Source organism: Lycorma delicatula, chromosome 1, assembly GCF_047948215.1.
Source record: "Lycorma delicatula isolate Av1 chromosome 1, ASM4794821v1, whole genome shotgun sequence".
Lineage (NCBI taxonomy): Eukaryota > Metazoa > Arthropoda > Insecta > Hemiptera > Fulgoridae > Lycorma > Lycorma delicatula.
In genome coordinates this window covers 287,470,017-287,530,964 of record NC_134455.1, presented here as the reverse complement: position 1 = coordinate 287,530,964, position 60,948 = coordinate 287,470,017, and the positions used below count along the sequence as shown (strand labels likewise).

The 60,948-nt window shown below is 32.1% G+C and overlaps 3 protein-coding genes across 3 annotated transcripts; 2 read left to right on the top strand and 1 right to left on the bottom strand.

Annotated features, from left to right (window-relative positions):
* The first annotated feature begins 333 nt into the window (after positions 1–333).
* Positions 334–9,635, top strand: LOC142332567 (uncharacterized). Its single transcript, XM_075379055.1, has 2 exons — positions 334–469; positions 8,033–9,635. The coding sequence occupies exon 2, from the start codon at positions 8,067–8,069 to the stop codon at positions 9,534–9,536; it is 1,470 nt and encodes a 489-aa protein (XP_075235170.1). The 5' UTR covers positions 334–469; positions 8,033–8,066; the 3' UTR covers positions 9,537–9,635.
* Positions 9,636–40,821: 31,186 nt separating this feature from the next.
* LOC142317845 (SCAN domain-containing protein 3-like) lies at positions 40,822–41,277 on the top strand. The gene has a single exon (XM_075354394.1). The coding sequence runs from the start codon at positions 40,822–40,824 to the stop codon at positions 41,275–41,277; it is 456 nt and encodes a 151-aa protein (XP_075210509.1).
* Positions 41,278–43,849: 2,572 nt separating this feature from the next.
* Inos (Inositol-3-phosphate synthase) lies at positions 43,850–59,300 on the bottom strand. The gene is made up of 8 exons (XM_075379043.1): positions 59,110–59,300; positions 56,169–56,341; positions 54,638–54,809; positions 52,762–52,860; positions 49,537–49,791; positions 48,808–49,050; positions 45,971–46,325; positions 43,850–45,110 (listed from the first exon to the last, which is right to left on the bottom strand). The coding sequence occupies exons 1-8, from the start codon at positions 59,221–59,223 to the stop codon at positions 44,887–44,889; spliced, it is 1,635 nt and encodes a 544-aa protein (XP_075235158.1). The 5' UTR covers positions 59,224–59,300; the 3' UTR covers positions 43,850–44,886.
* Positions 59,301–60,948: the final 1,648 nt, after the last annotated feature.

The window sequence follows — 60,948 nt, the reverse complement described above, 5'->3', positions numbered from 1 at the left end:
AATCTAAAATGCTTTAAACCGCCTAAAAACTTGGACTCATGACAGAATGTCATCTCCATACACCTTTTTCAATTTTGAAAACATTCAGTAGGATTCTCACCGAAACACAAAACTTGATTGCACAACGCTGCTCATAATTAGTATCACTCATTTTTGTAACACAACAAAAACTTGCTTCACAAAAAGTCTGTTTACGAATCACGTGGCAACAATAGAGGCATTAAAGTGGCATTATAAGTATAATACACAAAAAAGTAAAAATGAAAATATTACATTTTCAAAACGAATAACTACATTTACCAGCTAAGCGAGGTACTGAAGCTATCGCGTAAATCAATTCATCTCGATATACCTTTCTATCGATTGATACAACACATAGCTTTGGTTTATAATTTGTTCGATTCTTATTATTTATTCTACACAGTAATATCATACGCAATTCGATATTATTTGGCTATCTTACTGGCACGTGAGTTATGTTATTACATTTTTTAATTTAATTTTACTTTTCATTGTATTTTGACATCTAAAATTTTTTAAATGTATGATTTACATAAGTGATATATTTATTTTGTAGACTGCAGAATTAGGTTTCTTTGGGTCATTTGTTCTTATAATAGGTTAAGTTTAACTTCGGTGCTGTATGAGATATTTAAATATTGCTGTATTTTAAATATTTAAGTATTTTATGCGTTTTACTGTTACTTGTTTGAATTACTTTGTAAAATAATGTATTTTTTTATTATCACAAAATATTTGCCTTAAAGTAAGGTATTTAAAGAAAAATAATTTTGTTTAGATTAATTTGAATTGTCCAAAAACTTTTATTTTGCATTGTAGGATGTTTTTACTTCTCCCTACAAAAAATTTATATGATGAATATAGATGTGAATTAACAGATTTCTACCTAAATATCTGCTCAGGATTTTTATTAAGCTAAATCTAATGGGTACTATGCAAAACTAAATTGCACCTACCATAGGCAGCCTAGGAGTTGCCTGTGTGATGTAAAAACAGTTTAATATGACCCAGTGATTTAATAAAAAGATAAAAAATGCAAGCTAATTCTGGGCAGTTACTTGATCAAATTCACTTTTGTTAATACTTTAATATACTGTTGTAGAAGTGCTTAACATCAGGAAAACATAAGATCTAAATGTCAGAAAGCAGGTTTGGACAGCCGAGTCGCTCTGGAAGGTCAAATTGCACACTGCATTATGATTACTGTGATCAATTGGCTATCACTTTTGTGAATTATTGAGACCTGTTCACGTGATAATCTGTTCTGTGAAGAGAGGTTAGGGTTAAAGTTAAGGTTAGACTTTTGGGGAGAGAAGTTAAGGATAAATTACCAATGTTGGCAGTACTTAACACCATCTTTTAGGCCAGTTGGCCGAATTTATCTTTAAACAGAATTATAGTTGCTACTGAGATAGACTATACCACATATTCCACTCTATTAGTCGTATGTACAGAAGAGTACCTTATGCACTGGCAATCATCTTAAACACCTGGCTCCAAGTCAGACTCTGATGACTAATTTGGTTTATTCCTCTCTTCATAAAAATCTAACCCTAACTCGTAAAGTTGACATACCTCTTAAAGTGATTGCTAATTGACTAGAGTACCGATAACATAGTGCATACTTTGACCTTGCATGGGCAATTCCTTGTATGATTCCTATTCCTAAACATATCTACTGTGGTATATCAAGGTATGAAAAAGATTTAATGCAGTTTCAAAAAAATACAAGTGTTGTGTTTGTTTATTGTAGAGATGGGTTATAAAAAGATAACCAATCTTTTTGAAAGGTGGGTTATAAAATTTAATTATAAAAAGGAACAGCAATAAGTTGTTTCTCTTGTAATGAGGGTTAATTGAAAGAGAAAAGATAATTACTCAAGGAAAAAGAAAACAGTAAGGTTGAACTTGATAGTAAGATGGCAAAAAATGATTTAAAATAATAAAATTTAGAAACAATAAATCAAACCAACTTTTTTTCTTTGGCCATATTAAAACAACTTCACTTTGGCTTTGATTTAATGACAATATTTTTTTTTAAATGCACAATTTAAAATTCATTCTTTTTATAAACAAGTTTTATAAATAAAACATTTTTAATTAACTTATTTCAAAATGTTTTAAGTCACTCATGTGATCATCTTCAAGTGTTGCTGCTCTTATTGTGATATCAGCAGTTATTACTAGCAGTTTTTTTTTTGTAATTAAGTGGATGTATGTGTAGAATGTAGTCAGAATGTGTATTTGATTCGATTTGTTTCTGTTCATTTTTTATCATTGCTCTGTGTTGTTTCCAAATTCATAATGGTAGAGGGTGTAGACCCTTTTATTGTGCATGTTTAGAATATCAAAACATTGTCAGCAACCTTGATATGCTCTGCATACACAAAAAAAAAAACACATCTTAAGCCTCTTTAACATTATGAAATATATAAACATATAACAATGACATTAGATGAAGATGCAATTGAAATCCAAACATTGTTTTACCATATTCTAAATTTATATCGGCTTAATTAAAAATACTGCCAGCAAAAACAACTGTTGCCATAATTGGGGACAATAGCACCAGTCATTAAAGGTGGTCATGATGAAAAGATTAGAAATAATCTAATAAAAACATTTTATTTGTGAAATTGGTTTGGTTATTTTTAAAAGTTAATCATTTTAAATAATTTCCATAGCTGACCTTAGTAGATCAAAACATAGCAAATGGTTGAATACCTAATTACTTTTATCAGTACTATTGATGAAGTAACGTCATCATTGATGTGTAAAGATATATCAGACTATAAAAAAATGACATTAATAGAATTAGAAGTATGATTAACTTGCTTATAGAATTATTAAAATATTTTATATTTTGTTTATAGAAATTTTACAATGTTGAATTAAAAACTACAAATTGATGGAATTATTGCAAGCAAAAAAAAAAAAAAAAAAAAAAATATATATATATATATATAAAGTTGTAATGGTATAAATTGTAAATTAAATATTGAAAATATTGATGTATCTGATATTGTTGTATTGGATATTGTTAATAATAGTGCTAGAACTACAGTACACTGATGAACTAAAAGTATCTTGTATTATTCTAATCAGTGCCAAAAATGTATGTAGAGAATGCTTCACACCTAAAACCTGTTATTACTTTGCCTTTCATTGAGAAAATTATTAAATATGGATAATAATCACCTAAAGGATTTTGCTAAAAAAATGACTATTATATGGAAATTAATCAGGGTTTAAAAAGAGACAGTTATGAGATGGCTCTTCAGTATGTTCTTAACCTGTGAGGATTACTAATGGACAGTAACAATGATTTAGCTATGTGTATAGATTTAACAAGATTGTGTGAAATGCTAGAGATTTGTTTATTGCTTAAATTGTTTTAAGTTGGAATTAGAGACAGGAAGCATTAAACTGATTTTATAGATTTTTCAATAGCTGGAAATCTAAAATATATATAAAAATGAAAGTTTTGTTTGTCCCATATGGGTTCCTATACCATTCATCTGATTGCGATGAAATTTTTGTGAGTTGTGCGCACGCCTATGAAGGTTTCTGAATTAGTTTGGACCTGCTAGGTGGCACGGGGTCGAAATATTTAAAATAAATGTATTTATGGTCCGATTTGACTCATGTTCAGAATATATATTAGTTACATGAAAAGAAATATTTTTTGCAAAAAATGGACCTGCTAGGTGGTGCTGTGGTCGAGATATTTCAAAAAATTGTATTTATAGTCCGGTTTGGCTCATATTCAGAATATACTTGTATATTAGTTACATGATTGGAAATATTTTTGAAATTGATAGGTGACATTGGGATCGAGATACAGTATTTTGGAAAATTATATTTATGGTTTGATATGGCCCATATTCAGAATATGTATTAGTTAAATGAAAAGAAATATTTTTGCAAAATTGGACTCACTAGGTGGTGCTGTGGTCAAGATATTTTGAACAATTATATTTATAGTCCGATTTGGTTCATATTCAGAATATATATTATTTAAGTGAAAGGAAATATTTTTGTGAAAAGGGAAACATTTAAAGTGGGGAGGGGTAAAAATTGGAAGAGGCAAGAAGGAAAAAAGGAAAGGTTAAATTTTGTGATTTTCCATAATGTTCAGTTTTTTTATGTTTTATCAGACTTTCATTTGTTTTCATTTAATCTATATATATATATATATATATATATATGTACTCAAATCTAGCAATAGCGAAGCATTGCCAGGTCAGCTAGTAGTTCATAAAATTAGGTAATGCTCTGAAAAAAATATTAGTAAACGGTATGTCATTTTTCAGTGTATCTGTATGACTATTTCTATTTCACTGTTGGCATGATTACTGAAGTGTTTGTATTTGTGAGCAATTAAAATTGACTCTCTCTCTCTCTCACACTCACTCTCTCTCTCTCTCTCTCACTCTCTCTCTCACTCACTCACTCACTCTCACTCACCCATACCTCATCCACTCACTCACTCTCACTCACCCATACCTCATCCACTCACTCACTCTCACTCACCCATACCTCATCCACTCACACACTCACCCTCCCTAACTCCATCAAACTCTTCTCTGTGTGAAGTGTGTGTGTGTCACTGACCAAAATGTAAAACTCATGTTATCTGCTCTAAAAATGAAATTTGATTATAAAATTTTCCTTTCAACCATTGTGTGTGATACAGAAAATGAAACGTACATGTTGTCACAGTGTGAAAAATGTCCAGGCACTGATGAAGTGCTCAGATTACTGCAACAGAGCTGGGATGATTTTGATTCTGAAATTATCTTCATTTCTGTTGACCATTGTGAATTAACTACACAAATTCTTCCATTTCAAGAGTACTTACTGAAAATTTAAATAATCAAAAAATACATCATTTTGCTGCAAAGAAACAAGCTAATTTTCTCAACATTAAAAAGGAAAATTTGTTGAAGGGTGAATGTATTGAAATTGGAGACTTCTCTCAAAATTTTCATTTTGTGATACAAGATAAATTCCAGTCATATCACTGGTCAAAAACATTACACAGTAAATCCATTCCTCATATATTTAAAAGAAGAAGGAAAATTACAAAGTCAAAGCTACTGTGTGATTAGTGAGTGCTTGAAGCACAATACTACATCATTCTTCTGCTTCCAAAAGCAAGTTATAAATAAAGTAAAAACATTGTTACCACAAGTTAAAATTTTTTAAAATTTTTCTGATGCCTGCTCAGCCCAGTATAAAAACAAAAAAATGTCGTAAATTTGTGCTACCATCAAGAATATTTTGTAATTGCAGCTGAATGGCATTTTTTTTTGCTTCATACCATGGAAAAGAACCATGTGATAGTATTGGTGGAACTGTAAAAAGGACTGTGACTAAAGCAAGCCTTCAAAGGACAGTCGACAATCAAATAAAGATGTTCAAGAGACTGAAGAATTCCTCAGTTCTCATTATCAGGTAATCACAGCAGTCCCAGAAACAAGAACCTTTCACAGTTATGTGTCAACAAGTCAGAAATGTATGCTGAAAGTCCGGGCAATCTCTGAATTAGAAACATTTACATTAGTATATCGATACACAAAGGACATTAGTGTTTCTGATTGCTTTATAGGTATACCAAAGCCAAAATGTAAAAATTATGTCTGCTACATATACGATGACAAGTGGTGGTTAGGCAAAGTCATTGAAGTCAAAATACATGAAAACGAAGAGGTGTATCGAATACACTTTTTCCATCTGCAGGGTCTTGATACTTCTTTCAAGAAATCATTGAGGGATAATCAAACATGGCTTCAACTGGAAAATATTTTAAAGATTATCATGCGTTCAGAGCATTTTCTATCAACTACTGGAAAAGGACACAACATTACACCAAATATGAATGAGGAATTATCAGTTCTACTCAATTAAAAAATGGCAGGAGTACTAAGTTATGTTAATTAAGTTTGTTATAAAAAAGTGCAAGATTTTTTTCATAACTTCCATTAGCAGGAGTAAAATAAGGTAAAAGTGAATGGAACAACTTGTTAATGTAATTGAATTGTTCATCATTTTGTAATTATTATTTATCATTCTGCAATGGACCATTTATCATTTTTTAATTGACTATTTAATTTATTAATTATCAATTTATTCATTCTAATAAGTTTAGTTTTAATTTTTTTAATCTGAAAAAAATACATAACATCAGTATTTTTGGATACGTTGTTTACAATTAGAAGGAACAGTGTTTTTAGCGGTTTTGTTGACTTCATTACTTGTCAACCCCTTTGAGTAACAAATTAAATTTTATATGGTTTTAAAGTACATAAAAAGTACTGCTGTAAACATTTCAGATTTTTGCCACCTGTCTCACATGTGGTTTTTGGGCCCAAAAAACGAGACATTTTCAAAATCTTACAGTTTGGTGGCCATTTTTTTTTACTGAAGGATGCTTGGTAACAGTCCAATTTTTGTTATAAGTGCTACTAGTACGTAAGAGTTAAAGCCGTAAGCCCTTCATTTATTTTGGTCTCAAAATTTGAAAAAAACTTTTTCTAAACGTAACTTCAGTAAACATTACAAGATTTGGTTATGTAACAAAATGAATTTTGAGTGCACTAAGATGAAGTTCCATCTTTACTTTTTCCAAAAAGCAGTTTTTGACCCTCTGTATGATGTTAAATAAGAATGCTACAGCTAAAATAAAGGAAAAAGCTACAAAAATGGCTGTTTTTATCTATTGGCCTATTGAGTAATAGACCAAATAGTCTATTACTCAAGAAAACATTTTTTTAAAAATATAAAAAAATATTTTTTGGCACTACAGGGTTGGTAGTTATCATACACCAAATGTCATCAAAATCAAATATAGTGATGCACTGATCACATGTTGAATTAAAATTAAACTTAAATGTTTTTTTCTTTAATTTCTACTTGTTCTGAATTTCAAAATGGCTAAAACATCATTTATGTTACATAATTAAATTTTTACATGAAATACAGGAATTCAGGAATCACAATTGTATGGTTTGGTAATGAAGTGTAAAAATAAGTAAAGTAATGAAGTGTGTGTGTGTGTGTGTGTGTGTGTGTGTGTGTGTGTGTGTGTGTGTGTGTGTGGGGGGGGGTTGTATGCACAGAGAGAGAGAGAGAGAGAGAGAGAGAGAGAGAGAGAGAGAGAGAGAGAGAGAGAGAGAGAGAGAGAGAGAGTGAGAGAGAGAGAGTCAATTTTAATTGCTCACAAATACAAACACTTCAGTAATCATGCCAACAGTGAAATAGAAATAGTCATACAGATACACTGAAAAATAACATAACTAATGTTTAGAAAACACGTGACGTTAACAGTAGTGAATAATGAAGTATTCACTGTCAAGATTTTAACAACATATTGCTTGTTCCAAATGATAACTTGCTACTTGATTCTGAAATTCCCACATTCATTCAGATTTTATGCAGTATTTTTAATTGTAAAAATCATAACAAACAGTGATTTGAAAGTAGTATGTAATTTTATCCAGATATCCAGAATAACTGAGGGTGTTTCAATAACTTGTGTGAAGAATAGAGTGCTGGATGAGATCAGCTGGTTTAGAGTCATATAGTGGGTTCAAGTACAGTCCTGTAGCAAATGTTATAAAAATTTGAAGTCTGTGTGGTAAAAAATTTAGTTTGACATACTTGAAAGCAAATTCAGAAAGAGACAAGCAATGTGAAGTGTACTATTGGTAGAGAATTAAAAGTAATGAATTCTTTTTGAATTGAATGATCAATATTGTGAGTCAATGATAGTTGATGAGCAGTTTAATTATATTATTTATTTCTGTTATTGAAAATATTTTTGTCGATGTAGATTTAAGTAAAACTAGTAGATCATTAGATGAATTAAATACAGTCTGTTTAGATTGTCATTCTGCTCATGGTTTTGATCATTAGAACTTGTAAAATATGTCATTTGCCATTCTATATAAAGCTTCTTTGTCAATGTGTTAATTGTTGAAGTAATTTCCACTGGTTTACTTGTTTTTAGGGTTGTTGATATAAATGAAACGAAAAGATCAAAGATGACAAGATTTGCCAGAGCAAGAGGTTCTAAAGCTTCAAATGAGAGACTTCCAGAAGAAGCAACATCATGGTCAGTAATGAAACAGCAGCTGGAAGAAAGCAGATTGAAAAATTCAAAGGATGAGAATAATGGTAATGTCAGTTCTAATAATGAAGTGTTTGATAAATCTAAGGTCAGACCGAATAATAATAATGTGTGGGAAGTATTTGAAACTGTTACTAGTGATTCATCAGCTTCAAAAATAGAATGTATAACTGATAAAAACCAGAAGAAACTATCCTGTGAAATGAAAAAGAGTAAAAAGCTCAAAAATAAATTAACAGATAACCATAAATGTATCAGAGCTGTTATTAAAAATGACTCAACAAAAAAGTATGAATTAAAAGGCAATACATTTATTGTTTCTAAAACTGTAGAACATAAGGAAAGTGAAGGAAGTCCAAATTTACTGAACATTAAAAATAATATCAACATAAAGAAAACAATTGATGATAAAGTTAAAAATCATAGTGATTTTACTACAAAATACAAAAGTAATATTCCATTTCAAGATAGTAATGCTCATAAAGTAACAAGATCAAACTGTTTTAGTGAAAATGACATAGCTAATGTTAAAAATAATTTATCAGGCAGGAATAACTCTGCAGAAACAGTTAAACAGAAAAGAGTGAAGGTTGGAGTGTCCGGTTTGTATAATACTATGAATGCAAGAAATGAAGATATTACCTTGAATGTTGAAATGAAACATAGAAAAACAAGTTATATGCCTCAAAATGATAATAGTAACAGCTTACAATCTAATTACAGAAAGTTTCCTTTGCAGAAAAAAGAAATATTCCATAAACAGTCCCCTTACATAGCGACTGTTGGTAGTAAATTTATTGAGATTTCACATTTTCAAGGATTTGCTGTTAAAAAAGAAGATGCAGAAAGGTTGTGTAAGTTAAAGAAGGATTTACTTAATAAAGGTGTACCTAGAAAGGAAATAGAAACTGCTTTACAAGTGGAAAGAAGGAGAGCTGAAAAGGCATTAACAAGAGAAAAAAAAGTAGTATGTTTTAAGTGCAGAAAGTTTGGCCATAATATGGCTGAGTGCCCTGAATGTGAAGATCCAAATGGGATCTGTTTCAAATGTGGATCCACTGAACATTCTGTAAGGGAGTGCAGAGTTGTTCAGAATGACTCCTTCAAATTCGCTCATTGTTTCATATGTCAGGATCAAGGCCATATTGCTAGGCAGTGTCCTGATAATCCAAGAGGTCTTTATCCAAAAGGTGGGGCTTGTAAAATTTGTGGTGATGTTACACATTTAAAAAAGGATTGTATTAAACTGATCAATGAAAAAGAAAAAAATACTATAACTTTAGGGACAGTTCATAATAATTCTATTGAAGTTCTGGATGAAGATTTAAAAAAAGAAATGAATGTTAAAAAATCTTCAAAAAATAGAAATTTTGTCAAGTTTTAGAAAAAAATTATATATATATTTTTTTGTAACATGTTTACTTTTCTGAATCTGTTTGTTAAAACTTATGTACTAATAAATTAATAAATAGAATTAAAAGTGGTATGTAAATTGTTATTTATTCGTATTGTTAAGGAATTATAATTCTGATGTGTACTAATTGTATTTTCTTGATTTTTCAGTAGCTGTAAGACTATTTCTGCTGTATTAGTGCAAGTGTGGATTACTGCTAACTAGTTACTTTCACAGCCATGAAAATGATTGCTGAAGTCATTACAGTTAATATTTTATTTAAGTGCTTATATTTACATCATTGTGGAGCTAATGCTTTTTTTCTGCATCTTCTTCTTTAACCCTGTTTTGTCTGTTCAGTACAGTGACAAACAGATTTTATATTTTCATAATATGTTTTTCATTCATGATTATAATTTTTGTATTTGATGTGGATTTTTTTTTGTTCCATAAATGTAATCCCAATATTTGTTTAATTTTGTAATATTTTTTGAGTTTTGCATTAATGTAGTAATATTTCTGTCATTGAGGTGTTTATCATTATCCTAATATGTGCTTTTATTTTCATATGTCAAAATACGTCAAAATGGACATATATATTCCTGTAGGAAATATAACCTGCTTTTTGGGTGACTGTTTAGTTTTTGGGGGAAATAAATTTTTATTGCAGGTTCAATGGACTTGTTATCTGGTGAGAGATAATTGTCTACAAACCTGGCTGAGGAGTAATTTTCTATACATTAGTTGCTCGATAAGTAATGCATCTGAAGTACCATCAAATTATTGATGTGGTTCAACTTGTTAATGGTTTATTTTGATGTGGTATTATTTATGTGGTTTATTTTAATGGTATTGATGTGATTTATTTTTAATTGGATACTGATTACCAGAATATGTGCCAGTCTCAGTAACTTAACACAGTAACAATAACTTAAATGTCATATTTCAGGCAATTATTCATATTAGGTTTTGAGCATGTGTATAGGAAGTTTACTGGAAGTTAAAGTTTCAATCTAAAACTTTCTTAAACCTTGTACATATTGGGAACTAATTATTACAAATAATTTTTTTAAATAAGAATAATTTAAAATAACAGAAACTGGTAGTTAAAATGCTGCAGCTAAAATCAATTGTATATTGTAAAATAATTATTGTGTGATATATTTCACGCACACACACGCGTGCGCATATGCACAACTGCACAGAGTGTTACTCAAAAACTTCTGACATTTGAAAGTGGTTCATGAACTGGTTTTATTACAGCTGTGTGGTGTTAGGTAGTGCAAGCTACAGTTGTCATTAATCAACTGACTGGCAATATGTTATGTAGGTCTGTAATTTTGTTTTATGTGAGTTTGTAATAATGTGTTTGTCATTTTGTGATTTTATGATACATTGAAAATGAATAACGCTAAAGAACAATGAATTTGGATCAAATTTTGCTTCAAACTTTGCAAAATGATTGTTGAAACTTATCCAATCCTTAAGCAAGAATTTAATGGGATCAGCTTTTTGACTAAAAAGAAAGTAGCAGTTGTTAAGCATTTAAACACAAACAACAATGCTTGGTGAAGACAACCATTCTAATTGTCCATTGACTAAAAATATCTCAAAATGTAACAAAGTGGTTGAAGCCATCCTTGAAGACCAAAGGAGAAGATTCCATGACATTTATGAAATTATTGGCCTGTTTGTTTCCCAATGAATTCTGTTGTGAGAGCAAAACAAGCGATGCATTGTTGTTAAATGTGTGCCAAGGTTCCTCAGCACTTAACAGAAACAGCATGTTCAAGTTTGCGCAAAGTTGAAAGAACTTTATAAATATTCCAAATTTCAACTCCAGCATCATCACTGGTAATGAATCATGGTTTATGGCATTGATGTTGAAATGAAACGCCAGCATTGTACAGAAAGAATCCTATACCAATATGACCAAAGAAGTCAGGGTAGGTTCTAAGCAATGAGTTGTATTAATTTATGTTTTTAATACTAATGGTATCGTGCACAAAGATTACCAAAAGGTCAAGCTGTGAATGAACAGTTCACCGTAACTTTCTAAGAAAGACTCAGAAGTTATCCAATGCAAACGGTCCAGCAAGTCATGGTTCCTGCAATATGATTGTGCACCTACTCACATACTTTGTGTGTAATTTTTTTGTCTCTATTAATATGACTGGTCATACCACACCTTCCCTCCTCACCAGATCTTGTGTCATGTTACTTCTTTCTGTTTTCAAAGATGAAATTGAAGTTAAAGGGTTTATATTTCTAGATCATTTAATAGATCCAGGCTGAGTCGCAGGAAGTAACAAACACCCTGAAGAGAGATGACTTGCAGAAGTATTCAAATTATGAAAAAATAGGGGATTACATTATCCACGCAGAAGAAGACTTCTTTAAAGGGGAATGAGGCCAATCATTTTTAATGTAATTTATTTCTTCTTTATAGGGAATTTTTGAGTAGCATTGTCTATATTATTATTATGCTTTTACGGCCAACATGGGACCACTTAAGTCAATTTTAGTTAGATCTTTTCTGAGAAAAGCGTGTTATTTTACTCTTCCGAGCTGCCCAGTATTTCTTCATCCGTTCAGATCTTGCTTTCTTTTCTTCATCTGTAAACACCCTCTTCGTTGTGTTTTGTCGTTTGTCTGTCTTTTGTTTAAATCTAAATGTTTTCATCTTTTAGCTTTGTAATTTTTCCAGTTTTATTCTGTAGGTCAGTCAGGGAAATTCCCAATTCTTTCATATCTTCTCTAATTTCTTTGATCCATCCTACTTCTAGTTTTTGGAACCAGAGCTTTTCAATGATATTTCTTGACAGTCTTGTTTCCAGTGTCCTTATGAGATGACCAAAGAAAGAGATTCTTTTTTTCTGCATAGTATCAGTAACAGGCTCTATTTCTCGATACACCATCAAATAAGGTGGTGTATCGAGAAATAGATAATAACTTAAGTTATTATTTCCCCTAGATATTTAAATTGTTTTACTATTTTTTAATTTATATTTTCTAAGTGTTCCTTATATACATATTATACATATACTTATATATATATTAAGTTCCTATATATATATATATATATATATATATATATATATATATATATATATATATATAGGTTCTTCATAAAAGAATGGTGGGGTTTTTGTAATTCAGATCAAAGCAGTAGAACCTACTGGGTACTGGGTCGGTCTAGTGGTGAACTCATCATCGCAAGTCAGCTGATTTCAAAGTCGAGAGATTGAGGTTCACATCCTAGTAAAGGGAGTTACTTTTATAAAGATTTGAATACTAGATTGTGGATACTGGTGTTCTTTGGTGGTTGTGTTTCAATTAACCACACATTCAATTAACACACATCAGGAATGGTTGACCTGAGACTGTACAAGACACTTCATTTACATTCATACATATCATCGTAATTCATCCCCTTACCTTAGGTGGTTCCGGAGGCTAAACAGAAAAAAAGAAAGATAAAAGCAGTAGGGAAATTTTGAAAAGATATGTTGTGTTGGTAGCTCTGATAGCCTCCAATCCAAAAGTTTGTGTAACAGCAGTTCAAACCACCTCACCAGTTTTTGTATTGTTGCTGAGGTGTGTTAGTTCATTATCATGTTCACTGTTCAAGAAATATCAAAGTGTGTTTGGTGTCAGGCTGAATTAAAGTCTGTAATTTTAGTTCAATGTGCATTTCAATGTGAATATGGAAAAGAGCCACCTCATAAAAATAACATGCAATGTTGGTTCAAACAGTTCGAAGAAACTGGATTTGTTCTCAAGGAAAAATGAACTGGCAGACCACGAGTATCAGATGAAACTGTTGAATGAATTAGACAGTCTGTTATCAGAAGTCCAAATCAATCTCTCGTTGAAGCCTCAAGTTACATATTACGAAAACAACAATTCACAAAGTTTTACACAAAAGATTCAAATTTCACACATAAAATCCAGCTACTGCAGAAATTGAAACCTGATAACAGAGAAAAATTTTAATTTCACTGTTTGAGATAACAAATTTGATAAATAAACATCAACTGTAAGTATTTTGTTTATTTAATCCATGTTCAAAACCCCACCATTTTTTTATGAAGACCTTGTGTATTTATACTTATATATATTAGCAAAAACAATTCTTTTGTTATTGTATTTGTCCATATTCTTCTCTATAATAATATCTCAAAGACAAAAGTATAAAAACCATTTACCACTAAGAGTACATAATTCGATAATGCTTATTATTTTTTTCTAATAGCGCTTTCGAGGCTTTCCCTCATCATCAGTTAACTTTTTCTTCCAACTCGCACATTAAATTTGTTCCGTTCCACTTGTGCCGTTGGGTACTGCTACTTAGTGGGGGGGGCTACAGGCCCCACAGCAAGCTTGGTCAGGCAATCTGATCACGCCACCTCCTACGTCACTACGTCATAATGCCGCAGGGAGTGGTCATTATGAGGTAGCGACCTTCTACTATTCTATGTTAGAATCCTGTGCATGGCGGTCACATTTTTCATTTCGTCCAAATGGACAATCAGTGTTACTCATAGTTACTAGTATTCGGCGCTCGAATCTGATCCAAGGCGTCACGTCATACTCTTAGTATGGAAATGTTTTATTTCATTTTATATTTTTTATTTTCATATGTCAAGTTATATGTAGTTAAGTGAAGTTATACAAAACAATAATTCATTAAACCATTATTCAACAAGCTACAAGGCGTTGTCTTCATTCTTTACCTATGAATGTACAGTCTAGCCTTGCTCTAAAATCTACCACATGTTTCATGATCTTCTGGGTCGGATAGTCAAGTCGACGGATCTACCAATGTTTCATGGTCATCACAGGCCAGATTGAGGGACAGCATCGTCAAGTCACTGTATTAACGACATGGACTTAGCCACTCTACAGCATTCATCCCTGGGTTTCGATAAGGTCAAACCAAGTCAACAACACTGTATTTATAATTTATTTGTTAAAAAGTGTTTCATAAATTAAGGGTGTATGTTAAAAGTGCAATTAAAAAATTAACATTAGTAAAACATTCAAGTTCGTGATTATTTCAATAGTTAAATATTTCAATGTTTTATAATACAGTTAAAATTGTATATAAAGTTAGGTAGGTATAAGGAACCAACCCTCGATTCCAGTTTGGACAAATTTTTCCTTTGTCTCGCTGTACAAAACACTCGTGCCCATATCTCAGGCAATCTTTCCATTGTTCTCTGACCTGTACACAGCAGTTAGCAATATCGTATCATATTTATTACCAAGCCAATTCATTCAACTTTATGCATAAGCTATACTTTAACAATATTATTGTATATGACATTTATCTTTTAACGTTATTTTATTATAACTTTGTTTCATTCAAATTTAATATTATCTTGTCTATGATTCCAATAAAAATGGAATTCAAGGATTTAATTAAAAGAAAACGAGGCATTATGAAGAATAGTATAGCCAATTTAAAAACATTCATTGAAACTTTGATCTTAATTCAGGCGATTATGATCTATTTACCATTAAGTTTGATAAATTGTTAGAATACGAAAAACTATTTTTCGATGTTCAATCTGAAATCGAATTTCACCAAGATACAACAGATAAAGACCTACAGGATAGGCACACATATGATAGTATTTATGACAAACTTAAATTAAAACGTAAAAAATTAGAAAATCGTTACAAAATGTCAGAGGTAACTGATGCAACTAAAGTGATTAACAAACATAATCCAATTTCCTTAAAACCTATACAAATTGAGCCCTTTCATGGTGATGTGAAGGCTTGTCATAAATTCTCTGATTTTTTAATAGTTTAGTTCATAACCGAGAAGAATTTTCTAATGTTGAAAAATTTTATTACCTTGCAAATTTCTTAAGAGGAATGCTCTTGACGTAATAAAAATTTTATCTTTAACGTCTGAAAATTATCAAACTGCAATAGAACCACTTAAAGCTTGTTATGATAACAAAAGGCTAATAGCAGCTAAACATGCTTTAGAAATTATTAATTTAAAACCATTAAAAAAGGAAAATTTTGAAATTTATCTAAATTCATTGACCAAGTTAATTCAAATATTAATGCATTGAAGAATCTAAATATTGACTATTTAGAATTTATTATAATAGAGTTAATTACTCAAAACTTAAATTTAAATACTTTAAGAGACTGGGAAAAAACATTGGAAAATAATGAATTTCCAAAGTTATGTATTTTGAATAACCAAACCTGTTCTCATGCCGATCACAGGTATTATTAGCAATGTTGTTACCAAATCTAAGCTAAGTATTGATTTAAATATTAATTCTAGATATGAAGATTTTAACTTGAAATGTAATCCATTACAGATTTGTTACCTAATCATTTTGTAAATGTAACTGACTGGGAAATTCCTTCTTACCTTTTTCTAGCCGATCCTCATTTTAATATTCCTGGGCAAATCAACATTCTCCTACGAGCTCAATATTATATTTCTCTACTTAAGCCTGTTCAATTAACTCATAATTCCAATCATACCATACTTCAAGAAACTCGTCTTGGTTTCATAGTTTCTGGTCAAACCTCTACTAAACCTAATAAGTGGAAAAACAATTCAAATTTAATATTACTTTTTGTCAGCAATGAACAGCTTTCCTCTCAATTAGAATCATTTTGGAGATCCGAAGAGATAGAAGATCGTTTACCAACTAAGGAGAAATCTTTCTGCGAAAAACATTTAGTTGAAAATACCTTTCGTGATGACAAAGGCAGATTTGTTGTATCTCTTCCTCGTAAGGAAAATTGTACTTTAGGAGATTCGTTTGCAAATGCCAAACATTGTTTCAATTTATTACAGCGTAGATTTAAGAAAAATCATAAACTCGAGGAAGACTACTTCCATTTCATGAAAGAATATCAAGAATTAGATCACATGCAACTTGTAGATTGATCTCAGTGTAAGGCTCCATCTGAAACCTTTTATTTACCCCACCAGACAGTATTTCATGAATCTTCCACTTCTACCAAAACAAGAGTAGTAGTATTTGATGTAAGTGCGAAAACTTCAAATGGTCAATCACTCAATTCAGTTCTTGCTATAGGTCCAGTAGTACAACAAGATTTATTTTCAGTTATAATTTGTTTTAGAACTCACAACTACGTGCTATCAGGAGACATTATTAAAATGTACAGACAAATTTGCATTAATCCTCAAGATTTTTCATTTCAAAGAATTCTCTGGTATGATGATACCAACTCATCAATCATTCCATAAAACTTACAGACAGTTAGTTACTTGTGGCTTAGCACCTTCAAGTTTTCTAGCCACAAGATGTTTGATTGAGATTTCCAATCAAAATGAAGCCTCTTTTGCTCAAGCTTGTGAAGTAATTAAGCAAGATTTTTATGTCAATGATTTGCTCACTGGTTGTGACAACATTGATCAGTTGAAAAAATTATACAATGATGTTTTGTTATTGTTTAGCAAATATGGACTTTCACTACCTAAATGCCATTTCAACATTCCAGATATGTTTGACAATTCTGATTCTTTATCAAATTAGATAAGGATGAAACTATCAAGACATTTGGATTATTTTGGAATCCTCAAGGCGATAATTTCATTTATCAATTCAAACCTAAAGATAATAATACTTCTTACAGCAAGCGTTCCGTTTTGTCAATCATTTCTTCATTGCTCGATCCTTTAGGATTACTTGCTCCTATAATCGTAACGTTTAAGGTGCTCAAGAGTTGTGCACCAGCCTTCACTGGGATGAAGTTCTTCCTGTTCCGTTAGAAGAAAAATGGAATTTTCTGTACTCTCAACTCAAATCTTCAAGTAATTTTAAGATTCCTAGATTAGATAAAATTAGTTTTTGTAAGAGTTATCAATTACATGGTTTTTGTGATGCAAGTAGTAGCGCATATGGTGCATGTCTTTTCATTGGATCTGTTGATAGCAATGAACACGTTGAAACTCACTTATTATGTTCAAAATCTAGAGTTGCTCCAGTCAAGCAATCTCTATTCCTAGGTTAGAGTTGAATGTGGCTCTTCTATTATCTCATTTACTCAATAAGGTTAAGTATATTTTAGGTATAAGATTTGATTCAGTCCATGTTTGATTGGATTCTAAAGTAGTACTTTACTGGTTGTCATCGCTTCGTAATCAATGGAAGGTATTTGTCGCAAATAGACTTTGCTAAATTCAAGAGCTAACCAAGAAATGCGTATGGAAGCACATTCCTTCAAGGGATTACCCCGCAGACATCCTGTCACATGGTTACATGCCTGATGCATTAACCTCATCACAACTGTGATTGAATGGTCCATCATTTGTGAAACAAGATGAGGACGCCTGGCCATCCAATCAATCTGTTATTTCTATGATCCCGCCAGATTCGCTTAAGGAAAAAAAGTCCAGCAAAACTAATGTGTTTTCAGTTACTCTTCAAGCTACAGAAGCTGTAGAACTTTCAAAACCATTTTCTACGTTCACACGAACACTAAACATATTTTCATATTGTCAGATCTTTCTCTGGAAGAAATCAATTCCACGTTGGAAATACATATCTGTCATGGTGGGCGGCATACATCTGATCTAGCTTCACTTACTCCTGGACATTTTTTAACCTTTGCTCCATTAACTTCCCTATCTGATCCTGATTTCTCAGGCATTAATGTAATTATTTTATGTAATACTCTTTGTTTGTATATTAAGTTTCATTTCATGTAATGTATTGTGAAATTATAACTAAGGTAATTATAATTGGTGGGCGGTGTGTTCCACATTCTACTTGTGCCGTTGGGTGCTGCTACTTAGCGGGGGCTAGAGGCCCCACGACAAGCTTGGACAGGCGATCTGATCACTCCACCTCCTACGTCATAATGCCACAGGCAGTGGTCATTATGAGGTAACAACCTTCTATTATTCTATGTTAGAATTCTGCGCAAGGCAGTCACATTTTTCATTTTGTCTGGATGAACAATCAGTGTTACTCATAGTTTAGAATTTGGCACTCCAATCTGATCGAAGGCAGTCACGTCATACTCTTAATCTGGATGGACTCCATTCTTTGTTCAGATGAACGTTAGCTTTAGGGTTTTATTTAATTTTTTATTTTTATATGTCAAGTTATACTTAGTTACGGCAAGTTATACAAGACAATGATACATTAAACCATTATTCAACAAGCTACAAGGCATTGTAGCTCGCTCTAAAATCTGCCACACGTTTCTTGTTTTTTGCCGCTAAATCCTACATTAGGCAGCTGTGTGTTTTCTTCCATGTCGAGCCGTCCAATTTAATTATAAGCTTCTCAACATTGTTTTACATCAGCACTTAACAGTACATTATATGCAAATATTTATAAGCTGAATGTTGTTCGCTGCTCTATTAAATTAAAATTGGCCAATATTAGGGTTGAATATGGTGAATATACTATTGCGTTATTACATGGTACTGTGCATGTACCTAATAACATATAAGTTTTTTTTAACATTTTTTTCATGACACACTATTACTTTCTGTTCTATACTAATCTTTTAATTCTAACAGACTTGTCATCCTGTGTTTGATTATATGTGTACATTTATTGTTCTTTAATTTTTTTTGCCCTTCATTAACTATAGTTTTTTATCTTCTGCTGCACTTTCTTATATTACTTTTGATAGGAATTTAAGGACTTTTGATCATCCTGGTCGCCTCACCACCTCCTCCCTTCCTAGTCCTGATGGGCTTTACCAGAGGTCATATTTTAGACCTTCTAAAATTGATAATGTAGTCAGTTTTGCCTCTGTCAACATGCCACCTATGCAAATGTCTTGGCAGACATTTCCATTAGTGTATTTACTCAACCTACTTTCACCTTTGTATGACCTAAAACCACCTACAATAACCTACTACCTTCAACTATCAAATTAACCGATTTGTGGAAGCATTATCCCAACACCTTTTTCTAATGCCGAAGGTTTCACAAAAAACTCTTCTTGTATCTAACTAGTTAGACTATGCAGTCAGATCATTACTTGATTGAGTCTTTTAAAAACCAAAAATACTATCCTCATACCAACAAAAACTAGTGTTGATTGTAACAATGACAATTTTGCCCTGCAATTCGATTTATTTAAGTCCTCTTGATTTACTTAAAAATCAGGAAAGAGATTCACAAACTTAATAAGCCTCTAATGAAAACATTTTCTATCTCTCTCCACTTTTGTCCACTTTCACACAGCAAGGTCAATGCCAATTTTAATTTTGTTTCCACAGGAGCAAGGTCAATGTCTACACCCTCCCACGCCTTGTGACTGATGAACTGACCATGGAAAGCAATAATAAAATTTGTGAAAATTGCTGCATTACAATTACAGAACTCTTGCTTCATTTCTCCCAAATTTCATGAAGTTTACTGCATCAAATTGGTTCGGGAAAGCTTGGTTATCACAAGTTTTGTGCAAGAGGGTGCCAAAAATCTAAGGCCACAGATTTCTACAGTGAAGAAATTGAAAAGCTTGTGCATTGTTATGATGTACCTCAATTTAAATGGTGACTATGTAGAAAAATAGTTAAGATTTGCCCCTTTTAAATGTGTATAATACAATTTTTTTTTTATTTGATTAGTTTTTTATTTCAAAATATAAGTTACTTTCTGGACAGCCTTCATATTACACGGTACTGCTACTTGATGTTCCACAAAGGCAGCACAAGACAGTGTTATACAGCTTATTGCAGGATAAGAACAAATAAATTTTTTCACTTTAATATAACCAAATTAGCCAAGTAAACCTTCAAAATTAAAAAAAAGATCACAACTAAATTGACCAAAACCATGTGCATTCAGCCTATACATGTTAACTTAGAGCTTTTCACACTTTTTGTTTCACTTTATTACATACTGTCAGCTGACAGTGTTAATGATAGTTGATGGTCATATTCTGTAACACCATAATGTAAAAAATATGTAGAACACATTAATTGCCATGTTCCCTTATTTGAGGATAGTATACTATAAAGGATGGCACAGAAAAACGGGAAATTTTGAATTTGATGTTGGCAGCCCTAAGTGGTAGAAAGATGTTAAACTGTAAAGCAGTAATGCACATTAGTTTGATGGAGCAGTGGAATTGTGTAGAGTGTGGTTGGTCGTAAGGGTGTTTTACCAACATGGTGACAATGTGACAGCTGCACAGAGTATTTTAGCAACACTATGAGATCCCACCCCATGGTCAAGTGCCTTCTTCACATACAATCAAAACTTGGGTTCGTAACTTTGAGGAGAGTGGTTTGGCTTTGGAAAAACCTAGTGGGTGTGTATTGTCTGTACGTAGCCAGAAAACATTGATGCTATGAAAGCTGTAGTGGTAAGGAGTTCTCATTGTTCAGTATGGAAAATTCCTCGTCATTAGAGCTCGGACATCGGAGAATGCAAAAAATACTCCTTAACCTGAAATTTCATCCTTACAAAATTCAAATTGTCCAAGAACTGAAACTTAATCATTGTATATTGTGAACCATAAATGAAAACCAAATAAAGGAAACTTGATAAAAAAATAAAATAAAATAAAAAAAACATTCTGCAGTTTTGTGAAAACTGTTGTTTAAAATAAATGAGAATGCTGCTTGACAATCTTTGATTGTCAAATTTAGCCCATTTTCAACGTGAATAAGCAGAACTTCTGTTATTGGGCACAAACTTTATCAGTGTCCATTACAGTGCTAAACTTACTGTATGGTGTACAGTTTCATGTGTTGGGGTGATAGGCCCCACTTCTTTGTAGAAGAAGTGGGCTCTGCTGTCACTCTGATGTCTTAATGTTATGTCAACAAGCTAGAGTCATTTTTTGCTTCTAGGCTCCATTCTCTTGCAAATCTTGACCTTCAGAAAACTTGGTTTCAACAGAACGGAGCCACCAAACACACTGCTCGACAGTCTATGGCAGCAGCGAGATGTTTGTTTGGGAATCACATAAATGACTGTTAACATCATTTGGCCGCCCCAGTCTCCAGATCTTTTAATCTGTGATTTCTTTTTATGGGGATATCTGAAGAGTGTTGTGCACCAGTTTAAACCAAGAAATCTTGCCCAGCTCAAAACAGATTAAAGAGGAAATCGCCAACATCCCGGAGAACACATTACATAACGCTGTGCAAAATTTTCAGAATCAACTTAACTGAATATGTGCACAAAAATGAAAGTAATTTTTAAAAAGTAATGTATTTGAAATTTCTACTGTTGTAGAACATATTTTCAACATGAAATAAAGGTTAGTAACTTTACTTCATTTTTTCTAATTATTTAAAATTTTCCCGTTTCTCTGCACCATTCTGTGTAAAATTCAAAACAAAATAAGAAATGCCACCTAATGACAAGACATGTAAGTTATGATATACATCAATCAATATTCATATAAAGTAGTCACATTTTCAAAAAAGAAAACCTTTTTTTACTTTCAAATCCACAAACAAAATACATATATAACATTATACAATAAATACTAAAACACAGTTATTCATGTATTCAGTAACTAGAGTTTGCAAATTTAACTGGCTGTGACTGCAAAATATTGCGTTGGGCAATCTAGAAGCATATTCATCCAATGATACAGAAAACCTATTGAAGTAATAATACACAAATAACATTATCAACTATTACAATCAGCAAATTGAATTTAAACTTCTCACAAATATTATTCTCAACAGCAAAATATTATAAATAGCATTTGCTTACTAAGTCTTCCAGAAAATCTTGTAAATCATAAATATTGTAATCAAGATGTTATCCCCAATATTGAATGTTTTGGTTGATTTGAGTTAAATTATTTGCTATAACTAGAATTAAAATATATTTTAGACTGTGTGGTTTGAGCTACACAAGGACATTATAAGTTAGTTCAGGAGCATACTATTAACTTTGTAGCAGCTGTTCATCATGTCAGTTGGATTGTCCTTGGAGGTTACTTTTAGACTTGAAGTAGTCCAATAACATACTCGTATATTAACATGACAAAAATATCAGTGTATACAATATTTATTTTCAGACATCTATATGAGAATAAATAAAATAAGATTTATAGAAGTTGCCTTTCTCAACCCTATCTGTCCACAATTTCTCAGAAATTAAATAAAATAATGTTACTTCATTCCTGTCCCTTAGTATGTACACATGTAAGTCACTGCTTGATGTAAAACAAAGGTTTTTTTAAGAACACAAAATAAGTCTTGTAATCATAACTCTTGTACAAAGGTGGATTATAGAAGAATTTATTAAATAATGCTTATAAAAAGCAAATTGATGAGGGAAACAATTATTTTTAAGACTTATAAAAAAGAGGTTTGCAATTCAACTTCCATGGTTTTTTTATGTACACAGAGTATGTCCAAATGTCCAATCTTTACCTTTACTAATTCCAATGATTTTTTTTTTTATTTAACTTGAATTATCTTATTAGGAGAATTATGGTTTTGTGTAAGAACAGTTAAACATAAGTGGAAGATTTTTTGTTACAAAAAATTGTTTACATTTCTAATAAGATATTTCGTTTTTGTCATAATCATCATCAGTTAGTAAGTACTATACACATACACCACACCAAGAACACTACACAATTTACAACATATACCCTTAAAATTTTACACCACTTCTTCTTACATATCAACACTTTGTGATGTTGCATCACCTTACGAACTGCAACTGTAACCCAAGATGGGAACTATCATGTCAGTGGGTAAATTGCCTTACGTAGAGATTCTCGAACGATGTCCTGTGAGCTAACCCAGTTGTATTTAGCTCAAGCTCCAGTGCTCTGCTGGAATGGTTCGTTATGCCAGTACTCGTGAGACCAAAATTACAAGCCTACAAGAAACTCCCATGATGGTTGGTGGTCCATCTGAATAAACCACCAAAACCAATCTTGTGAAAAAGCCTCCATTGGCTTTGTCTGACGAGGATATCAGTACTGGAGAAAATAAAGCGAATTGTGAAACAATCCATCCCCAGGTTAAAAACATTAGATTTGTTGTTATGCAAAATATTCAGGAAGTTTGGCTCCCTTCACAAGTTCTCGCTCTTCCTGATCAACAAGATAATAACGGGATCATGTGGCACACCGAAGAACATAAAAAATTAAGAGATGGATTGATATTGATTGAAACTCATTATGATGAACAGAGTACATATTACTAATATGGGCGGTATAAACCTATGTAGGATGTGCCACAAGACTAAATACCAGCCGGGCAGTAATTTTTTGCAGAGACGTTATGGAGCTGGACGAAACTGAAATAGCTGATGAGCTTCGAACCCAAGAAGTTGTGGTTGTGAAACGAAAGAGCCAACACCCTCTCTTATATTAACATTTAATCTCCCGGTGCCACCAGAGAAGATTAAAGTGGGTTACTTGTCGGTTCGGGTACGACCATTCATACCCAACCCGCGTCGATGTTTCAAATGCTAGGGATATGGTCACAGTACAAAATTTTACTCGAAAACAGAAATCTGTGCTCGATGTGCAAATGAGGGCCAGAATGACAGTAACTGCCAGAAAGATGAAAAATATGTGAACTGCAGTGGTTCACAAACAGCCCGCCTCCGAGATTGCCCAACTTTTAAAGAAGAAAAGGCGATTTCCTCAGAAGCTCGGCTGTATATTTTCCGGCTGCACGCAGAGAATACAGAAAAACAATTAACTCACGAAACCTGGTAAAACCAGATGTATCTTTTGCCACTGCTACATCAAAACAAGCTCCCACAAATTTAGGTAATCAGCAATGCGGATCCTGCAATGAGCTAAAACAACTTTTTCAGATGTTATCTGATCAAGTCGCTTCACTTGCAACTACTATTTCAGAGCTGACAAAACTGAACAAAAAGTCGTTATTTGCAGTTAGTGAATCCAATCGTGGGATCCATCTAAAATTTCCTGTTCCCAAAGTTTTACCCGTGCGGTCAGGAATAATCACAGCTGGCGGTAAGCCATCTACTAAGCTCGCTGTTAAGAGAGCCCCCACAACCACTCCCTCTGAGAAGTCATCTACGACTTCGCATTCTTCAAAATCTCCTCCTTCATCACCCCGTATACTGGAGGATATGGTTAAGGAACCGGTACAACTGATTTTTATATATCTTCCTGAGATTTTGTATCTATAACTACATTTTATTACGAACATTATTCAGTGGAGCGTTAGAGGTTTTCAGTCCCGCATTGAGGATATTAGAATATTGCGCGCGCATATGAACCACTAATCATGTGCTTCCAAGAAACGCATCTTCTACAAGGCGCAATAACACTCGGATGTTATTCCTGTGAGAGATACGACTGTCTAATAGGCAGTAGAGAGTGGTGGAGTTGCTATTTTCATGCGGAATGAGGTATCGGCTACAGGAATACCACTAGCTACCCTTATTCCTGCTGTCGCTGTGAAGTTCTCTATCCCCTTCAAATTACCAATGTGCAGTTTGTATCTCTCACCGAATTTTGCGTTCAATGCTCTAGAGATGTCAAATCTTGTTACACAAATCCCATTGTCGTCGTTAGTAGTAGGAGGCTTCAATGCCCATCATATTTCCTGTGGCTCATCTTTCTGCTTCTCTCGAAGAAATATGATAAACAGAATGAGACAATACTTGGACCTTTGTCTATTGAATGATGGGTCACACACAGTCATGTCCTTATCATCTGGTACATTGTCCAACATCGACCTCTCCGTTTGCTCGCCTAGTTTACCCTCATCTTAATTGGTCTGTTTGTAACGACTTTCACGGCAGTGATCACAGGCCAATTATTACTGCTTTTGATGTCGACTGCGAGATGAGAAAAATGCCACGAAGATGGATTGCTGAAAAGGCGGATTGGAACAGTTACCATAAAGCCTTTCCATCACATTAAGACGGTGGCGCGGGCGTCCTTGATTAACTTTCCTTTTTTACGTCCATGATAGTTGAGAATGCTGTTAGATATATCCCACAAACATCGGGAAACATCCTTCCGTTCCTTGGTGGATGATTATCGAAACGCTTTTAGCAAATGGCAAGCCCTGCGTAAATTTAACCGCAGGCCTGCAGATGAACATCTAAATTTGTACCGTAAGGCTAGAACGGTATGTCATCGGGTATTCTTAGACGCTAGGAGGAAGTCATGGAGGAAATACGTAGAACCGTCTCACGCACTACTCCCAAGTCTATGTGGAAAAAGATCCGTGCAGTTTGTGGGTCACCAAAACAATCTATTCTCGGGCTTATTCATGAAGGAGAATTCCTTTCATCTTCTGCAGTGGCAACTTCCTTAGCGAATCCTTTCCGCTCGGTGTCTCTCACTTCATATAGTAACGAATTTCAGAATTACAAAATACAGGTAGAAGTATTATCGTTGAACGTTGGTGATTCGGTTGGTGAATTAAATGCTCCATTCGTATTCAACGAGTTGTCACACACATTTAAAAACTCACGTGACACGTCTCCTGGACCTAACAACATTCGCCTCTGTATGCTGTCACACCTTACTCATTCGGCGTTACAACACCTATTGAACGTTTATAATAATTTATTCTCTGTACAAGTCTTCCCACCCGTCTGGTAAGAAGCCGTTTTCGTACCAGTACTTAAACGTGGTAACAACAAAGCAAGCTCCTCAAGCTACCGCCCTATCTCCTTGACAAGCGTCTTAAGCAAAGTATTGGAGAGGATGGTGAACTTACAGACTTACGTGGTACTTGGAGAGACATGGCCTTTTATCTCCAGAACAGTGTGGTTTTTGAAAAGGACGAAACTCCATTTACCATTAAGTGTCATTGTTTACAGCTATTCAGAATTCCTACTACGCCAGCTTGTCGCTTTTTTCTTTGATATCAGAAAGGCGTTCGACACGGGCTGGCGACGTGGTATTCTAAACACCCTCAAAGAATGAGGAGCCAAGAGCAATATGCTTGGTTTTATTAGGAGTTTCTTGAATGGCCGAACTTTCCGTGTTCGTGTTGGAGATTCTCTCTCGGATATCGTCAATTTGAAGAATGGAGTACCTCGAGGAAATGTATTAAGTGCCACCTTATTTTCTATAGCCATCAACAGTATTACTAAATGTGTGCAGACGCCTGTTTCGTGTTCTGTATTTGTTGATGATTTTGCTATATATGTTGCATCCCTTTCGATAGCCATAGCGGAGAGACTACTACAGAACACTATTTCGCTTGAAGCTTGGTCCAAGGTTACCGGCTTTACATTTTCACCTGAGAAAACAAATGTGTAGTCTTTTCTCGCTTGCGGGACCCCCTTTATTCCGCAAGTCTTTCTCGGTGGGCAGCTAATTGCTATTTCTCCTGATGTCAGATTTTTAGGTTTATTGTTTGATAACCGCCTTACATGGGTCAAACACATCAAAGAATTAAAAATGAGATGTTACAAACTTTTAGATATGCTGCGAGTCCTTTGCAACACCAGTTGGGGGAGCCGATCGGTCATGTATGATACGTTTTTATTATTCTTTAGTTCGTTCCCGTTTAGGTGAAGCTTTTGTCGCTTACTCTTCAGCGCGTCATACCATGCTTAAAATGCTGTACATCATGATTTTTTATTTCTGCTTGCCACAGGTGCATTTAGACCAAGCCCTGTCGCAAGCTTGTTTGTTAACTGCGGTTAGTCATCACTTTGGGATAGACCGGGACTAGCTTTTAGCATCTTATTTTGCCTGTCTCAAAGGACAACCAAATCACCCGGCTTTTGACTCAGTACTTGGGAATCCTAATTTACGAAGGTATGAGGACCATCCACGTTGTACTGTACCTGTAGGTGTTCGTACCCGACGTCTACTGCCCCTTATAAATGTTGACACACCTATTTTTCCAACGTATCCGTAATCATATCCTCCATTAGGAAGAAACCTTAAACATTTTATGTTGACCTTAGGATATACAATAAAGAATCAACACCACCTACTGTCTTCCAGAAAATGTTTCACTATATTCTGTCCCAGATAAACCCAGACGCAGTAGTTAGTACACACTAATGAATCGAAACAGAACGATACCGTCGGTTGCGCATTTGTTGTCAATGATAGAATTTATATGTTTGGTCTACCTGTTATTACGAGTGTGTTTATTGCTGAACTATATGCTATAAATAAGGCTGTGAATATCATAAACACTAAGCACTGAAATATACTTATTTGTAGCGACTCGTGTACTGCACTCCAAGCTTTAGCAGAATTTTACTCTAGTCATCCTCTGGTCACTGAAATCTATAACGCAGTCGATGAGTTGAACCATCGCAACACACAAGTGAGTTTCTGTTGGATTCCTAGCCACTTTGGAATTCCAGGTAATGAACCTGCAGATTCCGCTGCTGAAGACGCATGTAATCAACCTCCTTTCACCACTTGTGTTGCTGCTTCTGACTTTTTTAATTGTACAAAACAGTCTTTTCAAGCAAAGTGGCAGGTGAATGGAGGGCTACCGTTCATAGTAAACTCCGGCACATTAAAGATTCTGTGTTGCCATGGGACTTCTCATGCAGAAAAACTCGTTGTGAGGAATTGGTCCACTGTCGATTGCGGTTAGGACATACCAAAGTCACACACGAGTACCTCATGTCAGCAGGACACGCACCACATTGCGTACGATGCAACTGCCGCTTGACTGTGCGCCACATACTTGTGGATTTTAGATGCTATGCGGCGTTGCGTCGTAAATTTAAATTGCCCAGAAATATCCGTCAAATCTTGGGCAACAATAATGTCCTGATGTTTCTATCTTTGCGTCGTGTTGGTCATATATCTAGAATTTGATATTGTTGCCTATAGTTTTTTGTATTTGAAAAATTTGTGTTGCGTCAGTTTTTGCTTTAATTTTTATATTTACGCTTATTTTAATTCTATGTTTACGGCTATGGTATTAATTTTAAATGTATATTTATAAAAGTTTTACCTATTGTATTAGTTGTAAGTCATTTTGTTTAATTTTTTATTGTTTTTAGTTAGTTATTTTGCTTTTTATGAAATCTATTTATTACGGGCGATGATAAAGCGAAAGCGTTTTTCGCCCTCCATAAAAAAAAAATCAGTACTGGACAGCTTGATGTTATGCAGCCTGATATTCTGGGAATTTTCCTGTAAAATGCATAATTTTTTCAGGAAAACTAATTGTAAAATTCTATTTAAAAAAATAATACACATTCCTAAAAGCCTAGTTCACACTGGGTAACAGTCTGCATTTTTTCATTGCTTATCTTAATTTTAAAAAGACAAATATTTTATTTTGTTTTTCTAACAAAAATATATTTTTATATGGGCAGAGTTTTTTTGCAGGCCTGACCTTATTTTAATTAAAAAGCTAAGTAAATATGAAATAGAAAAATGTAACTTATAAAACTGCTCTTAGAAGTAAAAAATAATTACGTTTCTTTGTATTTAAACTTTTTAAATTTGACACCAAATGGTGGGTTAGTAAGTCATTAACAGAAATAATATGAATAAATGAAATAAACTAACAAATAGGGTTATGCTTTGATTACAAATGAAGGCTTAAAAAGTACTTGACAGGCACAAGCATCACTGTAGAGAAAACTATTGCATTGATCAAAAATAAAACTCTGCAGTTAGCCATCAACATGTTAGTGTGTATGTAATTTTCATGTACACAGTCCTTAAATCATGTGTCATATGTCATGTGATTGTAAGTATATTATACAGGTGTTCAAAAAGTGACGCAATCTTATGGGAAAATGAATAAGTTACAATGGTTGTTGAAAGTGGCCTCCATTATGCGATTCACATGATTGAATGCAATAGTGCATGCTCTTAAACACACATAACATTTGTTAAGGAATTGCAGCAACACATCGTTCAGTTCTGTGTATTCATACATCCATCAAGGTTGAACCATGCCTCATCAGACCAAAACCAGTCATTGAGTTCTTTCCCCATCTAGCATTACAAATGACATGAACAACTAACAGGAAGCTACACGTTTTCCAGTGTCTGCAGATAACGACTCGTGAACAACACAAATTCTGTACAGATGCATCTTTAAGCACTTGCGTGATGCCATGTGAACACTACCAGTGGAGAGAACCAGACTAGCTAAATAGGCATTGCACAGACTTCTTGGCACTAACAGAATATGCAGCTTGCATGTCAATCAAATTTTCTGGTGTTAGCACTTTTGGTTGACCATTTTTAGCTGCATCTGCCACATTCCATGTCTCTTGGAACCTGTACAGCTGCTTGATTTAGGACTTTTTTGATGCATTCACACCATACTTTTCTGTAAAGGCATTCTTAGTTTAGACATAACTGCCACATCTAATGTATTGGGAGACAATGAATATTCTCTGCTGCATTGCATAACCCAAATTTTTTCTCAATTAAACCTGCAATAAAAGATGGAAACATTCTTCCATAGTGTTGCATCACTTTTTGAAAACTTGTATGTAGGTATAATTCCTGTATCGTAAGCTGAGTGTTGATGTTAAACTATATATATTTTAGTTCCTATATATAGACAACATTGGTCAGTGTAATGTGTAGATATAATAGCCACAACAAGAAACAGAAAAATCTATGTAAAGTAATACTCAAAAACAAGCCATTTTATCTGGTGAATAGTAGTCTGTATATATAAATAGTTTGTTTACTTTGGGATTCAGCTACATTAAATAAAATATACATAATAATTATTGTTACATTGAACGAATATGTCATTGTGTGAATATGCATACATAATACAAAAATAATGTAAGTAAAAGTAAAAATTTCTGGTTCATGATGATGATCTTGTATGTACTTACAAGTATTTTGAACAAATAATAGGTGGTGTCCAATTTGGGTAAATACAAAATTTTTATGAAGTATTTCTTATTGCTTTTGGTGAGTTTTGGATCAATGAATTATATTAATTTATAGATGTCTCACAAAATGATTTAATTAATAGTCTAAAATTAAATTAAAATATCTCTGTTTGAAAAACAAAAATTAAGTAACCGATGCATTTTAAAAATAATACTAATTAAAAAACTCCAATTTTCTGTATCTTTGTTTAATATGTATTTATTATTTATTCAACTCTGTAATTTGTTAACATCTTAGTAATTGTTATTTTGTTTTGCATTGATGATGTTTGTTTGTATTTCCATGATTAATGATATGAATAAATTTAATGATGTGATCAATATTTGTATGCATTGTTTACTGTTATCACTAATATTGTTATTTTAATAATTAATTTTGTATTTTTTGATGCAATTTAGAAGTTTTCCCTATTATTTTTCTTGAACCTTTTTTGCAGATTCCAGAGCAATTGAAATTTTCACAATATTTTATATTTTCGCTAGGAATTATCATCATTGATTTTATTTTATGCCCTTCCTAGCATTGTCATTCTAACAATTTCAGTTATACTAGGAAGAGCTGAAACTAACCCTCAAATCAATCCAAAGCAGTTTATTTTGCTATTATGAAGTAGTATCCATTAATGTCATGGCCCTATTTAATGATTGAGAACTTATCCAAATAAAAGTTTTACTTTTTACTTTTATGAAAATTGATTGATAGTGTTTAAAAACAAGATACTCTATAAAATATGGTTAAAGAAGGTGAGGTGTTGAGAATAAGAGAGGACAGGAAATTAAAAGAAAGGCATTAAGACAAGTATATTGCTGAAATTAAAAGTAGTTATCTTCTGTCAGCCTGTTGGCTGGCGACACCATGAGAAGAGATAATAAAATTCCTTAATTTAGAGGGGAGAAATATAGGAGAGACCAGACTGCTTGACAGACAAAGATTAAGTACAGGATATTGCATTTTGTTGTTACGGTAATAAATATTTTTCTATTGTTGGTAAAGCAGTCATTGTTCTAGTGGTGGAAATAGATAGGTGGCGATTAAAGTTGTTTCAGTGGTTATCATTAGATTACTGTTAATTTTATGCATGCTTATATTAAACAGTAATTATTTATCTTATTAAATCAACTTAACTTTTATTATTATTAAATAAGCCTACTGACAAATGCTTGATATAAATTGACTTGATAAAGGAACCATTTTCTGCGGATTCCTTTACCAGAAGAAATGTGAACGCACTGTGACAACTACTCTGGTAGAATAATTTATTTACTTTTTTTATTATGAATATATTATTTTTTGTAAAATAAATAAATAAATAATTTATATTTATATTTATTTAATAGAATAAATTATTTTCTGTAATTTTTTTTGTTGTAAAAATGAAAACCACTGTATAATTTTATTTATAAGTATGACAGATACAAGTATCATGCAATGTACTAATATCTGATTACATGACTAATTATCATAAGACTCGGAACAGGATATAGCAGAAACAATTAAACGATTTAAAACTTGAAAATGAACACTTTAATTGCAATTGAATACTAACTAAGGGCACCATTGTAAATAACAAGGGCAAGCATTTAGTTTTTAACTCGCGTTTCGAAGATAATATGCAAGTGATCACCATTAACGGTAAGGCACGTCATTCACGAATTTGCGCCATCATGTTGGAATCCCACCAGGCGCCTGTCAAAACGACGCCGATGAATTTCGTTAAGGAGAAACGTTCATAACAGCTTTACATATCAATCTCATCAGGTCGTAACAGGCTGACCATTTAGCGTTCTCCAAAAAAAAAACCGGCCCAATTACCTAAAATGTACTAACACCACACTACACTGTAACTTTTTCACTGTGCAGTATATTTTTATGCAACATGCATGGGTTCTGCTTGTTTAACGTATCCGTTTAGATGAAAATGTGTTTCATTAGACATTAACAGGTGATATAGCAATTACAGCGTTAATTCGATTATTTGCAGAAATTACCTGCAAAAGTCACTCCGATGATTATCGGAGCGACGATTAGCGGTGTTTTCGTATAATCTAATTAACAAACGCGTGTTAACTTCGTTTGAATGAGTAATTTGTTGTTGCATTACTTGTTGAAGTGTGTCTTAGTTAACCTTTAATTAATCTTTCACCAGATTGACAACATGATTTATGTCTCACATGTTTCAGAGTATGCTGTTTGTTGATGTTTATGTATGGTGTATTGCTTAATTATAATCCGTTTAACCTAGATAAAAATTAAGTACATTTACACGCGCAAGTGATGCGTGATAATGAAATACAACTCCACTTGCATTTTATACGAATGTAACATTAAATCCTCATGTAAGATGCGTTCTACGGTTTAAGTGTAAGGAAGCTGATTGGCGACGAACGGAACGTTAAGGACTACGCTGAAACGTTTCTGCCACTCTATACTTTCCGGGGTTCGCACAATTGGAGTACAAGGCGATCTGGCGGCTTCTTGTTGACAATGGTGCATTAGACCTGATTGTTTGACCCAATTCAATATTGTTTGGCGTGCGGGAACCTTTTGTCTAATTGTTTCTACTAGGCTCTATATTAGAATTATAAGTTTTAGGCGTTTGATGTGTTAAAAATCAGCTCTAAATAGAATGTAATATTTTCATTTTTCAAGGGCAAAAGATTGCATGCTGTATGTTTGTTAAGTGTTTATATAAAAATGTCTGGAAAACAATATTGTTTAATGTTACATAACGTTGCTGTTTTCGTATAATCTAATTCATAAACGGGTGTTATCTTTGAATGAGTAATTTGTTATTGCATGTGTTGAAGTGTTTGTATCTTAAGACAACTTCAAATTAATCTTTCATAAGATTGACAACGTGATTTACTTACTAGTCTCACATGTTACAGAGTATGCTGTTTGTTGATGTTTATGTATCGTGTATTGCTTAATTATAATCCGTTTAACTTAGATAAAAATTAAGTACATGTATGAAAATAAGCTCTTCTTCATAATTCTCTTTGCAAAACTCTGTCATTGGTCTCTACCTTTTTTTATTGTTCTGTGTTTTAGTATATGCATCAAATATGCATATACTAAGCTGAAAGCAACATATGTTGCTGGTTAGGAAATACAAAATAAAGAGGAATGGAAAGGATTAAATAATTTTTCTTTGAAGTATAAAGTTACATTTTGTGGTATGTAAAGAAAATTTGAGTATATGTTTTCAAACATTCTATGATACTCCTACATTTATCTTAAATTAGCTTCACAAATTAAAAAAAAAAAAAATAGTATTTTTTCTATCAATAAAGAAAGTTTTTACCTACTCGTTTGTTACTTTTTACCTCTGTATGTGTGCATATCGATGCATACTGATCTTTTGGCATAGGTATAGTTCTTTCACCATAAAAGTCCTGACCCTTGAAATGGAAACTGGGAGCCCAAACAGCGTTATACTTTTATTATTTTCTACCAGAATAATGTAGGAACAAAAATTAATGTATTATTTAACATAAAATATTTATATATTTAACTCGGACATTAATTTGCTTTAAATTTTGCAAAAAGTGTGAATTGTCTAAATAAGTGTGATTAAGTCTAAATTTAAATGCATACTCTTAGTTGTCTAGTTTAAATGTAATATACATTTTTTTAACTTGTTTACCAGTACATTTTATTTACTGCTTCCTAAAAACTCCTTCATAGAATTTGAGTTTAAAAAATAATTCACTGTGCATGATAAACAGTTATAAGAATAAACAGTTGTAATTGCTACCATCCCGCTTATTTACTTTTGAAGTGTACAGTTTTTTCTATTAAAGTGTTATGTGTTTAATAAAGACTTATTGTAATGAATCTCAATGCTGTTATTTTCTTAAGATAATAGCATATATTATTGTATATATATAATGTGGTTTATACCATATTAATTTTACTCTACTGTAAGTTAACTGTCACGTAGGTCTTGTTTTCAAAACTGATGCGGCCACAACTTCCGTTATTTTTATTTCTTCAAACTGATTTATTTTAATTGTTTTTGTTCGGTATAATTAAAATTAACGGTTGGTTATTTTTTATTATTATTAAAATTACTTTTATTATAATACATTTACAATATTAGATCATTTACTGTTTCTTGCCGATTGTTTTGGATTCAAATATGTAATAAACGTAACGTCTCCAAGAAGATTATAAATTTTCTTATTTTAGAATACTGAAATATTAGGTGAAAATATTTTTACTTTTATGTTTCAGTAAACATTTTAATACTTCTATAATGTCTAAGATAGGCGGACGCAGGCAGTTTTCGTAGTTAGGCTAGGAAAACGTTTACACTTATTTTCTAGAAAAAAATATTATCTTTGTAACGTAAAGTATTAGAAACATTTCAAAAAGCAACAAAATGGGTAAACTAGATAATTCAACGAATTTTTAAAAAAGACAATTTCTGTTCTTTTTCCAAAAAAATTATGTGTAAATTTGAATCGCCCAGTACCTAATGCAATCTAAAACGCTCAATATAGATGCTTTGAGCAGACGTGTAATAAACAATCTCTACTTAACTGATAAAATAGTTTCGAGAATTAAAAGAACTGAGCAAAAAGCTTAAGAAAGTGGAATAAATTTTAATGGAAGTAAAACATCACTCAGGAAAATCAAGTGTAATTTAGGTTTCAGATAAATTAAATAAAAAAAGATAAACACACAAAGATAATTAAAATGTTACTATAATTAAGTTGCAATCCACGATATATTATTCAAGTCTGTATAAAAGCTTTCACTAGGATTTGAACCAAAAAACAAAAGCGTCAGTAGCATCGCGTTGCTGACGCTTTCTATAAAAAATCCGGTCATAAATAGTATAAAGAACAGCATGCTATTAACGGCGCTAATTGCATGCTGTCTTCCACGTCGTATTCCTTGCCTGTCCATTGCCTGTCGTATTCCAATGCCTGTCGTATTCCTTGTGTTTACATTATTGATTTTGTGGCTTGAAATACAACAAAAGCGAAGGCGTTGTTTTAGTCCCAGATTCAAAGAATGTGGTTTCACCTTCCAGATTAACCTACTGGTAATCGCCTCCAGATTATGACTGTTGATAAACAATGTTTCTTATCTGGAATTATGGATCTTAAGTAAGCGTTTCATACATGGCGTGGACAGATTATTTAATATTTTAAAGGAAATAGTTTCAAGATGTATATTAGGTAATTCGTTTGCTTGGCATTTCTCCCGCCACCACCCCATTGGGTCGCGCTAAAGCATAAGACCGAATGTCTGTGCCACAAACGGCTACTGAGCCACGAAACAGTTTAGCGACCAGTTTAGCTACCAGTTTAACGACCAGTGTCCTAACTAGCTCCTAGAGCTAACCTAAAAATGTAAGCGGAAGAAGCGTGGTACCATACACCACTCGTTGCATGTCCCATCGCCCACTTGTCATATATCTAAAATGGGTAGGCGCACTCCATCAACTACTAAAACATATATGACTATCAATAATTAATTTATCTCGTCAAAGACAGCAATTCCCTGCCACGCCTAGGCCGCTGAATGCCCGCAAGTACCTGTCCACCATTAAAGCGCTAGGAACCTTATTCTGGCTGGTAGCCAGCCATATCTCTCGGTGAGCTACCTACAGCAGCGCGGTAGGAGTCTTTTCCCTTAGGTAAATTACTGATGTCGGTTTAATAAAGCAACCGCATCAAGGAACTTCCACACGGTCCGACAATGCGGCTTTCACCACATTGACTTGCCGCTTGTGAGTGGCCAATTTTCACCTTGACCTCTAAGTTCCAGGGTGGCCTGAGTTCTGGCCCCTCCCAAGAGCTGGGCAGTCGAACATCATGAGTTCGTTCGACTTGACCTCCCCGCAGACGCATAGCTCATCAGCTGCCAGGTGGAACCAAAACAAATATTGGTTTAAATTTACATGGTTGGAGAGCACTCGGACTCTTGTTGCCCTGAAAAACGAAGGAGGGGCATACTAAACCCCAGATATTGTATTAATCTATATAAGGACCTTCCCTTAGTCGTGGTGTGCCATTTTTGCTGCCATGCTTCCATCGCGAGGCTGTAAAGCCTCCTCCGCAGGCGGGAGATGGGCAACTGTTCGAAATTTAGAGCCGGTGCACTGAGGTCACCGTTCCGCTCCGGTACAGACCCAGCTCGAAACCGCATTCCAAATACCTCAGCCTCCCTGCAATTTCCACATGGCCGCCCACACTTTCACCACCGAATCGACTGGGAGAGCCTTTCCCAATACAGTGGTAGCCTCGTAGAAGGTTGTTTTAAAAACACCAGTGCATACAATTAAGGGTCTGCGCTGGGCACTCCTTAAATTTTGAATAAGTGCTCGATTTCTTTCCAACCTATGCGTCGAAACGGACGCCGCGTAAGAGGTCATACTTTCGAAGACACCTCGGTACACCATGACGGTCCGACAAATGACGGCGCGACAGTCCGTAATCCTTCCGAGCAATCCTCCTAAGCTTGTGCATAACAGAGACGGCGTCCGAGCTACTTGCCTAATGTGGTTGCTAAACAGCAACTTCTCATCAAACAAAACACCTAGGTACTTACTTATGATCTCGAACTCATCTGATTGCATAGCCTTTATACTTAATACAGGGGTTACGACTGTATGATAATTTGTCTGCACCCTTGAGAAGCATAAACTTCGTCTTGGGGACAGAAATCCTTAAATTTTGAATGTCCATCCAGCCCTCTGCAGTTAACAAAGCTGCCTGCGCTCGATCTTCTAGCTGCGGTCGTGAATTACCACGAAATAACAGGAGACAGTCATCGACGAAAGCCTGGGTCGTGACTCCTTCCGGGAATGTCAGTCCCAAAAATCCGTCGAATACCAGGTTCCACAGCAAGGGACCGAGAACGAAGCCCTGCGGGCTTCCCCTGGTGACGGATGTTTCCACAACTAATTGTGGATCCTTAAAGAGCGCCGTGCGATTCGAGAAGTAGTCACGTACTACGGCCTGCAGGGCTACGGGAACATTGCGGCGTTCCAACTCATAGAGAACAGAACTCCAACACAAGGAAGGAAATGCTACCTTTATGTCAATAAAAATTGCCAAAACATATTTACAGTCGGCGCCTTCCACCTCGGCAAGAACATTTAATATGCAATCCTCGGTGCTAACCCCTTTCATGAAGCCATACTGGCCTCGATTTAGAAATGAGTTCATATCGATGCTTTTTCAGAGCCATTCCACAACCAGCCTTTCAAGTAACTTGCCGAATACCGGCAAGAGGCTGATGGGCCGATAACTGCCGACCTAACTCGGATCCTTCCTGATTTTAAGAGCACCCTCACCAAAGCCACCTTCTAACAAGTTGGAAAGCAATCCCAGTTTAGGCACCCCGAGAACAGTCTGACAAGCGGCTCTCTTATGATAGGCAGCAGATGATAGAAAATATCCGGGTCAAGTTGGTCAATTCCCGGTGCCTTTCTCACTATCATTCGAGAAACCACTCGGTATATCTACGGGTTCCACAGCCCGTACGCCAGGGAATGGTGTCTCACCTGCCCTAACGCCGACTTCTGCTTCATCCTCCGGAGCATCTGGAAACAGAGTATCCAGGAACGCCGCCTGGTAAGTCGCCACAGATTTTAAAGTGTGGTCACGACCACCAAACCCGCATCGAACACTGGACAGCACGTACAATGGCTTTGGCCGGTAACATGACTTCGCGAGCTGCCAGGGATTGCGATCCGTCATGGCCAAGCCCCCGAACCAGGCCTCGTAGGGACCACCTTGACGGTGGCTCGCTTAATTTTGATAGCCGGCGCCTGGACTGGCAGCGGGGGACTAACCCGCTTAGACCCCGGCGTGGTTATTACCGCAGCGAAGAGGACAGTTTTTTTTACCTTCTCCTCCCCTCGCTTTAGAGAAGTGTGGATCTCGCCAAGGATCCTCCCCGTTTCTGGTTTGAAGTCCTTAACTACTTCCAACACCTGATCCACCTTGCCCGACAGTTGAGAAACGACTGAATCAAGGGCTCGGTATGCCCCCTGGAGGTTTTCGTTTCTTAACACCAGTTCAGCAACCATCAAGGAACATTCAGAACGGTACGAGTAGATCAGCTGTCTAAACTCGACCGAAATCCTTGACTCCTTTTCTGAGGATATTTTGGCTCATGCGCGGACCGCATACCCTCGATCCGCCCTATCCCTTCGGATCCCGAGCTAGAGCCCTTCAAGTGAGGCTTCGCCCCGAGTCCTCCAGGACAGAGCCGACCACCGCACCGCTGTACTCCCCCATCCTCGACTTCGCAAGGAGCTGCCTCTCAGTCTTCGCTCGCCCTCCACTACCTTGCTCTCCCTGCACGGTTCCAACCGAAGTCTTTCCCGCACAGCTCGACGAAGAGGTTTTGGCCGGGTTTTTCGTGCAATCCGTCGATGCACAAAAGGGTAGGGCCTCCCCTCTCATGGAGACCTCCGTGACCTCCTTAACAAAGGACCGTGGCCTCGGCGGAGACCTGCCTAATGACCCTCTCGGCAGGAAGGGGTCACTGATAACCAAGTCCTTGGCTAAACCAACCAAGTCCTCGAGGCAATCTCCCTGAGATTGCTCCATCGCAGCTTATTAAAACAATACAACAACTGCACTGCCAGGAACTACAGCTGCAGTTTGAATGAAACCTAAGCGTACTACAAGACAGGTGAGCGTTCGGCTTAGTTATTCCGAGCAAGGCCACCTGTTCTCATGGAACACATCGCTCAAAAAAGTCAAAGCTTAAAAGTTACTAATACAGACTACCGGCGAGGTCGGAGCGAAATCGCTTCCCGAACCTGCCAAAGGATCAGAAAAATTTACTGGCCTCACGTGTGTTGTGGCCTCACACGACACATGTAGTGTTGTGATGTAGTGTTACAGTGTCACATGACACAATCTGTTATCTTTAGCAAACTGCTAAAGATGACAGATTGTGTTCACTTTCTGAAAGTAATGGCTTACTCATAAAAGAAGCTCAAGCGTAAGAAAGTGCACATCAAAACTTCAAGAGAACCAGGTTACTGCTTATTATGATGAGTCCACTCTGTGATGAAAAAAAATTCAGGATCTGCTACAGAGGTATCATTGTGCGAAGCAGAAAGATAGAGAAAGGGTTTAAAATAAAGCCTGCAAAATTATTACAATGTGTAAAATTCACAAAGGAAGCTATAGAGTACATTCAAATAAAATTCAGGACAAAATTATTATTGTTGCCAAAGAACTTAGTCAAGAATTTTGAAAGCATTTCCAGTTTGTATAACAACCGATAGGTAGTAGACATAGATTTAATTACATTAATTATCACTGCACTGCAGATACAGTAGTTGTTACTTATGTTACAGAGGAAAAGATTTTAGGGTATACCAAGAGATTAAGAGTGCAATCTTAGTATGGTAGTGATGGCATTCTGATTTTCATCATTAAAGATATTGCAGAGCTGATCTTATCAGTTTTAATATAGATCTTTAATGATATTCTTGTTTCTGGTAAATTTCCTGATTGTTGGACAAAAGAAAGAATTACACCTACTCCCAAGAAAGGTAATGTCTATATAATGTGTAATTATAGACCTATCTGTTTTAAATGTAGTTGCAATGGTTTTTGAAAGAGTTACTCACAGCCACCTCTATGTTTCACTGAGTAAATATATTGATCAATGACAGCATGGTTTTGTGGCCAATGTAATAATAATAAAATAATCTGTTAAATAAAAATAAATTTAAAAAACTGGGTGTGTACTTATGTATACGTGTTAGAAGTTATATTTATTTTTGAAAAACTAGTGCATTTTGTGATTGTAATTGGAAACAACAAATTATAAGATCTGAAATGACACAACGTATTTGAATAAATTCATTCTGTATACTCAGTAGTTGATATAGAATTTTTAAATATTTGAGGTTAATAATGCTATTATTGTTTTCAGATAACCCATGATTCATGTAAAGAAAATAAACAAGACAATATTTGACTGATTATCTGTTGTGTGGTTTTATTGAATCACCAGAGAATGATAAGCATGAAGCCAAGTAAGCTTTGTAAACATTTGGAGACGAGGCACAGTAAATATAAAAGTTAATAATTTTGAAAACTAGAAGACAATTTTCAAGGAAGTAACAAATTGGATTAGATTTTTAGTAAACAAGCAAGCAATAAAAATAGTGGTGTATTAGCATCATATGAAATCAGTAAAATAATAGCAAAATTTGGAAAACCACTTAACATTGGTGAAACTGTCGTCTTGCCTTCGATATCAGTTGTAATTTCAACAATATTAAACAAAAATACATATGAAATCACCGATAACTTTTGAGCAGTATGAAATATCTAGATGCATTGATTAAATGTCTGAAGATGCAGAAAATCAACTTACTGCCCAATTACGAATGAAACAGTTTGCAATGCTTCTCAATGAATCAACTTTGATGGACAATGAAGCACTTTTATTGGCATAAGTATGATATATGGATGATAATCAACTCGAAGAGAAAATGATTTTTTTAAGATTCCTCATAACAGATACCAAAAGGGAAACAACATTTAAGAAATTGTCTTATTTTAGAGAAAAAAATATTCCATTTGAAAATTTAATGGATTATGCTACTGATGGTGTTCTTTCCATGGAAGATAGTTACAGAGGGTTTATCACTCATTTAAAAAATGCATTGCTAAAAGTATTTTGTATACATTGTGTGATTAACCACCAATATATGGTGTTTAAGAGATTGAGTGGACATCTTCATGAAGTCTTAACTGTTGTAATAAAAGATGTCAACCTCATTAAGGCTAATGTTCTTCAACATCATCTCTTTCACAAATTTTGTGATAAAAATGAAGAAGGATTTGACCATCTTGTACTGCATGCAGAAGTACAGCGGTTATCTAAAGGCAATTGTCCTCATTGTTTTTTCATCCTTTAGAACAGTATTGTATCATTTCTAAAAAAAGGAGGTTGGTAAACAGTTGATTGCCATGAAAATAGACATATTTTACCTCTCAGATTTATTTCAAAAACTGAACTCTCTTAATAATCTGCAGCAAGGATATGATTGTGATTTAAGATCTAGCAAAGAAACCATTAATGCATTCTTATGAAAACTCAAATTGTTCAGTCTTAATATCTCATGCCATGCATTTGACCAATTTCCAGACTTTTCTTCGGATAGCAGAATCTAAAAGATGATGATTGTGTTGTATATGTTGATTATTTAAAAAAGTTATAAAGACATGCAAGTTTGGTTCAAGGACCTACTAGAACTGAACATCCTAGATTGGGTGCCTATTCCATTTGAGGTTAATGTTGCTGATTGTGAAATTGATTTACCTGAGGAACTTGTTGAACTGCGGTCTAATGAGACAGTTCAAAAAACAAAGGATGATGTATGTAAGAATAGTGACATTGCATGTAAGTATCCACTTTCATGCCAGAAAGCTAAAAATGTATGTCATTTTTCCTCATCATCTTATCTTGTGGAATCTGGCTTTAATTCTGTGACACAGCTGTTAACAAAAAATTATTGACTTGATAGTAAAGAGAGGTGATCTTCATCTCTCACAAAATTGGAGCCACATTTAAAAATACTAATATCAAAACATCAGCCAAAAGGATCTCATTAGTAGAGCCTATTTAATGGCATCCTGTTTTATAGCTTTAGGAATAAATTTATATGTTGTTTGAAATAGTATTTACATTTTTTTCCTAATTTTGTGATTACAAGTAAAAATATGTCCAGTTTAATCAATTCAGATTTTCAAAATTTGTAATTTACATTTTTTATATTGTATTGGAATTGTTTAATTATTGTTAGCTTTTACTAACTTAAAAATAAATATTTCATTTAGGAATATTACATGTGTGTATATGGGGATCCACATATGCAAAGCTAGGACTCAGGGGGTTCACAAGCAAAAAAATGGTGGAAACCCTTGTTCTTATGCTGAAACGGATCCGTTTATATTTGTCTGGAAGGATTTTTTAAGTAAAAAGTCTGGTGAAATCTCTAGCAGATATGTCGCAATATCTTATATTCCATAGGAGTCAGTATTGGGTCCACTTTTATTTATTATTTTTATGTGACATCAGACATGTATAAAAACAAAGTTCATAAAATTCAATTACAGTGTCAAACTCTATGGAAGTGAGAACTTGTGTGGTAATTTCTTTGGTTCTTAGACAGGATATAAATAAAATTTATAAATGGTTACTTGACAATACACTGCCTCTGAATCTTGATAGAATAGCTATGGTGAACTGTACTAGAAAGACACTCTTAGTAAAATACTAAAATACCATTGTAAAATAGCTAGCCAAAATATACATTGTATTGAAACAATCTGTGACTTATGTGTTATCTTTGACAAAGTTTTTGTTTGTGCAACACGTAGACAGAAACCTAAATTGTGAAGGAATCTTGAGCTGCTTTTGGAGAACTGTTTTCTGTGCTATTATTCCAATCATGATTAATAATTTTAAGAATACAAAAATTAATGCTTTGTGAACTGAAGAGGTAGCATGTCAAGTACAAAATAGTACCATGTCAAGTAATCACATTTCTATAGATTAAAAGAGATTTATTTGTAAGATAATATATGTAACGTAATATATGTAGATTATTCCCTTGACTTTAATTAAAACAATGTTATGTGAAAAAATAACAATGAAGAATAAAATAAACAAATAATATATACCTTAATGTCTTTTTGAAATCAGTGCAAGATTAACAAAACAGGAACTGAGCCTGTAAAAACATATATATAAATGCACTTATTAAATAATTCTGCATCAAGTTCAAACTCTTGCCAGTGCATGAGCTTAAAGCTTTGATTCTAGCTTGGTTTAAATAAAATTATAACTAATATTAAATATATATACAATTATGTGTACAGAAGGAGTTACATTAATTACTTATTATAACAAATATTGTTACAAATAAATGCTTATTTATAATTGTTTTTTTTAAGTAAATGTCTAAAACATTTTTCTTTTTATGATAATAATTATATGTAAATCCAAACTTTGTTTCTTGCATTTTAGTTCTACCTTCTATTAATTCTATTACAAATGTACTTTATGTCTTAGTTAGTCTTTTTTTAATTTTTTTTATTTCCTAATTTTTAGTTTTTATGGTTCTGTAGCTCACTAAGAAAAAAACAATAATGTGTCTTATGGGATTAATCATTTTTACACCTACAAGTGTATGTCAACTGTCATGTTAGACAAGATCTCAAGTTTTGTTTAATAATATTATACACTGTGATGTGAACAATTCCCAAAAGTCAACACAAATCAAAAACAACATAGTACATAATTATAATTAGTATTAACATACTAGGTCTTGTTTGGTGTTGGTATAGCATTGCTGATGGATGTTATGTGTTAAAATTGGATGTGTATTATTCAGTATCACCATACTGAATCATACTTGTTAATGTTTGCCTGGAAATTGTCATTAGACAACTGGTGGGAAAGTGAAATAAGATACTGACAAAAAATTAAAATTAAAATGTATTCTCTTTATTTAATACAATTTCAATGATATATAAGTATAAAAGTTCTGAAAACATATGTCTTAAAATGTAGATCTATTTTCTATGCTAAAGATTTATACTTCTATGTGATAAATTTATTTATTCAGAATGTATCCTAATACAAATTCGGTTTATAATACTGGTTTAATAGTACCGGTAAAATATAATAAATAAAATAATTATTTTAAAATTTAACTACAAATTTAATATATTTAAAAAATTTTGATTTTTTTTTAAAGAAATAATATATCATCATAATTATGCGTTAAATAGTAGCATAATGTAAAGTATTTTCCTTAAAAATAAATGAAATTCTATTAAATCATTAAAATAATTCCCTAAATCACATCATATCACACTAATCATAACTATTGTCCAATAAGAAAAAAAAAATTGTATCAAAATTTTTGATACTTTTTTTAATTAAAATTAATGTTAAGGTTTTAATATTTTATGAAATTCTATAAAAACTGAAACTGTTACACAACTAAATAATAACTGTTCATAAGTTACTATCAAATACTTCTAATTTTCAATAATTTAATTAAGTTGATTTACATCTATTTACTTATTTTTATAAAACTGATTATTTTATCATAGATCTGAAAGTAGAATAGTTATGTTAAATATGTGCATTTAAAAATATACTGTGCATTTCAAAATAACACTTCAAAATATGTTGTGACAAAATATCTTTTTTAAGTTGCTGGTATTTTTTAACAACATTGTCTCAATTTTGCAATACTTTATTACTTTGTATATAGTATAAAAAAAACCCTGTTTGATCCCAGTAGAAGTAGCACTACTTCTAACACTGTATTTTTAAAAAACCTTTTGTTTGCCATTGTTTTTAAAAGTGTTTAGCAATTATTTTTTTAAGTAATTATGTTCTAACCACTTCAGTTCATAAATCCATCCTTTGTACCGTTGTAGAACAGCTTCTTCTTAAAATCAGTAAAATTTCAATCTTTTATACATGATAATTTATTTATTTGGTTATCTTATGAAACAACTTTCTGAGGTTTTTCTGGTTCAGGAGTAGTTATAAAGCAAGACCCCTTCATCTTTTCTGCAATTTTATCTGCAGCTAAACTGCTTAGGAACAAGCTTTTAGGAAGTTTGTGTTCAAGAGTCATGTGATTTTCTGGTGGCAGACTCAGGCAAGCTCTCATGATGTTCTCGATGCATGCTCTCTGTTTAAAAAGGGCATTTACTATTGGTGTACCTAAACATAAAATAACATACAGAAAATTACCTTTTTGATGCCTTTTTTATGTTAAGTATACTAATCTAATCTGAACTGACATTACCTTTTCTGTATGTTAAACAGTGTTTCGTTTTTAAGATCAATAATACAAATTGTGCATGTAAAAATAAAATTTAGCCATTTATAATACTGAATAGAAATTAACATACTATGTTTAAAAGTTTTTTTTACATTTCTTTTGGTATATTTTTAGTCAATCATTTGTCTGCAAAATTCTTTTTTCAAATAGTTTTGTTAAATAATGGGAAAATATAAAAAAAATACTTTTGTTGTTTTTATTATATAGGTTTTTTTGTATGGTTTAATATAATAGTTTATTGTTGCCATTACTGAGTATTTGATTGTAGTGATTTATTTTTGTTAATTTGGAATCACCTATTATGGCTGTCAACTAAAAGACATATTGCATTGTTGATGTTGCAGTTTGAGAAGAAACTACAATAGCTTTTAAGTGATTTAAGAGAACTGTTAATTCCAAAAAGATCTCACCACTGAGATTTATTTTATTATTACTTAATCTTTTTTTTCTAGAATGGAACCTCATTAGAGATTGTTGGGGGGGAGGGTTGTAATTGCTTATCCAATAAACTATAATCATTCCTATTATATGGAATTTTATTGTTGTTGCTCTTAATATTAATTGAAGTAAGCATTATTTCACTTAAATAAAAACTTCTGGTTATTATTTGTAGCATGATAAGTAACTTTTTAGTTTTTACAAAGGATTATTTAGTAAACAGCATTAATAACACAAATTATAAACAAAAAGAATATATCATATAAATAAATAAGCATCTAAATGATAAAGTTTTACTCACCAGGTGGTACAAGTGGAGCTTTGCATAAGTAGTTAAGAACAGAGAGAACTGGATGGAATTGTTGATATGTTAGTTGCCCTTCTGCTTTGAACTGGATTCGTGTGCACAGTTCTGCTAATATAACTAAATCAAGAATAATTGGAGCAGCTAATAGTGAATCTTCACATGTGTTGTGAATTGAGATCGTATTGTGTCCTCCAAGCATAAGTTCTGATGTATATTCATCAAGGGCTCGTTTACTATCACCAACATATGGAACATATTTTATGACAACACAATGATCTGGTTTCTCTCCAGGTTTGAAAAGGATGCTGTTTGAATCTACCATATCATCAACAACATTACTCTTAGAAATCTAAAAAAGAAGAACAAATTACTATTAATATTTTTTTAATGAATCTTTTTTTATATTCAGTGCTAAATTTTTAGATTGTGATTATGGTTTAACTGTTTGATAATGGTTTATAAACAAAAAAACATTTTTCAAACACAATCAGTTAATTTGTTGACTGAGTAGTAGCAAATGATATACAACTGTACTAACTACTCTCAATTAGATAGTAGTTCAATATAATAAAAAAAAGTGTGTTAAAGAAAACAGTGTGATTTTCCCACTGTTAGTACTGTATGTTAATTGTTGTACTTTCTACTGCACACTGTTGTTTGATTGATTTTTTTTCTTTATCTGCATGTTATTTTTTGTTATTTTGAGTATTTAGATGAGAAAAAATTGGATTCTTTCACTTCTCAGAACATTAAGCAGTAAAGAAAAACAATAGCATCTCCTGTCATATAATAAATACAAAGATGAGGTAAAGTAAAAATTCTTAGATAAGTTTTTAAGGATTGTTCATCATTGTAAAAAGCAGGTGTTCATAAATACCACCCACTGATTGTAAGAACCAGTATGAATAATATCTACCTATATAGTTTTTATTGCATAATAGAGATTAAGTTATTTCAAGAACATGACTGTAAGAATACCTCTGTAAACAAAAGAAAGCAATTCTGATATTATGTAAACGGGGTCAGTTGGCATTATAATAAAACAATATATTACAGTTGATTCTATCATTCAGTAATGCAAACCTACCAGTAGACAAGTTTTTAGCAATTTTTTATAACTGTCAAAACTATCTTGCTTCTAGATTAGCTGGTTTATTCGCAGTGAAAGTGATAGCTTTAAATGTATCATATTAACCATCTTGCAGAAATATGTGTTGCATGACTGGGGTAATAAATAAATAAATAGGAACTCAGCTGCAGAAAACCTTTCAGTTGTACTATGAATGCAGTATTAAAATTTCTTTGCTGAATAAATCCAGTCCTTGAATTAGTAATTTACACATGGAACACACATGTCTACATAAACTATCTCTCTCTCTCATGTACATGTGCACACACACATGCTGTAAATTTTGTTCTCACTCTTATGTGTGCAGTGTCTTAATCAAATAACAAAAAGAATCAGAAATACATAGTGAATAATTTTCCATTTACTAGGAAAAATAAAAAAAAGGAAAGGAAAATTGTTATTTCCTTTCACACATCTTTCCAAATCACAAGTTTCACAATTACAATCATAACTTACATGACTGAAATCATAACAATAACAATGACTGAAATCATAACCTCACATCATGTGTTCGTTGGAAGTATTGTTTCATTGTTAGCTGTTAGTAGTTGTGTTTGAAAGTCAATTTAAAATGAGTGCTCCTTTGTCTGATCACATGAAGTAAGAAATGTTAACAGTGATGAATTTTTTCAACCCTGAAGTAATGAAAGTAAAAGAGATTATTCATAGAATGCAGCAGCAGGATGGAGAAAATTGTGTGAGGAAGCAAGATCTACTAATGGATTGATTGCTTAAAAAGGTAAGATTTTGTTGTATATTGAACAATTGAAATAAAGGCCTTCCACTTCAAAGAATTTGACAGAGGAGAAATACTAAACAAATGATTCACAATATATAATCGATGAATTAAAGCTGGCAAGATTTCAAGTGAGTTAATATAAGTTACAACTTGTATTTTCAGTCACCAATGATTCTTTAAACTTTTGAAAAGTCTATGCTTGTTGGGTTCATGTTAACTGACCGACATCCACAAGAAAGTTTCATAGAACATTGAATATAATTATGGAGTCTCATTTCTGAAGCAGATAATATATGTTGATGAGACATGGGCCTATCCTTTGAAGTCAAGAGAAAGTAACAAAATTTACTCTGGAAACATATTTCACCTCCTAGGGCAAAAATGTCAAAACTCACTTCGCAGGAAAGTTGATGCCAATATTTTGGAATATCGAAGATCCAGTTTTTATTTACTTTGTACTTCAAAATGAAACAGTGAACAGTGAAAACTGTTGTGAGCTGCTGTGATCACTGAAAGCAAAATCAAGTCCAAAAGGTGTAGTTAAGCTTCAAAAGGTGTGATTTTGCTTTTGGATATTTCTAAATCTCATTCAGCCAACAAAACAATTCTTTGCCTTCTAGGTCTTAGTTTTGAGGAACAACAGAAGCAGTGATTGGAGTCCTGACCTGGCTTCAAGCGATTTTAATTATTTTGGTCCACTGAAAGAATAGCTGTGAGGGGGTATCCTTTTTCATTCTGATGAAGAGGTTATGGAAGCGGTGCAAAATTGGCTACACACAAACTGAAATGTTTCTTTTCAGGAAGAACTCAAAAGCTTGTTAAAAATGGATAAGGGCGTAAAAATAGGAGGAAATTATAAGAATGTTTCATTTAGGTAGGTAAGCACAAATAAAGATAATTAAAAAAAAAAATTAACCCTACGTTTTGATTATACTTGTATATATTATAATATATTGCAATTACCTCTTTTGAACGGAACTGACTAGGTGCTGAAAGATTGTATCCATCATTATTTCCAAGATGATTGTAACTGACTATTGAAACAGGTTTTATTCCAGCACTGACAAGAAAATCAACAAGAACAGACTTTATTTTTGTTTGGCCAGATTTAAAGTCATCTCCAGCTATAAAAACTTGATGTCTCTCAGCTAATTCAATACATCCAGGTACAAATGTATTTTGTGGTGATCCGTTGATGTATGCAGACTGAAAATATAAATTGCAAGGTAAATATTTTGTTATAAAAAATACGTGTAGTTTATTTGATAGAATAATAATTATATAAACTGAAAAATAATTACAAACAAATTAAATAACTATTTTTATTATTTGATAAAACATAAATTAATAAAAATAATTTACAAAAAAGTAATGCCAGTGATGGCAAAAAATTTCATCTGTAAGAAAAGATTTATAAGATCATAAAATTGAATTTTTTCTTGCTAATTTCTCCACAGTCATCATTCCCCTCATTAAGACAATATATGATTAGTTAGTAATCTGATAATTAAACTTCCCTTAACATTTAATAAAATAACATTAAATCTTGTAATGCTTTAAAATATTTTTTCAGGTACTTAAAATTAATTTTATAATGCAATGTGAACAGAGGGAATGATTGATATTATGAAAAAACTAAAACTGAATTTACAGAATTTTATTTTGATATTTATTTTTTTTAAATGTATTTACCCCTTCAAGAATAGATGCAACTGCAAATATAGTAGATGGTGAAACTTCAGAGTGACCAGACTTTATAGCTGCAATCAAATTGTCTGCTGTATCATTTACACCTTTGATGATTTCAGAGAACCTTTCTGTATTTGCAGTCCACAGGACAATCACCTTTTCAACTCCTTTCTCTGATTTAACAGCTCTGATGTCTTTGCGAATTTGTTCAACCATTTCCCATTTTGATCCAGATAAGACATTGTTTGCTCTTTCAGACTAAAAAAAGAAATTGATACATTCATTACTACTTACATTACATTATTGAGTATAACTGGGTTTATTATAATAAATTTGCATGAAGTAATAATGTTGAACTAGTAATTCTTTTTATTTTGTGTATTTTAATTACAGAAATTATTCCATTAAAACTTATAGATTTGCAAGAAATAGTGTGATATATAGTCAAATGAATTATTTTAAAGAGTAACACCAACAATGTGTACTTGTGATTCTGTGAAGATTTTAGGATTTAAATTTGATGATATTGTAGGTCTTCAGCAGATCTTCCATTATGTTTAAAGGAAATTTGCAAAATTAACCATTGTAAAATGGTTAATTTTACAAATCTTATACACTGGGATAAAATTAACATTTTCTTTTGGGTTGTTTTTCCTTACCTTGAAAAGCATCTGTAATTTCATTATTCCTGTGAAAAACTGCACTGTCTCATAAACATTGTGAAATTTTAGTTACTTTATTAGTTGTTTTGAAATATAGTTCCAGCTTAGTTTATTTTAGGCAGTTACCTTGACTCTATATGACTCAGGAAACTCAACTGAGAATTGTGTAAAAAAATTGTATTAGATTTGGAATTTGTGTAAATGTGGTTCATTAGTGTTGCATATTTTTGTGTTCTTTTTATTTTTGATGATCTAGTACAAGTGTAATTATTTTTGCAATGAGTATTAAGATTGTTTTGTTATTTGTTTAAGTGGATAGAAAATGCCATGTTTTCTAATCTGTAACTATATCACTAGTTAATGCTTTTTTTTATTAATTGTATCTTTATGAGAAGTAGTGTCCATTTTGTCTAGGGTAGAACTTTGGGGAGTTGGAACACTTTAGTTTATATATCCATGATATTATATGTGTTGAATTTTTTATATGATGTAGTTTATTTTAAGCTGAAAGTTGCATTACGTCACAGCTAGAAGAATCTTAAGAATAGTTTCTTTTATTCATATAATTTTTATTTTTACCTTAATTTTTACTTTATATAGAAGTGAGAGAATGTGTTGTGTACATTGTCATATATTCAACATTTTATAGCATTGAGGTCTAGATTTTTTGAAAAATTTGGAAAGCTACCAATTTACAAGAGTTTGGGTAAATCAGGGCACAGTATATAAAAGTGTCATTACATTTTGGTCTGACCAAAAAATAATTTTATTTATGTATTTTGTGATGGTCGAGGAAATCCAATAGCTTATTAATACACAGTTAGCTTTGAAGTTTAATCTATGAGTTTATAATATAAAAATTAAGAATTTTTCACATTGTCATGTGCTGCTTTTGTATAAAATGATGATTTTTATCATGTGTGTGTTCTAGAAAGAAATCTGCTAGCAGAATCAAAGTTGGGAAGCTCACAAAAAAAGCACACAAAGCTTTAGAATGCAGAATAATTTTGATTTTTGAATTAAGAGATAAATTTTTTATAAAAATGTTTTTAGTAAATTGTAAAGATGATATTCTTTGAAGTACGAGGTCTGTAAATATAGTAATGAGACTAGTTTTTTTTTTCCAGCCAAAGTGACAACACTGTAAAGTTACTAGTAAACATATGGTTATATGAAGAGCTGATTTATATTAGGTATTAATATTTTTAGTCTATTGTTGTCACGTGAGATGTAAACAAACTTTTCATGAAACGAGTTTTTGTTGTGCATTACAAAAATGAGCGATACTGATTATGAGCAACTTTTGCAATCAAGTTTTGTGTTAAACTCAGTGAGAATGCTACTGAAAAGTTTTCAAAATTGAAAAGGGCGTATGGAGATGACTCTGTCACAAGCCCAAGTTTTTAGATGGTTTAAAGCATTTTCAGATGGCTGGGAATCAGTTGTGAATGATCCACGCTCTGGAAGACTGTTAACATCAAAAAGTGACAACAATGTTGAGCGAATCAGAGACTTGATACGGTACGACCGGTGATTAACTGTCAGAATGATTGCAGAAGAATTGAATTTGAACGATACTACAGCTAATCAAATTTTGACAAATGAATTGGACATGAAAAACGTTTGTGCAAAATTGGTCCCAAAAATCCTCACTGTTGAACAGAAAAACAACAGGGTGGAAGTGTTCTGCAATCTCCTAGGATGAATTGAAACTGATCCTGATTTTCTAAAAAAATTGTTATTATTGGTGATGAGTCTTGGATATTTGAGTACGATCCAAAAACACAATGCCAGAGCAGGGTGTGGCACGCTTCAAACTCACCACGTCCCAAAAAAGAAAAACTGAGTAAATCAAAAACTCAAAACATGCTAATTTGATTCTTCGATAGAAATGGCATTGTCCATAAGGAGTTTTTGCCTACAGGACAAACTGTAAATCAATATGTTTACCAAGAAATTCTTGAAAGACTACGGAAAAGAGTTGGCCGTGTGAAACCAGCCATCAAAGACAACTAAGTGCTGCATTATGATAATGCACCTTGTCACACTGCACTCTCAATTAATAAGTTTTTTGGCAAAGAAAAATGTTCCTGTAGTTCCTCAATCACCTTATTTACCTGACTTGAGTCCCTATAACTTTTTCCTGTTCCTGACTTTAAAAAACACCTAAAAGGACACTATTTGAAACAGTAGAAAATATTAAAAAAATGTAACCGACCATCCGAAAGATATTTCGCTTTCTGAGTTTGAACACTGCTATGAAGAGTGGGAAAACCGTTTGAAGGGTTGTGTGGCTTCCCAAGAGAACTATTTTGAAGGCGATAGAGACCATGTTAATTAAATTGTAAATAAAATGTTTTTCTGAACCATTTTCATTACTTTATTTACAGACCTCGTATGATGTAATTCAGTTGTACCTTTACAATTAAGTAATACATCAAGTTTAATATATATCATTACATAAACAAATAATAATTTATCTTTTAAATAAATTTATGACTTTAAAAACATCCTTTTCTTGAGTGATATTACTATTATATGAAAATTATTTTAATCATTTACTAACCTGATTTGCTGCAATAAAATCTGGAATATATATAGATGGTTTTGGCTTCATTTTCTTCATCAAGGTAACCAGTTGTTTTTGTAAATTGTAGTCAAGCACCTAAAACAGATTTCAGGAAAATCATTTCTAATTTTTTAATTAAGAGTAAGAGGTTGCTGCAAAAAGAAAGAATTCATGTTGTAAATGGAAATAACTAATCATGAAAGTAATGGTAAATTTTTTAAACTGAAACCTTTAAAATTAATTTGCATTCATTCTTGTAAAGTTTTAACTCTCAGTATATCCATTTCTGAATAATTGGAATTACCTATGGAAAAAATTAACGAAATTATTATAAATTATGAATTTGAATATTGATTAAGTTATTAGTTTAAGTATATTAGTGATATTTTTAAAATAGCCATCTTATCAGTGTAATCCTCCCTTTTTCTGTTTAGCTCCTGGAACCACCGTAAGGTATTACTTAAGAGGATGAATGAGGATGATATGTATGAATGTAAATGAAGTGTAGTCTTGTACAGTATCAGGTCGACCATTCCTGAGATGTGTGGGTAATTGAAACCCAACCACCAAAGAACGACGATCTAGTATTCAAATCCATATAAAAGTAATTAACTGCCTTTACTAGGATTTGAACTGTAGAACTCTTGACATCAGTATCAATTCACCTAATGAATTTGTTTTTAGCTTTGCTTCCAATCAGTAGCTATTTCAACTTTTACTTAATGCTGAAGGAACAGGTTAAAATTCATTTTAAATTGTAATTACTTTAACTGGATTTGAATTCTCATGCTTCTGTACAGTATAATCACTTGGTGTAAAGTAACAGTATTGAAAGTGAATTGCGTGAGGGAGCTTTGTTAACTCTCTCATTTATGCCTCATTTTCAATTCAAAGAAGTGATAAAGTTCTACTGTAATTTTCATTTTTAAGAAATTAAAAATAATTAAATATGATATGTAAATTTGAGCACCACATTGCTTTCTGGTCTGTATTTATTGAGGTTAGTTATTAACTAACAAATTACTAGTAATTAATCTTTGAGTTAGGTTCCATTTAATAGAAAATTTTATTCAGGTGAATTAAAAGTTAGTAATTAGACATTAAATACATAAAAAACCTCTAATAATTTTGTCAGTTTACAAGTAAAGTTAGGATTTAAAACATTTGGTTGATCTTTTTAAGTATATTTTGTAAAGTAATCTCTATTCCCTAATAAATCTATATTATTAATTTGATTTAAGGTCAGAAGATTGTATGAAAGGTTCACTGTAAGAACTTCAGGCATAGTTTTAATATGTAATGATACAATAAAATTAACAAGAATAAATCTGTTAACTATATTCTAGTAATTATAAAAAAGTGCTTATTTTAATGTTCAAATTATTTTGAACATTATTTTAATGTTCAAATTATTATAAATTTAATGTTCAAATTATGTGAATAGCAGATTTAATTTATTTTTCATAGAACAAAATATCATTAAACATAGTGCGATAGTTAAATTTTGTATTAAAGTACTTGCAAGATATTAAGTACTGATGCATAACCATTTTTAATAAGAGAAGAATATGTGTATTGAAACAATCATTACCTTTCAATTTGAAATGAGAAATTGTTATAGTAAAATAAATAGGAAAAAATAATCAAATTGATGTATGAATTGGGATGAACAACTGTTTATCAGACTTTTGTCCCAATCCCTTCACAGATTTTTATCTCAATTGAGGTTATTTAAATTTGAGATCAAAAATATATCTGAAAAACAGATATAAAAAAAAAACATTCTGGCAGTTAGTTGGTCATGTTATTATACTATCCTTTTATTGTTTTTGACTGTTACATATTTTCCATTAAAGAAAGAAAACAACGTTACCTTGGCCCTTTCCATACTGGCAGCTAAATCTAAATCTGAAATATCCCAGCCATCAATTACAATGTCATCAGGATGTAACATTGGAAGTACATCTGACATTGGAACATATATATCTTTTCCATCAGGACCTGGACCAAGTCTTACTGTTGATGCTTGAGTCAATGAACCAAACCTTGTAAAGAAAAAAAAAATTATTAATAACTTATACATATTTTTCTTGATTAAAAAAAAAAAAAATATTAAGTTTTATTTAGTATACAGATGAACGACTTAATGGTAATAAAAAAATAATTAACTTCTTCAGTTAGTTATTTTAATAAGTGATATAGTGGGCTCTTACATAACTGATATCTTTGCTTTAACTTAAGAACTAACTGAGGAGGTATTAAAAGATTTTTTTTTAAATCACCAGTAATGCAATTGTTAGATCTCATTACTGTAATCAAATTTTTGTATGCAATCTGAATGGAGAGAAAAATTGCTCTGATAAATAGAATAATCATCATTACTAACAATCATCTCATGCCGGGCTTGCTAGGAAAATAAGATAGGGTTCAATAAAGAAGCCTTCTTTATTGAACCCAATTTACTATTGCGGATCTACAGGTATGTAGTACACTTGTAATGTACCCATAAAAGTGATACCTTCACTCTGGTCACCAAAGGGACTGACTTATTGGTGAGCATCATTACTTTCAGAAAAAGTATCTCTGATTTGTATCTCTTGTGTTTCAATCAAAAGAAATGTTGGGACAGATAATGTAAAGGAACAAATCAATCCACCCCGTTTTGAGAGAAAAAACCTTAATGCATTATATGCAGTCAAATGTGGAAAAATAATGATGGTATTAAAAAAAAAGTAGAAAGTTACTAGAAAAATTTTTCAGTCCAAAGTGGTTTAAATCTTATTCTTTTAAATGAAAACTTGATTTCAGAATAATTTTTTTTTGTTTGTCATGGACTGGTGTAGTAAGTTATTAGCTATAGAAACAAGTTTGAATTTTCCATAAAAAATTTTAATTAATATATCAATACCAACTACTGCTTAAACAGCATTCACCCTTAAAAAATTCAATAATAAAAACCAAATGCAACTTCTTGAGATGTGAAGGGGCAAGACATAAAATAATTATAATAATGTAATTATTAGTGTTTATAATTACAGGATAAACAGAATCACATTTATTTCAAATTAATTATTCTTTATAACTGAATTTCTATCAAATTGCATATTTAAAAATTTAAGAGCCTGAACAATAAAATGTTTTGAGAAATTTCAGTTAAAAATAAAGTAAAATACAAAAATAGTAAATACTGGTCAACTATTTTCTGTTGTTGAATTATATAGACATATTTATTATTGTTAATCTTTTTCTCAGTAATTAAACATTTTATAAATAAATAAAAAAAGTAAGCAATTTTTATTTATTTAATGGTACACATTAAATAATATTATTATTATTTCAATAGGAATGATATGTATCTGCGTATTAAAAAATATGTGTTAAATAATATAAGTACTGAAACTTACCAGTTTGCTTTTTTCTCTCCTTCTTTTGTGTTCCAACTTAAACCAAGTTTGTTAGCCAATATAGCTGCAGTTATAGTCGAGCCGTTGTTACCACCCCAGCCGACAAGCATTACAGCAACTTTTGGTACTACACGTTTTGTTTTAATATGCATCCGGGAAGTGATTGGTTCCACCTGAAATAAAGTATGATGTTTAAAGTGGTTTAAATTTAGAAAAATAAATGTGAAGTGAGAAAATTATTATTTGATGCTTAAAAAATTTTTACTATTTTCATTTAACATACATAGAATGAAAAAGATTATGTCCTTGAGTAATAATTATTTATTTATCCTATCGATGACTGTGTTTGATAAAAATTAACTCGATTCAATTTTTATGATGAAGGTGAATTTGTCATGTACAACATGCTGTGTCAGGATATGAACCTAGAACCTTCTGAAAGGCAGAAATATTTAGTTACACAATGCCATGGAGGGCAGAATATTACGAAAATGATTTCTTTATAATGAGCAAATTATGTGCTTGAAACAAAGTAGTTATCATATAGCTCAGTGTAGTGAAAATAGATAAATAAATAGCACAATAAAAAAATAAATACAGTACAAACAGTGCTGTAGATATGTAAGTAAATTTGGCATATGTATGTATATATATATATATATATATATATATATATATATATATATAAAATATATATTAAAAAAAAGTAAAATAAATGAATTTTTCAACCTGTCTACAAGAAAAGCATATAAAATGAAATCAATGTAGACTTGTGGGAACTTTTCAAAAGAAATTTATTTAAGGTTATTGACTCTATTATGCAAATGTTGATTTAATAAGTTAAAAGAGTTTTTAATAAGAAAAAAATGATATATGTGTTGTAAAAAATGAACTTGTTCTTTAAATGAACTTGGTTGCAGTTATTTTTTATTTAATTTAAGAGTTACCTCAGTTCTACGGGTTTCTCAATCCATATGAACTCATACGTGTAATAAAAAAAAATCACAAACAAGAATATAATAAACTTTAAGTATGCGAGATATAAATTAGACTTTTTTAATGGTGAAAATTAAATTATAATATATATATATATATATATATATATATATATATATGTTAGTCATAAATTAAAAATCAACATTATGTAATTGTTGTATGGAAAGAAAAATATAGATAACTACACTTCTACTTCCTGATTGTCTGTGAGAATAATTAATGCAAGTATAAGATATCTCTAACTATTATTCATACATTTATTTATCATTTCAGATTGCAAGGTCAAGATCAAAACATTTCCTTATTTATCATTCTTTACGGTATACTTTGCATCTTTTTTTTTAAATACCATCTATGGTATGTAGCATATAAAAATGTTTTTTTTTTTACATTGATTTTCTCACTACTAATTCTAAGATATTACTAGTATAATAATAATAATAATTAGTAATGTAATTCTAAGATATTAGTAATATATTACCTTATCATAATATTTTTTAACTATCATAAAAAAATGAATCTGTCTTAAAAAATTATACTTGTATAAATTGTAGTTACTACTTTACTCGATAAAAGAAATTATTGTCTCCGAACAAACTTATCACAATTACAGTTTACTGATTTGTCTTCCAAGTCAACCAGTCTGGAGACTGGATAACCCATCAACTTAAAAAATAATTTAAGGTATGATTAAATTAGATACAAGTATGTCATACAGTTTTTAAGATAACATATTTAGAGTTGTAAAATAATTTTAATTATTCATATTTGCTTCAGTATAGCTTCGAAAAGTTAGGATTCTGATACTGATAATACATTTTTTTTTAAAAAACCTCTGTGGTAAGAACACATACAAAAAACTATGACATTTTATACTTTAATATCATTCATTGTTCATTGTAATGCTTAACGAGAAAGATGATGTTTAACAGTTATAAATAATACATTTAAGTACTACATATGCTCATACTCAAGCCTGCAAGTTATAGTGCGGTGTAAATAATTTGATTAATGCAACAGCATTTTATTTGTAATACTCAAATTATTCGATAATAATCTTATATCATATATCACCATATCATATCCCTATTTTATATCACCATAATATGATACAAATAAACATAGTAGGGAGCAGTCATGTACATATAAACCGTAGAACATGTTTCATATATATAAAAGCTGTGTTATCCTGTGAAGAAAACAATGTTTGATTCATATTATGTTGAATTTATTGAAACTGATAATGTCCTAAACTATTAACAAAAAATGTTAAAAAAGTAAACTTTTTTAACATTGAAGAGCCATTTAAAAAAGGTAAAAATCTAGAACTAGGTATTGGACTAGATTTATTGAACTATCATCATTAGTATTTTATAAAGAAAGTATCAAATTAAGTATAAATGGACAATGAAACATAACAAAATTAATGAAGACATTCAAAAAAGCTGTATTTATAAAATAAAATAAAAACTAAAATTAAAAAAGTAATATGTCACTATGAACAGATCAAGCTGAAAGAAAATGGTTTGCTAATATAATTCATACAATATAGTTTTTACAACATTTACTTTACTAATTAGTACATATAATCTTATTATTTATCTGAAAATAGAACTCTTTTTTTTGTTATTTATCTCATCTAAAATTATATACTTATCACACACATTTACATATTTGCATAAATTGATGTAGCAAGTCTGTTAAGGATGAAATAAATTTTGTCGTATAGTTAGTAATGTTGATGGATAAGGTGATAGACAAAATGTTAATTTTGAAAATTTTAATACTGATGTAAAACTACTTATATAGCTTCATTATTTATTAATGTTTTACTTAACAACAACCGTATGCATATTTTTCTTTTATTGTAATTTTTTTGTTTGTTATTAATTTAGCAATCACTGCTGATAATTTCAAGTAAAAAGTTTTAAATTAATTTACTTACCACAATTTTGTTGTTAATTTTTTCAACTGTCGTCGTCTGGTAATCGTAGACGGCATCGATGTATTCATTAGTATATTTGACATTTGGGCTTTCAACAACTAATGTTGGAGCCATCGTGAAAGATTAAAAGTAGAATAGAACGGCCGGTAAATAATTACAGGAAGCGAAAGACGGATTACTACAACCGATTTAGTAAAACCCGGGTGACTTTATAGTAGGCAGAAGTAATGCGATTCGTTCTGAGCGGTAGCACGTTATCAGAAGATGATACTGGTGGGGGTGCAAAACAAGTCTGCAATTGGTCGATGCGGAAATAACGTTTTTAAGTGACATCATTTTTCCGTGTAATTACGATTTTGTCTTGCACTGCTGATGATAAAATATTATTGAGAGTTTTTTCAAGAGCCGTTTTTTTTATTACCTACTTCATAAATATTTTTTCGTAGAATATTGCTCTTTATATGTTATTTACTTATTTTTCTTCATAAAAAAACACTCGATAAAGAATTAAAAAACTAATAATAATGGCATAATTATTGAAAGTCGTTCAAATTATTGATAACTTATGAATTTTTTCATTATTATTTTTATTTATTATTATATAATAATAAAAATATGCATTACAAAACAAACATGTATTACATAACAGATTAACAAAATACTTTCTAAATGTAATTTATTACGAATTATCCCGTTCATTCTGTAATACAGGATCCTTCTTTTAGTATTCCAAAAATCGTTTACATACGTTCATCAAACAATAAGTTATGGAGAAAACATTCAATTTAGGTATAGCAATTGTATAAAAATCTTTAGGTAATACATGCAAAGGACTTATAGCATTTATCAGTATGTTTTGTTGAATAAATTGGAAGTTTTTACAATTTTTTGATTCATATTATGGAACGTTATTGTCATGCAGTCTCTTGAACGTCGTATAATCGTGAGCATTATAGTCGTGAAAATGCTCGGAAGCCTTACATTCAGGGGATGATTTAACCTTTTTGCTCGGGAAGAAACGTTCAAGGAAAAAGTAAGTTGTGAATTAATAATTTGTTTAAAAACTCCCTACTTTTAAAAAATTCTACACTCGGGCCCACAACATTAAATATTCTTCTTCAAAATTATTATTTAATCGGCGCTTATACTTTCATAGGTACATCATCGGCTCCAAGTTTTCATTCTTGTTAATCTGCTGTCGGTAATATGTTCACCATTGAGAAATGAAACACGACACAAAAATATGCAATCACTATCGCATTATATTCGTGTATTTATTATTAAAATTAACTTGAACATACATTTAAATAAATAATTGACGAATAAACGGATAATTTTAAAGCGCAAGCTTTCATAAGTACAATATTAAATCTTCAATCTATTTAATCTTTAAAACTGTATTCCCGCCCGAAATACAGTATTCCTTCTTTTATTTGTAGCATTTGTACCCATTTCCGACCTGATCTATAAATTAAAATTACGTACCTTCTGAATAAAATATCTATTTAATTAATACGATTAGGTTATTTTTTAAAAAAGCATACATTTTACTGAGAATAATCTTTCAAAAAAATATACAATAAATGTGCCAAAAATGTAATTAAATGTACTTCAGATCAACGCCATATTTAGGCAGTGGACAGAACGATTAACTCAAATAGACCTTATGAAAATATGAAATTATAAAAAAAGTAATGGAAAAAGTAGAAATAAAAACGCTATAAATCCATAATAAACATATCCATGAATGCCGACATTAAATAAAGCGATTAAGATTTTAATAGGATTTCTTTTATATATAATACAAATTGTAAAATTTTGAGTAAGATTAATAAAGTT

What these genes read in the sequence shown, in the direction of transcription:
- LOC142317845 (XM_075354394.1), top strand. Translation starts at nt 40,822, where the DNA reads ATGGATGATAATCAACTCGAAGAGAAAATGATTTTTTTAAGATTCCTC.
- Inos (XM_075379043.1), bottom strand. Translation starts at nt 59,223, where the DNA reads ATGGCTCCAACATTAGTTGTTGAAAGCCCAAATGTCAAATATACTAAT. An exon ending in GGAGAGAAAAAAGCAAACTG is followed by an intron (nt 54,810 to 56,168) that starts GTAAGTTTCAGT and finishes TTTCTTTACAAG; the next exon opens with GTTTGGTTCATTGACTCAAG. An exon ending in ATTTTATTGCAGCAAATCAG is followed by an intron (nt 49,792 to 52,761) that starts GTTAGTAAATGA and finishes TTCTTTTTTTAG; the next exon opens with TCTGAAAGAGCAAACAATGT.
- LOC142332567 (XM_075379055.1), top strand. Translation starts at nt 8,067, where the DNA reads ATGACAAGATTTGCCAGAGCAAGAGGTTCTAAAGCTTCAAATGAGAGA.